The 71186-nt window shown below is 35.9% G+C and overlaps 6 protein-coding genes across 8 annotated transcripts in view; 5 read left to right on the top strand and 1 right to left on the bottom strand.

The window, feature by feature from the left end:
* The window catches only part of lrrn1 (leucine rich repeat neuronal 1), a 9299-nt gene extending 6755 nt beyond the window's left edge, over positions 1–2544 (top strand). Inside the window, exon 2 of the mRNA XM_067373977.1 lies at positions 161–2544. Coding sequence (XP_067230078.1) covers positions 391–2544 — 2154 coding nt within the window. The 5' untranslated portion in view covers positions 161–390. The remainder of the gene's footprint in view (positions 1–160) is intronic.
* A 22821-nt stretch (positions 2545–25365) lies between these two features.
* On the top strand, positions 25366–31709 carry glyctk (glycerate kinase). 3 transcript variants are annotated; one of them, XM_067374124.1, is made up of 8 exons: positions 25366–25400; positions 25576–25767; positions 25926–25964; positions 26241–26314; positions 26931–27341; positions 27974–28125; positions 28975–29150; positions 30021–31709. In XM_067374124.1, exons 5-8 carry the CDS (start codon positions 26977–26979, stop codon positions 30918–30920), a joined length of 1593 nt encoding a protein of 530 aa, XP_067230225.1. In that variant the 5' UTR covers positions 25366–25400; positions 25576–25767; positions 25926–25964; positions 26241–26314; positions 26931–26976; the 3' UTR covers positions 30921–31709. The 3 variants fall into 3 exon arrangements, with proteins under 3 accessions (XP_067230225.1, XP_067230223.1, XP_067230224.1); XM_067374122.1 differs by lacking the exon at positions 26241–26314 and having other exon boundaries at positions 30021–31708; XM_067374123.1 differs by lacking the exons at positions 25366–25400; positions 26241–26314 and having other exon boundaries at positions 25560–25767; positions 30021–31708.
* A 113-nt stretch (positions 31710–31822) lies between these two features.
* On the bottom strand, positions 31823–35569 carry tcta (T cell leukemia translocation altered). Its single transcript, XM_067374126.1, has 3 exons — positions 34661–35569; positions 34424–34478; positions 31823–31989 (listed from the first exon to the last, which is right to left on the bottom strand). The coding sequence occupies exons 1-3, from the start codon at positions 34869–34871 to the stop codon at positions 31947–31949; spliced, it is 309 nt and encodes a 102-aa protein (XP_067230227.1). The 5' UTR covers positions 34872–35569; the 3' UTR covers positions 31823–31946.
* Positions 35570–35980: 411 nt separating this feature from the next.
* On the top strand, positions 35981–43967 carry si:ch73-361p23.3 (tumor necrosis factor receptor superfamily member 4). Its single transcript, XM_067373405.1, has 7 exons — positions 35981–41003; positions 41113–41220; positions 41399–41527; positions 41611–41683; positions 42256–42476; positions 42564–42671; positions 42780–43967. The coding sequence occupies exons 1-7, from the start codon at positions 40916–40918 to the stop codon at positions 42839–42841; spliced, it is 789 nt and encodes a 262-aa protein (XP_067229506.1). The 5' UTR covers positions 35981–40915; the 3' UTR covers positions 42842–43967.
* Positions 43968–51802: 7835 nt separating this feature from the next.
* Positions 51803–57227, top strand: tnfrsf18 (tumor necrosis factor receptor superfamily, member 18). The gene is made up of 6 exons (XM_067373505.1): positions 51803–51944; positions 52275–52460; positions 52664–52751; positions 52846–52910; positions 53849–54016; positions 54214–57227. Exons 1-6 carry the CDS (start codon positions 51815–51817, stop codon positions 54348–54350), a joined length of 774 nt encoding a protein of 257 aa, XP_067229606.1. The 5' UTR covers positions 51803–51814; the 3' UTR covers positions 54351–57227.
* A 531-nt stretch (positions 57228–57758) lies between these two features.
* Positions 57759–70829, top strand: arl8ba (ADP-ribosylation factor-like 8Ba). The gene is made up of 7 exons (XM_067374199.1): positions 57759–58003; positions 66273–66353; positions 66471–66544; positions 66631–66724; positions 66822–66889; positions 69656–69726; positions 69823–70829. The coding sequence occupies exons 1-7, from the start codon at positions 57881–57883 to the stop codon at positions 69870–69872; spliced, it is 561 nt and encodes a 186-aa protein (XP_067230300.1). The 5' UTR covers positions 57759–57880; the 3' UTR covers positions 69873–70829.
* Positions 70830–71186: the final 357 nt, after the last annotated feature.

The raw sequence follows: 71186 nt of genomic DNA, 5'->3' as shown, positions 1-71186 counted from the left end.
TAGTGCAATGTTTGCTACGGTCATGTGCATTTGAAATTTTTCCATTGTTTGAATCCATACTTTCTGCTTTCATCTCATATCTCAATATGCACTTTTCATGTCATGGAATTTTTCCATTGATTATTGTAACACAATCTTTTCTGTTTGTTATTTTTCCTAGGCCAACTCTCCAGTCTAAGGTTCACACTGTGAGGAAGTTTAAAACCTATATGAGCCCACGGGAACTACACCCTTTTAAATCTTTCGGAAGCTCTTTGACTTCGCTGTTCAAGCTTGCAGAGGGATAAAAGGACTATTCTGCAACACTTCTATTGAATGAGAATCTCACCTCACCATCTCTTATATAGGAATTCCAGCTCAGATCTGAGAGGATAAACAAGTACAGTCAGAATGGCAAGAGGGACTTTCTTTTTTGTTGTGCAGGGCCAGATTTGTTTCTTCCTGTTTCTGGCTTTACTGGGCCTCTCTTCAGTTCAGAGTACAGAATGTCCGCAGCTTTGTGTGTGTGAGATCCGGCCTTGGTTCACACCCCAGTCCACCTACAGAGAAGCAACTACCGTTGATTGCAATGACCTTCACCTTACGCGCATCCCTGGGAACCTGTCCGCTGACACGCAGGTGTTGCTTCTGCAAAGTAACTACATTGCCAGAACTAGCGAGGAACTGGAGCAGTTACTGAATCTCACAGAACTCGACCTGTCCCAGAACAATTTCAGCAACATCCGTGATATCGGCTTGACCAACATGTCACAACTCACGACGCTTCACCTGGAGGAAAACCAAATAGTCGAGATGCCTGACTTCAGTTTGCAAGACCTCACCAATCTACAGGAGCTGTACATTAATCACAATCAGATCAGCTCCATTGCACCCAATGCCTTTGCTGGATTGCGTAACCTTCTGCGACTTCATCTGAACTCCAACAGACTCAAGGCCATTGACAATCGTTGGTTTGAATCAACCCCCAACCTGGAGATCCTGATGATTGGGGAAAATCCTGTGGTCGGCATCCTGGATTTGAACTTCAAACCTCTTACCAACTTGAGAAGCCTGGTCCTGGCAGGAATGGAGCTCACTGATATCCCAGGAAATGCGTTTGTTGGACTAGACAACCTGGAGAGTCTATCCTTCTATGACAATAAACTAGTTCGGGTGCCGCAGACTGCTCTGCAGAAGCTTCCAAACCTGAAATTCCTGGATTTGAACAAGAATCCAATACATAAAATTCAAGAGGGGGACTTTAAGAACATGCTAAGGCTGAAAGAACTTGGCATTAACAACATGGGAGAACTTGTGTCCATTGATCGCTTTGCCCTGGATAACCTCCCAGAGTTGACCAAACTCGAAGCCACCAACAACCCCAAGTTTTCCTACGTGAGCCGTTTAGCATTCCGTGACTTGCCGTCACTAGAGAGTCTAATGCTCAATAACAATGCTCTAAACTCCCTCTACCAGGCTACGGCGGAGTCCCTTCCCAACCTGAGGGAGATCAGTATCCACAGCAACCCGCTGCGCTGCGACTGTGTAATTCAGTGGATGAGCTCAAACAAGACAACCATTCGATTTATGGAGCCTCTTTCCATGCTTTGTGCGATGCCACTTGAGGTTAGAGGTCAGCGCTTGAGAGACGTGCTTTCTCGTGAAACTTCAGGCCAGTGTCTGCCCATGATCTCTCACGACACGTTCCCCAATCACCTCAACCTAGACATCGGAATGACAGTAGATCTTGACTGTCGTGCTATGGCCGAACCTGAACCGGAAATATACTGGGTGACCCCATCTGGTAACAAAGTCATGATGGATACAGTGTCAGATAAATACCAACTCAGCAGTGCAGGAACTCTGCGCATATCCCATATTCAGGTGGACGACTCTGGCCACTACACCTGTGTGGCCCAAAACACAGAAGGAGCGGACACTCGGGTGACCGCCATTCGAGTCAATGGAACTCTTCTGGATAGCACCCAACTTATGAAGATCTATGTGAAACAAACCGAGTCTCACTCGATTTTAGTGTCCTGGAAAGTGAACTCCAATGTCATGACGTCCAATCTAAAGTGGTCGTCTGCCACCATGAAAATCGACAACCCTCACATCACCTATACAGCTAAAGTTCCTGTAGATGTTCATGAGTACAACCTCACACACCTTCAGCCAGCCACTGAGTATGAGGTCTGTCTCTCAGTCTCTAATATCCACCAGCAGACCCAAAAGTCATGCGTCAACGTCACAACCAAGCACGCAACGTTTGCGGTGGAAATCTCTGAGCAGGGCACCAATACGGCTCTGGCAGGTGTCATGGGCACAATACTGGCCATCATCAGCCTAGGCTCCATCACGGTGTACATTGCAAAGAGATGGAAGAGGAAGAACTACCACCACTCCTTAAAGAAGTACATGCAGAAAACCTCCTCCATCCCCCTAAACGAACTGTATCCTCCCCTCATTAACTTATGGGAGGCAGACAGTGAAAAGGACAAGGACGGTTCTTCAGACACTAAGCCGACACAGGTGGACACAACAAGAAGTTATTACATGTGGTGAAGCTTACCAGACGTTTTTTCTTCTTTAGAGCACAAAGACACATCTTTACTTATTTGTGCGTAAAAAGACATGGATTTCTTTTTTCTGCTTTGCTTACTTGCAAGCAACTATTCAGACTGATATCTCTGACTTTTTAGTAGAGTGTTTCGCCTTTTAATCTTCTTTAACTTTCAATATGGCAGCTTTGTTTAGCTTCCGAGACATGTTAGTAGCTGTGCTTTTTCTTTTTGTTCATTATATTTTCATAGCACAGCATAGATAATGTCAAGGATTGACTTTGGGTCGATTGATGCTGTAGTACTGTATCTGATCCAATATTGATATGTCTTTGGCAGTATTCATAGAGAATGCATTGTTTCTTTCTCTCTTGCGTAAGACAGTTTAACTGTTGTGCACTGAAATATATTAACAAATTTGTCTTTGGACTCCAGTGTAAGCTGACAAGGTGAGTTTAGACTTGATACACTGTCTATTGAAAAATGTTAGCAATTGTTCTGTAATGTTGTATCAACTATAATTTGAACATTTTGGATTTTCTCAAAAGTAATTTTTCATTTAGATCTTAACTTTGCAGATTAAAGAATTGTAAACCAGCAATAGAAATGTGAATGTTAAATAATTAGGTTGTAGAAAAATGCTTTTTTTTTAATTACTCAGATTCTTCTTTAACAGATTCTAGCCAAGAATCTTCATTTAATTTTGTTGTAATTTACACATGCAAAATATGTTGCATATTACAGTGCAAACAAAAATAAAATACAGTTTTGTTCTGATATTTTTTATACAATGATTTTCAAGTTGAGTGTCATTATTATAATTTTCTGCTCTAACTTTTGTAATTATTATTTCAGACATCTTATGCTCCCCCCCTAACCTCCTTCTTTTTTTATGCATTACTTACTTTGGTCATGATTTAATAGTTTCAGTGAACTAAAAGACAGCATAATACAAAGATCTCCATTACCAGTCCCCAATAGTGATAGGGTCAAGGAATGCAATTACAAAAATATGATTAAAGTCTGTCTTCCTTCAGTTATTGCCACCAAGTCCTCAAGGACAAATTATTCATCAAAGTAATTATTAAATCATCTGAAATGGGATGCTTATTTATATCAGGTGTTTTTTCTGATCATTTATGTTAAAATATATTTTATTTATTGGTATTTTACGAACACATACGTTGCTGATGACATTTTGGCGTATAGAGTCAGAAAATCATAGAAGAAAAGAGTAAATGAACCAAAACCAAAGAAGGTTGTGATTTAGGGGTAATGTGGATAATTAACCAGTCTCCATTGGCACATGCAGGCCAAAATGTTCAGCTTGGTTTTAATCAGCCAAATGCTTGGTCTCTTGCTAATATCAAACATTTACAGGCCTCAGTATCTGAATTACCTGAGAGCCATAAATCCAAAGAATTCCCCAAAACAACATTAAAGGGTTATATTGAGCCTTTGAAACATTGCTCATGCCTGCAGTTTGATTGCCTCTTTGTGATTCTGTAGCTCTCCAATGGGAAATTATGACTGCATCCATTAATTTTAATATATGTCTTTGTCTGAGAGAATCCTCCCATTGGTTTGTCTTGTGCTACTTGCATCTCATGTCACAATGACTAGTAAAATCAGCTTACAGCTAAAATGTCTTTCTTTCATATACACAATTTTAAGAAGACATAATATTATTGACATCTGTGATCTAACAAATTTAAAACCAGTGTATATAGTGATATTATAATTAAAACATTGTCTTAGATAAGATTGAATATGTTTCAGAAAGTGAATGTTTCTTAAGTCCCATTCATAAATCTGGCCTAGAGACTAGAAACTGATAAAATCGGTTTTATGAACTTACATAATTATTGGGATGGGAAATCCCTTAGTATTCTTTGACTGAGAAGGACAAGTTGTGGACATATCTTTAATCAGTGAAATAAGACCAAAGACTATAGAATAACACAAGACGTGTCACTCGTATAGTTTTGAATGGGAGAAAGTGTAACGCGCAATATGGCGGAATAAGTCCCGCCTTCTAAATAAGAGCCAATCGCCGACTGGTAAAGTCATCGCGTCACTTCATCGGCCATTAGAATTGCCGGTTTCTATAGAAACAGTCAGACGCGCGACTCCGAAGAGACGCGCAGTTAGGTCTGCGCATGCGCATTAACTTGTTCCAGCCTGAAAAATACAGTTTATTGTCATGATTCGAGCGTTTAGAAACAAAATTTATGAGCCGGTTGTTGTTAGATTTCATTGGTGATTTCAAATATGAAATTTAATCGTAAGGTTGGCGAACAGTTTTGGAGAATTTGATGTTTCCCCATTCAAAGATATAGGGCATGATGCCCAGGATGCCCGAGAGGCATTTCAAAGATGGCCGCCGAGTGAAATGACTTGTCTTAAAGGGACTTTGATAAGACTCCCGCCTGTGGTGTCAAAGATCCATGCTATATACATTGTATCACATTTGGTTACACATTTCCCTTCTATACGAAACATTAGTTTGATAGAATATTTCATTAAACTACTCTCTAGAGGGTACTTGGTTCTGATTGGTCAATCCAGCATCTTAATATTTGCCATTGCCCATAGCAAACCCTCTTCTGAAACTTTGAGAGCTGAACTTTTGATGTCTCTTATCATTTTGCATTTCATACAAATACAACCAAACTGCTGCCATATTGTCTATTGTCATATAGTTATCAACTCTAGTGAAACTGACCTCTGGCTAATATCAATATGGCCATATTAATAATAGCCTACTGATATATTATTGTAGTGCTCGTCTTTTTGCAATGACAATTGTTATGTACACTATAATGGACTATTTTTTCTTAGCAAAAACTATAGGTAAGAATATAAAATAATTTCAAGCAAGCAAATGAGCTGGTAATTATCCCAGATGGTTGATCACATTTAACAAAAAAACAATCAATCGGTTAAGTTAAGGCTATACCTGTCTTACAGTTTCTCATAGTTTCTTCCTGACCAAAGAAACTTTTATCAGCAATTACCAGGTCATTTCATCACAGAGAGAACATTATGTCTTTCTAATGAAGCTCTTTTGCCTCTTCAGGGATATAACCTATACCTCTTTTATGAGCCAAAACTGAAAGATTGCTAGAGACTCAACACGGTGAGCCAGGTGAAAAGGACTCTGAGGAATAATTAAGAATCACCCACACAGAGCTAAGGATTTGCCAAAGAATTAAACTGGAGGAGGTTCCTCCTTGGGCTGTTCAGGTATTTAATTGCTTTCTGTAAGCTACCCTTGACTTCATGCCAAGTGTTCTCCTACTGACAGGATGCAATGCATGCAATAGTCTCGGAAAAAAAAAATAATAATTGGTGAAATACCCAACAATATTGGCCTAAGTGTGATACAAAGTCATCTAAAGTTGATATGTATTTACAAATTTAAAAATAAATAAATAGAAAATAGTAATTCAAATAAAATTAATTGGTTATACATGATTATATGTAGGTTTGTAAAAATTATAAAATGCCAGGTCTTTTTCTTTAGACTCTATTTTTGAGTCTAAAGTTTTGTAAGTTTTAGTACCAAAATCAGGAGTGTAGCAGCATGGGTCTTGGAGTAAGTGTGACTAAGGATGATCATCAGGTCTGGACAGAAAAGATCGAACAGTTCATCCAGACTGTTGCTCCTCAATGTTGGCAAAAGGGGAGATTTTCTGATGCAGCTGAGGCTGTGAAATCTCCCCAGGGAATCCCATATTGATCTGACACAACTGCATTGATTTTGTTTTAAAAAGGCCAATTTGAAGAAACACAAGTGGAGCATTATTTTAACTAAATCCTGAATCGAGTGAATTAACTTTTCGGATGACCACTTTTCTGTTTTAGCTTGCATTTTTCAATTGAATTTCAATTTACTTATCTACTCCACTTTATGATGCACTCACAATAATATATATTATATAATTCTTATAATGATAATATCACAAGCATGGCCTTATGGATGAAGAGTGCCGTTGTATCTGCACCAGCATCATGCTAATAGCTGTAGATATAGGTCATCACAGTCACAGCTGTTGGTTAAGGAGCATAAGGGATGGTTCACTGGAGCTGGAATGAATTAAATGACCTTTTATGCTCCTCCAACAAGATTTTTCCATTAGGACAGCTCCATTTATTGTGCCCAGCCTGCTGTATGGTGGGATCTCTTAAGTAAATTGGCTCATATAAATGAAGATATCTATTTGCTTGAGGTGGAGCTACAAGCAAGTGTACTTGACCTGTTGACCGTAGATTGCAGCCACTGCTTTAAGATCCTAAATGACTAGAATGGGGATGGTTATGAGCTGGAAGGACATAACATTAGTTTGTAAACATTAAAAGAGTGTCCATCCTGCCATTTATGTTGTCGACTTTTGAAAGGGTAGGAAAATATATTTGAAATGTCACTGAATGTCATGGATTGTTCTAGCAGAGTTCAAGTCTTGATCTTGACTGTGGGTCCGGGTGTTTTGGTCTAGTTCTTTTAAAGTCGACATGAAACAGAAGTTGTGATAGACTTCTCTTCCCTATTGAGACGTATGTCCAAACGGCTTCTCGAACAATGTAGGGCGGGACTTGATTTTGTTCATCAGGAATTGATTGGATGGTTGTTGTTTGCTATTGGTCGATCTCATGTGAGTGACAGGTTGTCCCGCCCTCTCACCAGTAAACATGTCATCAGAGAATAGAAGTTGCTGCAAGAGAGAGGGGAAGTTATTTCGATTAAAGATTACGAGGGAATTTAAAAAATGATGTGCACTAGGATTGCTGCGATAGTTGGTGTTAAAGATGTTACTGGTGTTCAACTGCAACATCACTTTCCCACCACTGTCGTTTTGATTTTTTATAGTAATAAAAATAATTTAGTTCAATTAGAGAACAGACACTGCAATTAAAAACTGAACGCGTCTGCTCAATTCAGCGTTACCCGAACGAGCCGAAAGAGTTGAAGTGAAATGTAAAAGTGCCTAGTCAAGCGAGTTTGTCATTGTACTGTTTGTTGTTGTGCTTTTCATGAAGAATAATAATGAACCCACCATTCAATCAATTGCCACGCCCGAACTGGCTGCTGATTCGAAAGCGAAAGTAAAATGCGCAAGGCCGCACTGGCACAGAGTAGATTTAAAAGCGAGGTGGAAAAAGAGGGAAAAACTCCAACCATCACATCTCTAATGTGCACAGATGTATATGGTATAATAAATACTGCAATATTCTATAAAATAAATGTAAGAACTGTCAATTTTGATTTCATGGTGACTTAAAAACAAAAGGATTCAATGTTTACTGCATGATAGCTTTTCATTTACCCTGTATGATTACACTTTTTTATCGTTTATAATTTGTGGATTTTTTAGAAAATTTAAAAATATTAAAAAAAATAAAAGTATTTTAATAAATAATAAATGTATTTGTTGCTATCACAGACACTGGAGGTATTTATGCGTAATTTTATTTGACTTTTTCTTCACATTTAAAATGAATTTAATCGAAATGTTTGAAAACAAATTTTAATCAAATTATCAGATCAACAATAAAAGACCAATATCCTACAGTTATGGCTGCAGTTGCTCTTTACAGTCAATATTTATTCCGCAGACGTGCTGAAATTCAGTCTGCAGGAATCTGCTGTATGTCCCCTCCCGGCGGTCCTGTTTCTGCGGCAACCCGCCATTTCTCTACCTGCCAAAACTGGCAGTGGCGTCTGTGAGATGCCTCTAGGCACTCAGACAGAAATATCACTGACAAGGTCAACTCCCTGCAGGCAAAGAACTGCAAAAAACACCTTGTAGCCTCTCAGAGGTGTAAAAAAAAAAAAAAAAAGACTTCGGTGTGAAGCGACTGAATATTGATGGCAAATTAACCATGATAGCATCTGGCGTAATCCTTTCTGCATGCATCCGAAGAAGAATCTGACAGGCATACTGCGATGTTTAATGTGTGAATATTGCAGAAGCATCATCAGATTTTTGAACCTATAGTGGAATTAAAATGCAGCTTCAAAAAAATGCATCCTGTGAGACTACATGAAGTGTCTCAAAAAATTGCTGGACTTTCTGAAGATGTTGCAGACTGTTCATGTACCACCATATCCTGCAATGTTTATTCCCTGAAAGTTTCTAATCAACACCCAATTATCACCTGATACATTTCTCAAGTAGGCTACAGTTGAAATCACATTACTGTTTCCATTGTGCGCAATTTAAAGTCTGTTTTTAACAGTACTGTTCATAAAATGCAAGAATCATGGGTTGACCCAGGCCAGACTAGGGTCGAGTTAAGCTTTAGTGACCTCCCTTGTGCCATGGATCACCAGCACTGCTCATCAAACTAGCACATAGCCGCCACCTCTAGCTGTGAGAAATTAATCAAAATTTAATCTCCCCTCACAGTGTGTGGGAAGCCAAGCCTCTGTGCATTGCCTGACATATTCAGTTTGGCTTACAAAAATAAAAATACTCTTGAAAACAGCCCTGAATCCACTTTAGACCTTTATGGAAACAGGTCATTTGGGTAAAAATGCTGTGGCATAATGAATGCAGTTGGAACATAATGATCATGGAACATGGAAACATGTTTTATCTGATTATATACTTTGTTTTGTTCAGCTTATTTGTTTAAATGATCTCAAGCAATGTCCTCAGAATTACCAGCTTTTGGTGGGGATGTTTGAAATAGAATCTGTCTTTTTTCCAAATGATGAAACTGTCCTACTTTGAAAAAAGGCTTGTTTACCAAGCCAATCACCCACACGGTCACAGCAACCATTTTTAGACCTCAATTAATCTTTTCTGAGGGTTTCTGAGTGGGAAAAAATAGTGCACTTTCAATTCCCTTTTAAGTTTACAGGTAAAGCAGCTCCTGCATTGTAAACCCTTTAAATGGGTTATTAGCGTTAAGTGTCATAAATATAAACAGTAAGTGGTTTCATTTAGTGGCCAGCTGTGAGCATGCATGTCTCTTTGCTGCACAAAAATAGTGTGCATAATAAAGTACAGAAGCTTTGAAAGAAACATTTGCATACAGTAATATAGCAAGGTGCCCTGCGAAATGAGAACCTCCTGGAAAGTATCTTAGATAATAAATATAGAGATATATTAGAATGATTTCTGAAGGATCATGTGTGTATTCCTAAAAAATAATCTCATTTTAGGCTACGGCTAGTGTTGTTACTTGTTGTAAATGTAATATTTTATCCTTGTTTGAAATTTATTTTGCTTTTTTTCTGATACCTTCACTTTTACAGAATTTTTAAGGATCTTGACCTTCCTATTTTTGTTGTTTAATACATTTTTTTTTTGAAAGAGAGACTGAGAAGAGAGAGTTGGAGACAGTGACAGAGAGAAGTAGCGAGGGAGTTCTCTAACCCATGTGTCAACATAACCTCTGCTACGATGAAAGGGTGAGGATGAAAGGGTGGGTTTGGTATTGCTCAACAGCGGACACTGACTGAGAGAGTTTCATCTTTACAGATTGATGTTTACTCTGTTGCAGTGGGATTTCACACTCATACTGTGGACCTCCATGACTTCCTGCAGAGAGTGCACCTGTCTTTCTGTCTCATGACAGTCCATCTGTGCTTTGTACCTACAACGCCCTTTAGCCTCGAATATATTCACAGTACAGCACAGTCATGATTGCCTAGGTATCTCTATTTTATTTACACATATACAAATTTATATATATATATATATATATATATATATATATATATATATATATATATATATATATATATATATATATATATATATATAAATAAATTATGTATTATTTATTTAAATATATTTACAATACCATTCAAAAAGTATGGGCCAGTAAGATACGGTGTTGGGGAAAGTTACTTTTAAAAGTAATGCATTACAATATTGCGTTACTCCCTAAAAAAGTAACTAATTACGTTAGTTACTTTCTATGAAAAGTAATGTGTTACATTAATTTTGCGTTACTTTTTGTTACCTGAGCTGGGTTTGCTTGTTTGTTTTTTAATAACAACAAAAAAACGTTCTATTTTTGGTTAATGTAAAGGCCCTTTCACACCAAAAGTGAAATGAAGCCTCAGGCTGAAGGAAATGCATATTTATGCCTGTACAGTAGAAGGGCGCTGCTCAAACCAACCTTTCAGCTGTGCTGCCATTCTGGATTAAAGAAGAATAGGATACAGGAGAAGAAAGTTTAACACTCGTATTTCTAAATCTCATCTAAAGTAAGTTTTGCTTATTAGTGTGGTTGAATTGGATCATCGAAGGTCAGCAGCAAAGACAGTGGTTAATAAAGTAAGATTAAATACATAAAACAAAAAATACATATTTACATAAAGCATATTTGTGTAATTTAATATATATTTTATTACAGGTTTGCATAAAAATTCTGAGATTGCATTTCACAGTTTTTATTCATTTTGAGGAATACTGAATGTTTTTGTGCAAGTGAAATGTATGTTCACATTTCTACAATAACCATATCATGTTCACACAGCACACACAACACCTCTTCACTTTGTTTCTCTCTACATGGGGACAGGAGAGCTGTCAGTCAATAAATGTGAAAACAAAGTAACTTGTGTTACTTATTTGTTATATTTTGTTGTAAATTGAAAAATTAATGCAATACTTTACTAATTAGTTGAAAAAATTAATCTGATACATAACTCAAGTTACTTGTAATGTGTTACCCTCAACACTATTTATATATATATATATATATATATATATATATATATATATATATATATATATATATATATATATATATATATATATATATATGTTTGTTATACTTAATGTTGAAACGTTTTCCTGATAAAAGTAAACATTGCATCAAAATTTTTTTATACATTTTTATGTTATAGTTTTATGTTATTAATGCTCTATTTATTCAAACCAAGTATATATCAAGTTAGTGTTTTAAGCATTTTTACATCTACTCCAAAAAGGCTGTAATAATTTAAACAATTTATTTTATTTGTGAATTTAAGTTCAGCTATTCTTTTTAATAGTCAACTATTATCAGTCATCAAGCTTCGGTCATCAGTCATCAAAACAGAGGATGCAACTTTAATTTCACCAAGCTGATTGCTCACTAAAACAACCCCCACAGTCATCATGTTTTCAATTTCAGGCCATTGCAAGTTTAAAGCGGAACTCAGTAAGATTTGCGAAGCTCCCCCTACAGGTTCCTTCAGTGAATCACACTGTCGTAAATACTCCAAGCGCAGCTCTGGACTACAACGACTACAACGCTCACCAGCGCTGTAGTTTTGCAAATACAGTACAAGAAATCCTGATGGAGGTGGGTAATTTTCGAAATTGTCTTATAAAGTCATAATATATACATTGTTTTTGAATTACCGTAAAGCATTTTGTCACTCTTGCGTGAACGTGAACATGAGGCGAGATTGTGTCGGGTCGGCACAGCTCAACTTGCAAGGGGGTTAGTGCTCACTTGGAAAACTATTTATGAAGGTAAAAAAGTTACTTAGTTCTGCTTTAATTTTGACGTGACATAAACATAACATTTTACTTATATTGTATTTGAAATACTATGGGTTACAAATAGGAGAAGCAAGCTTTCACAGATAGCTACTAAAAAATATTCCAGCATCGTTAATTATCTGATACATGAATTGTGTGCTGTGATTTTGCACTAGAGAAGATTTCTCTTAGGACCTAATTAACAGTTTCAATTGGCTTGTGGTGTGTTTTTAGTTTCCCAGCCAGTACTCTGAGATTGATAATCAGGCAGTTGTCTGTACTCTCCGATACGTCAAGCTCATTTGTACATTTCCAATGAGAGAAAATAAGCATTTTAGACTTTTTGAACCATGTTTATTTGATGTATTATTTTAATTTAATCATGTCGCAAGAGCCATATTTAAGCAAAACATTTTATTTTTAACTCCAGATCTGCACATTATGTGTTAAATGAGTTGCTTAACTTGAACATATGCTTCATCACTTTCCCTCAATGCTGACATTTGAAGACAGCTGTGATGAACAGAGCACAGATGATTTGACCATGGCAGATCCTCACTTCCTGCTCAAATGGGACGATGATGTTCCTGTGGTATCTGTGGTACAACTTGATTATGAGATGAGGGGAACCTCTGGCCCTTATCAGGTGTCCCTGGACAATAAATGTGTCACACTACAGAGAAAAGCCATCAATCCTTACCTCTCGCTTTCCAGTCGTCCCTCTCCACCATGAGTAGCTGTATCTGCTCCCCTCAATGCAGTATTTATGGGTTAAAGGACAGCATCAAAGGCAGCCCCACTCCATCATATTTCTGTTGACCTAATTTCTGTGGAAATGGTGATGGTTTAAATTTATCTATAATGTGATGGGAAAAGGGTTCTCTTATGGGCTTCTTCTTCTCTTTAAACATCTCTAGCTTCCTTTACCTTTTGTGTGCCTGAGTATGAAAATGGTTTGTGTTTTACAGACAAAGAGTGAATGCAGCGGTCCATACCTGTGTTGTAGCGCATGCTTCAGAGGAGGAAACATTTGCAGTATCAGCATTCCCTGACATCACTGTAAGCATTTATGTGTGACCTTATGTTGACTTTGACTCTATAGTCTCCCCTTACAAACCCCAACTCCACCCTGATTTAAAGGGATGGTTCACCTAAAAATAAAATTCTGTCATTTACTTCTTTTATTTGACATTCCAAAACCATATGACTTCCATAATTCCTTGGAACTCGAAATCCAATTGGTTCTTCTGTGTACCACAACTGAGCACAAGATGGCAAGGTTGAATATGCCAAAGTACAATTTGGGATTGGGATTGAGTTGGGATTTCAGTGGATTACAGTTGTGGCCAGAATTATTAGACCCCTTCATAAATATGATCAAAGATGACTCTAAAAATAAATCTGCATTGTTTATCCTTTTGATCTTTAATTCATAAAATTAGCAAAAATCTAACCTTTCATTGAAGGAAAAGAATTGAAAGTGGGGGAAAATAACATTAAGAAATAAATGTTTTTCTCCAAAACACGTTGCCCACAATTATTAGCACCCCTAGAATTTTTTATGAGTAAAATATCTATGAAGTATATTCGCATTCATATTTCAATTTTTTTTAGCTCACCGGGGTGATCATGAACATGAAATTGTCCATGGACTTCCTGTTCCACAGGAGTAAAAACATGAGGAAACACAAAGGCCAAATTCCCTTAATCATTCATCACAATGAGAAAAAAACAAAGAATCTAGTTCTGATGTGCAGAAAAAGATTGTTGAGCTTCACAAAATAGAAAGTGCCTGTAAGAAAATACCTAAAACATTGAAAATCCCCATTTCCACTATCAGGGCAATAATTAAGAAGTTCCAATCAACTAAACATATTACAAATCTGCCTGGAAGAGGATGTGTGTCTAAATCGTCCTAATGCACGGTGAGGAGGAAAGTTTGAGTGGCCAAAGACTCTCTAAGGATCACAGCTGGAGAATTGCAGAGATTAGTTGAGTCTTGAATCTCAGAAAGCCTAAGAAAAATTATCAAACAGCACCTACATCACCACAAGTTGTTCAGAAGGGTTTCAAGAAAAATCCTCTGCTCTCATCCAGAAACGATCTCCAGCATATTCAGCTGTCAGACACGAATGGAACTTCAAACGGGACGAGTTTCTATGGTCAGATGAAACTAAAATAAGAGCTTTTTGGCAGCAAACCCACCAGATGGGTTTGGTGCACACATGGATAAAAAGTGCCCCATGCCCACGGTTAAATATACTGCTGGATCTTTAATGTTGTGGGCCTATTTTTCTGCTGGAGGTCCTGGACATCTTGTTCAGATACATGGTATCATGGATTCTATCAGATACTAACAGATAAAAAATCAAAACCTGACCGCTTCTGCTACAAAATCTTATAATGGGCTGTGGTTAGATCATCCGTTGGGACAATGATCCAAAACAAACATCAAAACCAGCACAAAAATGTGTCACTGAGCACAAAATGAAGCTTCTGCCATGACCATCCCAGTCCCCTGAACTGAACCCTAAAGAAAATGAGTGGAGTGAACTGAAGAGAAGAAGCACCAACATGGAGCTGGGAATCTGAAGGATCTGGAGAGATTCTGTATGAAGGAATGATCTCTGATCTCTTCTCAGGTGTTCTCCAAACTCATCAGGCGTCATAGAAGAAGACTCAGAGCTGTTCTCTTGGCAAAAGGAGGTTGCAAAAAGTATTGAATAAAAGGGTGCTAATAATTGTGGGCAACGTGTTTTGGAGAAAAACATTTATTTCATAATGTTATTTCCCCCCACTTTCAATTATTTTCCTTCAATGAAAGGTTAGATTTTTGCTAATTTTATAAATTAAACATCAAAAGAATAAACAATGCAGATTTATTTTTAGAGTCATCTTTGATCATATTTATGAAGGGGCCTAATAATTCTGGCCACAACTGTACAACACAAATTTCCTCATTTCCTCACCCAAATATATTTTATGACTTGACAAGATTTAGAATATAGTGCACAAGTCATATTTCATGATGCTTTTTTGGAGCTCGACAGCACTCACGTCCATTTATTTTCAGTGGAGCAATGTGATTCTACCTAATATCACATTTTGCCTTCAACAGAAAAAAAAATAAAAAATTCCAACACAATCTCATGTTTTGGTGAATTGGTGGGTAATTCATATGAATTTGTACAAATGAGATCTTGTTTACACCCCACTGCAGGTATGTTTGAGGTGATTCTTCGTTATTACTTTTTCAAAAAAAAATATTCGCTTTTGTACGATTCCATTGTACGAATATATGCGAAATTGCCACCTTGTAACATAGTGGTTTTCCGTAAGATCGGGTTGAAAAGTCAGTTGTAATGATATGAGGGTGAGTAAATGATGAGAGAATTTGGGGTGAAGTAATTCAGGTTCTACAACTAGTAAAAACATTTTTGTTAATTGAAAATAAATATAACTGTTAGATGAAAACCTAAACAAAAATTAGAAATGTTGTCTTGACAATTATATGAAATAAGGTTAAGTTGAAGCAGATTACTAACTGGAAAGAAATAAAAACTAAAAAAAAAAAAATCACCCAAAATAGCAACACACTGTAAAAAATGACCGTGATTTTAACAGTAAAAGACTGTAAAAATGCTGCGGTGAAAAACTGTCAATTGGTTTACAGAAAGTTTCCATACTATATACAGTGAATAACTGTAATAGTTCTAACTGTACATTTAATGTAATTTTATGGTAAAATACCGTTAAATTCACAGTTTTTGGAAATGAAAAATAACATTTCATTGAAAAATTTACAGTAAAAAAAAACGTAAATTGACACTCCCACAATTCCCTGCGTGACACTTTACATTTGATATATTTTCGTTTCTTCTTAGTTTTTCTCATTTTTTTCTAATCAGTTGTACATTAGGGTTTTATGTTACATCTAATGTTGTTAAATTAATGTGTATTGCATTTTTAAAATTTCATGCATGCTACCATGATGGTGTTTAGTGTGTGTGAATAACACTGTGTGCACCTTCTATATATTAGTATTTTCCTCCTCAGCTTGTGGAAAATCTGCTTGTGATGAACTTTGATTCATCATGTGACTCTTATCCCCACTGTGTTTGGTGACTGTCAGTGTATTATAACGGTACAAAACAGATATTAGTACTTCATTAGGTTGGTAAATGAACATTATATCAGTTAATGAAATACATTATTTTGCCATAAATTTGACAGATTTTTTTTTTTACGTTGCTACTGTATTTTTTGCGGTAAAGTTCTGGCAATTACAGCTGCTGTTTTTTTACCATAAATTTTACTGGGATTTGTTTTACAGTGCATTTAAAAATACTAACCCTAATAAAAATTACAAAAGCACATAGCAAAATTAGTAAAAAAAAAAAATAAAAGCTAATTTAAAATATTAATACAAACTATAATAGTATATAAAAATATTAAAATAATACTGATTAAAATCTATGGACGAACTAATTAATCATATAATGAATGTAAATAGTGATATACTGTGATATGCATAAATTCTTTAGTCAGATGATAATACGAGCAAATTAAGCATTGATTCATATTGTCGCATTATGCTATATTGTTATATTACACACATATTGGTTTGTCAATTAGACAATTTGGTTGTAACAGGATGATAGATGATGAAATAAGGCAGGCATGGAATGGTCTGGAATTTTGCAGCTGCGTCCTGCTGTTCTCATTGATGGCATCACATTAATTGAGGAACCACAGCTGAGTAAATACACAACGGTGAGGGAAAAATAACTTTACTGCCCTATAATTTTTACACTTATACTGAAAAGTCTGCTTAGAATACATTTTTCAAATTCCAAGGAAAAAATGCCTTGCTCATATGGCAATCCATTTTGTTTTGCATAACCATATCTTTTTTCTGTAATGTACCTCAGCTTAATGAAGTGGTCTGGTAAATAAGATCCAGTATACATTCTAATGCACAACCACTAAAAAACTCTAATTTGGCTAATTTGGGCTCTCCTAAATTGAAATAAAAATCTTTAGGATTCACTCGCTTCATTCAGTGGATTAAGCCATCAGTCTTGTGATAGAAGAAGGGAAGAAATGTTTCTAGTTCTTTGTAGTTTTATCATGGTTAATCCTACAGTGTTATTTAAAGATGGAGGGGGATGAAGCTCCTTGAGATGTTCTGAATAAGGAACAAGGTTTAGGAGGAACAGACAAGCAGTGAATGTTTTAACCAATGATTTGCTAGATATATACCCTAAAGAGCAAAGTGTGTGTGTGTGTGTTGCAGATTAATCTTTGTTTTCTGGCTGATTGTGCACCCCTGGGTTTGTTTCCCACTTGACCCAGAGAGGGGTCTCTGATAACAGTAATTATGCTGCCACAGCATTGGACCCCTCTGGTGAAGATGAGGTTGAATTATTGCGTCTGTCTGCAGGAAACATCCTTAAAAGCCTAAAATGACCCATACAGTAGTCCATATTTTAGAGAGAATACAATACTTGCTAGGGTTGTCGAAAGTACCGACTTTGAAGTCAGTACTGAAATTTTTAAAAATCAGCGTATCCGTCCATCACCGTATTTATTAGGGATCTGCTGATAGATGCCTGCTTTCAAACTCTACCATGTGTATCTGTGTAAGCACTCAGTGAAGAGTGTCAAAGGCCTAGTCCACACGTACACAGGGAGTTTTTCCTCCTTTGTTTAAAGAAAATGTGGATGAACGGCCAAACGCATAGAAAAAGCTGCGGTTTTGAAAATACTCTAGTCCATGTGGACACGCATGTTTTTTCAGCGTTGATCATTGTAGCCAATCACAAACATATCTGTTGAGTGTGTGTACACAATGGCCAATCAGAGGTGTTTAAGAGTCCGCTCAACAGCGCTTGAAATGCTAGAAAGAAATGCTGGTATTCTCACATTTTTAAAATGTCAATACTGACTTGGTACCAAAATCGGTACTTTTGACAACCTTATGTTTTACATCCTAAGAGCTCAGTGAAAACCACTTTATTTATTTGACTGAAACAGAAAACAACGTTAAGACAATCCAGTTAAATCAAAAATCCATTCAGAGATACAGTAAGTCGTGGTAGGTAATGTCTGTAAATTACAGTTGGCAAGGTTTGTTTGAGTGTTAAGGTATAGTTAGATTAACATTCACTTGATACTGCTGTCACAATATATTCACAATGATATAATTTACATTATTTGTAAATATAGACGGGCACTCTGGGGATACTTCGAGAGTGAAGGGGATTCTCTTAAACATCATTATAGCCTGAGTTATTTCAGTTTCTGTTTGCCTAGACATGATTTAGATCCCATTTAATCATTAAAAGACAGTAAAACTGTCAAAGAGGAGACAGTCTCTGAATACAGGGGTGCATGTGATTGGTTTCAGCCCATTGGGAGTGTATGTAGGCTGATTCTCTATAATGCTACTCAGGATATGGTTAACTTTCTTGGTCAAAGGTCCTGAGAAGCTCACTTTCATTTTCTTCTAACTTAAAAAGGCTGGAATCACTGAAACAGATTGCTTACGATGAGAGATTTATGCACTGTCAAGCCTCTTTTACAGCAGTGACAGGTCGAAGCACTGTCTCAAGAGTCATTCTGATAATAAATAGCATTTTAGCATCAACTTTTCTTTTTTGTTTACCTTAAAAATTGCCTGACAGTTTTATAGCAGCAACCACCCTTGAACAAATTATGTATATAAATCAAACTTAATCATTTGCTGCTTCAGCACTCTGCTGCTAAAGGTCCATATATGGGCAACACTCTTCCTGCACAGGCGGTGTAATCTCTATATATCTCTGTTTCTGTTGCTCAAATGTGCATTGTAATGGAATTGTCCATTCTTAGAAGATACCAAGGGTTCTGCTTAACTAACTGAACAGGAAACAGGATGTGGTTGGAGCTCAGAGGAACTACGCTGTTGTCATGATTGTGAAAGGTCACTTTGCATTCAAAATCACGCACGCTAACGCCAAAGTTCCTGCATTTACAGTAAAAATACAGCAATCAACTAAATTATCTGTATATATGAAGGTACTTTTAAAAGAAAAGTACCTTCAGTGATTTGAATTGGTGGTTAAACTTGCCCAACGAGTCACGAAAAGAACAAAGAGCTTATTCAGTATATTTTTAATTATTTTTAATTATATCAATGTATAATACCGTTTAAAAGTTGGGGGTCATTGAAATTAATACTTTTATTCAGCAAGGATGCATTAAATTGATCAAAAGTGACAGTAAAGATATTTATAATGTTACAAAAGATTTCTATTTCAAATAAATGCTTTTTTTTTTCCTTTTTATCAAAAAATCTTTTTATCATGGTTTCCACAACAATATTAAGCATCTCAACATTGATAATAATAAGAAATGTTTCTTAAGGACCAATTCAGTGTATTAAAATGATTTCTGAAGGATCATGTGACACTGAAGACTGGATGCTAAAAAATTAATCAATCACAGGAACAAATTACTTTTTAAAATATATTAAAATAGAAAACAAAAAACAAACAAAAAAAAAAAATAATGTTTCACAATATTAGTCTTTTTACTGTATTTACTGTATTTTTGATTTTAAAAAAAATGCAGCCTGGGTGAGAATAAGAACTTTTTTCAAAAACAAAATAATCTTACAGATACCAGACTTTTGAATGGTAGTGTGTTTTATGCCTTAAAAATAATAATTATAATGATAATAATTTACAATGACAGTACAAAATGATGTCAAGATTCCATTTCATGACATGATACAGAAAACTCTACAGTATTATGTTGGTTTGGTATTCAAACTTTTAATTTTTAAAATTTTGTTCACTGCTATTAACACAGATCATAACCAGTTCCTGTAATTTTTAATTTATGCTATTAATTTGAATGTACAGAACAGGCCAGGCTGAAGGAAATGAGCTCACTGGGGTTGTCTGCATTAGCAGATTTTAGATCAAAAATACTGGACACTTAGGAAACAGCTGAACGTTCTGAATTTGTTCTAATCGCTTCAGAAGAAATGTTGTCATGTGAAGAGTCACATAGTGCCCAAGCAGTTGCCTAGCAGCAGAGCGCTGGAAGCTGCCCCATGGAGAATACGTCGATTTACCTGCATCCTGTTTCCCAGTCTATTTGTTATACATTTCCTTCATAAAGATCTTTACCATACTATTTAAAGGTTATTTATGTAACTAAAATTTCAATTAGATCACCATTGTGTTTGTCATTCCTTCTTCCTTCAGCTTCCCTCGTTTCCAAATTATCTACATATTTCTCTTTTTGTCTCTGTCCATCTGTCTCTTTCATTACATGACACATGGATTCTCCTATTCAGTCTATTTATTGTAAAAACTCTAAGCTGTCACTCCACATGCTTCAGAGGCTGAAGACCTGAGGCCTTTTGAGGGACTTTAGGACAGTCACTGTAGGTGGCCTTTCTGAGAAGTTGGAATAATTGGCAAAGGCATAGTCACAATAATAATCAGCCTTTTAAGGTAATGAAGAGAGACAGGAAGTCTGTGAAATCACTTTTGTTCTGTGAGGCCCTGCAAAAACAGCAAACTGACAGGGAACAGCATGACTTGGTTTGTGGGTTTTTTGTTTTTTTTTTATTCCGGGCAGTGGGTTCATGTGTTAAATGTTGACAAATCCTCTCGTTCAGGCACCCCAGCAAAATGTGAACCCTCAGATTTTTTAAAAGCAACTTAAAAAATAATAATAATAAAAGTGTTTATTTATTTATTTACAGTTTTGGGGATAACGCATTACAAGCAACGTGATTTATGTTGTCAGATTACTTTTTTCAAATACCTAGTAAAGTAACTCATTACTTTTAAATTTACAACAAAGTAACTCAAGTTACTTTCCCATTTATGGACTGACAGCTTTCCTGTCCCCATGTTGAGAGAAATCATAAGTGCAGAGGCGTTGTGTGTAAACATGATGGTTATTGCAGTTCCAGACTAAATGTGAGCATGCATTTACTCATCTTGCACAAAATTTGTAAGTTGCTTTGGAGAAAAGCGTCTGCTTAATGATTATATGTAAATAAAAAAACAAAAACAGATTCAGTATTTCTCAAAATGAATAAAAACAGTGAGATGCAAACCTGCAATAATTATGTTAATTTACACAAATATACTTTATGTATTTAATCTCACTTTAAAGCTGCTGTCTGTAACTTTTTTTGGTTAAAAATGATTCAAAATCAATTTTTTAACAAGTACATAACTATCTCCTTACCTTAACCCGATTCACAACAGTAATAATGTTTTATAATTCGGATGTTACTGATGGGTTTTCACAGGAAATTCGAGTCATGTCTGTTTATATAAAGAACGTGCCACAGCTAGTAGGCTACATGTATGTAGCTTCGCAGGTGGATCATTTATAGCAGGGGTGCTCAGTCCTGTTCCTGGAGATACCTACATACCTGCAAAGTTCAGATCCAACTCTGATCCAACACACCTGTCTGTAATTATCAAGTGTTCCTGAAGATCTTAATTAGCTAGTTCAGTTGTATTTGATCAGGGTTGGAGCTGAACTTTGCAAGTTGGTAGATCTCCAGGAACAGGATTAGGCACCCCTGATTTATAGCCTTTTTCACAGCAGCTGCAATAATCAAACTTATAATTTGGATGGGGGATTGTATGGTATGAAAAATTAATGTTAGAGATTAGACTGTACAGAAATTGAAATCTACAGGTAACGCTAATACACACTAAATACACAGTCACGCAATGTTGATGTTGTTAACATTAACAATTTCAGAACAAAGTATAACAATAATAATAACTTGCATGGTTTAACATGATCTGAGCTAAGCAATCTTTAAATTTAATCACTATTGGCAGCACGATTTATTGTAATGTTTTTTTTCCTCAGTTGGTCAGAACAAAAGTGGCAGACATGTTACTTAGCTACTTGTTCAGATGACATTTTCTGGTGAAAATTCTTACTGGTCATACTTCAAGACTACAATCTGTGATTCCGAAGTACAGTATCCACACGATGCGGGGACTGACAGCAAACATTAGTTAATTTGTCGCAGAGGAGCCGTGGCAACGCACAACCCATGTAAAGATGATAATTCCGCAAATAACTGCAATTGCAGGTTTCAAACAGAGATGTCGACAAAGAGGCAAAACTTACGGACTGCAGCTTTAATCACTGTCACCCATTTCAACCATACTAATAAGCAAAAAAGACTTTAGATAAACATCACATTTGTTTAATTTTTTAGTTTTTATTGCCAAAGTTATTTTGTTTTATTGCTGATACGAGGGTCCCTGGCTCTAACATTGGAGAAAGCATATACGGCCAACTTGGATCATGTGTGCCCTGATAACCAATCACATTGCAACCTTGACGTCATTGGATTTTGTTCAGAGTTGTGTAGCCAATCACTGAATTTTCAACAGTCAATCACTGTTTGCAGATACCATAGAAATTAATGAGAAGTGCCGTATACTGAATCCTACTTGTCTCTTATAACACATCTTTTTTTTCAGTGCAAACTCTAAAAATAGTTAAATCCAAAACTAATGTTTAAGAGCAAACATATTAAAGATCAGCTGATAGGCTGTCGATTCATTAAATGCTGTTTTTCCACAAAAGTTGGTGTGAAAGGTCCTTTACAATAGCCAAAAATAGGACTTTTTTATAAAAAAAAACAAAAACAAGCAAGCCCAGCCCTAGTGAGAAAAAGTAACACAAAAGTAACGTAACACATGCTTTCCATGAAAAGTAACTAAGTAATGCAATTAGTTACTTTTTTAGGGAGTAACGCATTACTTTTAAAAGTAACTTTCCCGAACACTGCAGGGATGTCTGCATTTGGTAGGTCTAATTAAGTTGCATTTTCTGCAGATCATTTGCTTTAAATCTGAAAATTCTGTCATCATCAACACACTATCATGTTGTTTGAAATTATAGGGTTTTTTTCTCCATGGAACACAAAATTAGTTATTATAAAGCTATAATATTTTAGCTATAAAAGCAAAAATATTAAAGCTTTTTTCCATAGAACAAATGGAATGCGTAATGATCTCTATCTGTCAGGTTGAGTAGCAATTTTGTTTGATTTATTAAAATATTTATTAAAATAGGTGCATGGTGCCCCCTCTCACCCGTAGTTTATTTGTTTTATCTTTGTCATGGTGAAATTTCTTCATAAAAATTGAATCCATGTATTCATAAGTGCATACATGATTGTGTTGGGCATATGGCTTTATGGACTGTTATTCAAATGAACGTATTCCACAATCTGAACCCCAGATACAAAGCATCAAAGAACCTTGCTTCATGCATATTCTGCATAATATATAAATGTAGATCACAGCCAGATGTTGCAGGATATTTAAAGCACAAAGGCAATAAGATGGCCACTCACGAGCCAAATACGGTTATGAGAAAGAGTGATTTCTCTTTGTTTTTGCTGTAATGGAATAACAAGAGCGATGGTGCAATCGGGGAAAAACCTTGGCGATGAATGTGCAGTGGAATATGATAAAGTATTCGGGCCTGCTAATTCTGTTTCCTTCTTCTCCATTTACCATTATTCCCTATATTGGCTTTAATGAAAAAGTGAGAAGATCTAATTGCACACAGTAAAGTGATTCATCTTAGTCACTTACCGAAAGTGAGAGTTCAGCCACCTCAGAGAGTTAAGCTTGTCCCCGTACTGATGCCAGATACCCTCTGGTCATGCAAATTATGCTCCTTATTGCTGAGTATTCATAAATCGCAGGCTCTCTCAGTATGCGCTGAAAGTCACCTGCCAACTCTTTGCCATCATATCTGTACATTTGTCGTTCCATCATCCTCTGATTGCATTCCTCTCAGGCCTCAGGTGAATAAGTGATCCCTGATGGAAAACGTCCAATGGCTTGGTACATTCTACTCTACACAGTAGCCAAATCTGAGCCCTTTATAAAACAACGGCGCATATGATTGGCACGAGGACTGGAGAGACGAAGGGGATGTGAAGGGAGTGTACACATAGAGGATGACAAAGGGTCACTGGTGCTGCAGAATGAAAATATCAGCCAGCAGAGTGACCTCTTCCCATCTGCTGTCTGCAGCCACCTGAGAATTGCATTGCCTTCTGTACATCAATTATCCATGACAACACAAAAAAGTGCTGCAATAGATAGTACAACAAACAAACATGACAGAACTGCAATGCAAACAAAAGAGAACAGCACTTTCGACTAGCTTTGTGTCTGAGGCTTTGAATATGTCCGTTAAATTTAGTTGCATATTTAAAAAAACAAAAAAAAAACAATGACAAATTATGATGATAAATATGGCAAATTAGCTTAAGCAATTAAAAATTATATTTATATTATATTTTACATACTTTTATATTCATTTCTGAATTAATGAATGTTGATTTCTCTTAAAATATACATGAAACAGAAGTTGCAAAAGTCTTTTATTCCCTATTGTGACGTATATCAGAGTGAAACGGCTTCTTGAACATGACAAAAATGTAGGGTGGGGCTTGATTTTGTCCTCCGGGAATTGATTGTATTGATTGTATGGTTGTGGTTTGTTAGCCTATTGCTGTGGTCTCATGTGAGAGACAGGTTGTCCCACTTTCACAACGGTAGTAAACACGTCATCAGAAATGAGAAGAGATGTCTCTGCAAGTGGGAGGGGAAGTTATTTTGATAAAAGATTATGTGGGCACATGAATTTTTGAAATATATTTCAATATTTCTAAACAACCCAAGAATTGTCCATTTTGATTTCATGTTGACTTTAAGGCTACCATTTCTTGTCTCTGCAGAACATTTCCCCCAGCTCATCCTTGAAAATTAGGGAGACAATGAACTAGAATGTAAGTTTATAGACCACAGTCACAGACCCAGTCCTGTGCAATGAAAATAATCATGGGTGTTGTCTGGTACCTGTAAATAAGGGCTTGTAATATTGTACTGTACTCTTCTCCCCATGGGTGTGATTAACAGATGGAGCTGGGAGACTCTGATAACAGGAAGGATGATGTCATACACAGCATGATGCGGTCACCTCCGCTGTTTTGGTGACACAAAAATAGGCTAACTGCAGGCTAGTGAAGTATGACTATGTTTGTGCAATTTCACGTGTTATGTAGGCTGTTGCAAGTGTTGTCATGGTTTTAGTTTAGTTTTAGATCTGACTTATTGAATACTGCCACCTTCTGAAGAAAAGATGTCAATGCTTCTTCAGAGCAGATCACCGTCTTCACAGCAAATTGATATTGTAGTGCGGAAGTAGCATGTGTGTGTCACTCAACTTGAATTTCCAACATTTAAATATTGTGTCATAGAAGGTCACTCGGAAACACCGCTGTGTGACGCAACGCGAAAGTGTAGGTAGTCACTGCGGTAAACATTGGCTTTTAAGCAAATTAAATACATAAATGAGTCAAAGTTCCTACGTGATAATATTTTTTTTTTTAAAATAATAATACATTTTTATTTGCAAAATAACTGTTTATGTTGTCGTGTTTGTTCCTGACTGACTCGTTTTTCCTGCCTTTTAAGATTGTCTCTAGTTTCAGCCAATAGCATTCCAGTGTACCGAACGAGCTTCGCCCCCTTCACTGAACGATTCGTTTACACGAGATTCGTTCAAAACACCGATTTGGAGCGGCACTGAACAAGACATTTCGTTCGTGAACGAGGGTCTGTTGGCCGTCTGATGAGAGGTGGCATTTCATGTCGTTAATTCATTTGGTATGTGAGTCAATCTTGTTCACAACAAGGAGAGAAAGACGGCGGAGGAATTATGAATGTGTAAACATGTCTTGACTGATACACAAAATAAAATGACGTCAAGACGTTAGTTATTTACTTCTGTTGTTCCTTTTTTATTTTTATGTTGTTTTCTATAGCTGAAGTAACCAGAAGTTTGAGTATGGAAGAAAACTGAGGTAAAAATCATTTGTTGTCATTTGTGAGGAAAATTGCGTACGTTTTCTATGCAGTCTGTAATGGTGGTGCATAGACGTGTAACACTGACCACCCTCAGCACTGGACTTATAACTTAAGTAAACAAGTGTCACAAGGCTGTTGTCGTACCTCCCCCTCTACTGTTTTTTTGGGACTGACCCTTGATGAATCCATAAACCTCTTGTAACTGACTATCTTTGAAACTACTCTCTGCCCTATGGTCAGCTGTAGTCAATCATTACTCACTTGGTACACAGGTTGGTGTAATGCAGTTCTCAAAAGTTTTGTCAGCTCATAAAAAAGCTTCAGTATTCCCAGGAACAGTGTGCAGGTATGTTCTCTTAAAATCATTGAAGGCTATGATAGGATGGTGTTAGAAATCTGTTACCCCCCTCTATGGCTTTAATGTTACTCAAATTTACTCTGGTGATGTCTAAACTATTTATTTTTCTTATAAAGCATATTGCTACAGCTGCAGATATATAGCAGGTCCACCAACTCTGACAAGGTAGCATTATAAAATTTTCAAATATTGTTTGAAAATATGTTTGAAATAGAGGGGGGTAGATTTCAGTAACCTCTAATGCCTTGTTGGTGACCCTGCATATCTTTGTCTGTTCACATAAGATATGCTTTTTAGGATATTAAATATGTTTAGACATCACCAGAGTGAAATTGGATAACATTAAAGCCACTGAATGTGACATAGCAGGGGTAACAGATTTTAGTAACCTAATGTTACCTTTGGTAACCCCATATATCTGTTCAAAATCAGACTAAAATGGTTTTGGGGGTATGAAACAGGAGATTAGACATCACCAGAGTGAATTTGGGTAACATTAAAGACATTTAGATGGGGTAATAAATAAGATACAATTCAATGCCAATTAAAATCTGTTTAATTGGTTATTAATCAGCCTATTTTTAATCTCTTTCTCTTCCCTCAGGTGTGAAGTGGCTCTCTTCAACTGATGTGGATAGTTTGAGTGGTTTATGGCTCCATTTCTTGCTCTCTCACGTTTTCTTCACCTGCAGCAGCCACTGCGGGTGGGATTAGCATCATTGTACTCTCGCAGTATGTCATCATTAGACACGCGAGCCAGGGCTGTGTTTTCTTCTGCGGTTGAAGGTGTGCAGCCAGACATAGTGGTTCGCAGGGGTCTGGAGCGACATGGAGACAAACTCCTTGTGGGTGGACAGAGTTTCACACTTACCAATAACCTTTATTTGGTGGGCTTCGGTAAGGCGGTGCTGGGGATGGCAGCAGAAGCAGAGAGGATTGTAGGGGACCATCTAATTAAAGGGGTGGTCAGTGTGCCTCATGGTATCCAGAATACACTGCGGAATCATGGGAAAGAGTAAGTATTTTAGTGCTTTTTCAAAAGTATATATATTTTAATGTGCCTGTTTTTATATAGTAGTTTATATAGCCATAAACAGGGATTTTCACTAGTTACTAGTAACTTTCTATCAAAATGCCCAGGTTATATTTAATTTTAAAACTGAAGGTTACATTTAATAAAAATTTCTCATTACTGTAATGTGAAAATAAATGATTTATTATTATTTTATTTTTACATTTTTATGTATTTATTTATTTATTTATTTATTTATTTACAGTTTTAGTATTTGTTTTACCTACCTCAATGTATGTATATTGTAATAAAAAAAATACAATTTAAAAAAAATAGTATTATTGTACTTTTTGCATAAGAATGGATGAGAATTAGGGGTGGAATTGCTTAATCGTCATAAATAAAAATTTACTGGTACTAGAAATAGGTTTCATGCAAAATGTATAATAAAATAATAAAATTAATAATAAAAATAATTCCTTTTTGGGGGGAATGAAATGTGGACACTTCATGAGATTTGCCCATATAGCCTTGACATTAAACTGGCTTCCAGTTTTCAGCTAGATCTTTCATATTGTGTTTAGCTGCGCACAGTACAGTCTGGATGTTACTGACAAACTTTTACTTCTGTTCAGGAAGATGCTGCTTGAGAATCACAGCAGAATTACAGTGATGGAAGGAGCAAAGCACAATTTACCTGATACAGATGCCCTGAAATCAGCCGAATGTATACGAGAACTGGCCAGTGGACTGACTGAGAATGATGTGCTGCTTGTGCTTATCTCTGGTACTGTGACTTATTTTCTTCCTGTATAATCAGTTTGCCTTTACAACATGCACTACCGTTAAAAACTTCAAAACTTCTTTTTTAGCCTTTGAAAGAAGTCTCTTATGCTCACCAAAGCTGCATTTATTTTATCCAAAATACAGTAAAAACTAATATTGTGAAATTATTACTGCAGACATCAGTGTCACATGATCATACTAATATGCTAATTTGGTGCTCAAGAAACATTTGGTAACACTTTACAATAAGGTTCATTATTTAAACATTATTTATTGCTTTAACTAACATGAACCATGAGCAATACATTTGTTACTGTATTTACTAATCTTCGTTAACGTTAGTTAATGAAAATACAGTTGCTCATTGTTTGTTCATGTTAGTTCACAGGGCATTAACTAATGTTAACAAGATTTTAATAATGTATTAGTAAATGTTGAAATTAACATTAACAAAGATTAATAAATGCTGCAGAAGTGCAGTTCATTATTAGTTCATGCTAACTAATGTAGTTAACTAATGAACCTTATTGTAATGTGTTGCCAAACATTTCTTATTATTATCAAAGTTGAAAACAGTTGTGCTGCTTAATATTTTTGTGGAAACTGGTAGATCAGAATTTTTTGACAAATAGAAAGTTTGCAAAGAACAGCATTTATGTGAAATAGAAATATTGTGTAACATTATAAATGTCTTTACTGTCAGTTTTGATCAATTTAACACATCCCTGCTGAAAAAAGCATTCATTTTTCTTTAAAAAATAAAATAAAATAAAAATCTTAACTACTCCAAGCTTTTGTAAAGTTGTGTATTTGTTTAATTGTTTATGTTTTTACATGCATCGATGCACAGGTGGTGGTTCTGCACTTTTACCTGCTCCAGCCCCACCAATGTCCTTGCAGGAGAAACAGGATGTGACACGAAAACTTGCAGCAGCAGGAGCAACAATTCAGGAGTTAAATACAGTGAGACGAGCCCTGTCATTGTTAAAGGGTGGAGGCCTTTCACAATGTGCCAACCCAGCCAAGGTAATATGATTTTTTGTATATATATATATATATATATATATATATAGAAATAGGTGTACGCACACAAATCGAAGAAGGGGAAAAAAAAGAATAAATGTCTGCACATTGAGCTTAAGCTCCAGAAAGTTTATTAGTAAAACAGCACTATTAATAAAAACACAAAATTACATAAAAATGACATACAACACTTTTAAAGATCTTTTAAAAGAATCTGTTCAGCAGAATTGCACATTAATTGGACTCAATTAATAGCAAATGATTGTTTTTTGAATAACTTTACCCTATAAGAGTTATTCATCAAACAAAAATGACTATTAAAAGATTAGTTCACTTTAAATTGAAAATTACCCCATGATTTACTCATCCTCAAGCCATTCTAGGTGTATATGACTTTCTTCTTTCAGACGAATACACCTGTTTAAAAAATACTCCACACAGCTCCAGGGAGTTAGTAAAGACCTTCTGAAGTGAAGCAATGCATTTGTAAAAGACAAATATCCATATTTAGCACGTTATAAAGTGAAATATCTAGCTTCCACCAACCTGCCATCTGTATTCAACTTACAAACAAAGTGTAACCTCTCTCACAGTTCAAAGCACTTACGCCAATTACGCTTTTTTCGTAAGTGGAATATGGCAATTTTTGGAAACTCCGTGCACTGCCATTATAAAGCTTAGGAGCATCAGAGTGATTATTAATGTAACTCTGATTGTATTTGTCTGAAAGAAGAAAGTCATATACACCTAGGATGGCTTGAAGGTGAGTAAATCATGAGGTAATTTTCATTTTAAAGTGAACGAATCCTTTAAGCAATACCCCACAATGTTAGTTAAGCATAATATTTACTCTGATATTACATTCTCTTGAAGGTGGTGGCTTTGATTCTGTCAGATGTTATTGGAGATCCTCTGGATTTGATAGCCAGTGGTCCAACAGTCAGGAGTGACTCCCGGCCAGAGGAGGTCTGGGCTGTCTTGGATCGTTATAAGCTCTCGGACTCTCTTCCTTCCTCTGTGAAAGAGGTGCTTAGCAAAGCTAGGCCTCATGGGTCGCAGGTGCAGGAACAGCCACAAGAAGTCAAAGACCATGTTTTAAACGTTGTAATCGGCTCAAACACCATTGCTCTTGAATGTGCAAGCCGTAAGGCCATTGAATTAGGACTTCGCCCTGTCATTCTGTCTCCAGGAGTATGTGGTGACGTTCGCTCCGTTGCACGACTATACGGGCTGCTCTCAAGTTTTGCATGCTCCCCAGGAAAGGAACCTCCTCCAGAGCTTGCTGCAGAGATCCTTCAGCTAGGGCCACAGGTTGGGATAGAAAGCTGGGATTTGTGTCGCACCATGAACGTGCTTGTAGAGGAGAGGAAGGAAGGCTGGGGTGCGACATGTCTGCTGGCTGGAGGAGAACCCACTGTGCAACTGACAGGAAAGGGCAGGGGAGGGAGGAACCAGGAGTTGGCTCTGCGGGTGGGGCTTGAGCTCAGTGGTAGTGAAGTGAAGAGTGGTGCAGTGTTCCTCAGTGGAGGAACCGATGGACAGGACGGCCCAACTGAGGCAGCTGGTGCCATCACTGATGGGGAACTGATGGAAGAGGCTGCATCTCAAGGTCTGGACATTAATGGCTTTCTCACCAATAATGATTCATTCACATTTTTCTCACAGCTCTCTGAAGGACGGCGGTTACTCATGCCTGGACTGACAGGAACCAATGTGATGGATGTGCATGTTATGCTGCTGCCACAATCACCCCAGAAACTTCCAATTATTTGACTTTAGCTTGATTTGTGATTGGAAGCAACACAATTATGGAGGAATAAATTATTTTTTTCCTCCAAGCTCTGCCAGAAGTGCACTTTTTAAAGTTTTTCACAATATCACTCATTTTAACCACTTTAAATATGTTCTCTTTTTTCATCAATGACTCCTCCATAGTCCTGAACCAAAGTGCTTTTTGATGTGTACTTCAATACATTGAAATGCATTTTACTTATTAAATAAATAACAGGAAACCAATACACAAAATTAGGTACAAATTGTATTTATTATTTGCACTGCAAAAAGACAGCTGTAACCTTCCGGACACTTAAAAGCATGGCAGAGGTATGTCTTATTTCTGTACAGTCGAGTCCATTTTCATACATCACTGAAATCAATTATTTGATTTCTACTAACAGAACAAATGATTATGTGAACATTTAGGACCTGCATTTTGTCTAGCATTCCTGTCAGTTTTTAGTAAAATGATACTGTGTGAGAATCGCTCAAGTCTTGCTATCTACTAGCTTTAAGAATTCAATTCCAAACATTCTAAAAGAGCCAGAGCTGCTATATATCACAGTATCCTCTAATGCTCCCTTTCCAGTGCATAGCACCATTCAGTCGTGTATGTTCAAGCACATATTCATGTGTTCAGTTTTGCACCACAGTCCATCACAGACATCTTAACAAGAAAAAAAGATTTAATGGCACAAGTTCTGATGTATTTAATGTTATTGAAGTATTGCAATTGAAGACTTCAGATGCAAAAGCCTCTAAGTGCCATCTGAAATGTTCTTCTAAAATTAGCATTTGTATCAAGCTTGTATGTTTGTGTTTGGTTATTTCACTTTAATGGCAATGAAAATTACCTATTAATTGCCATTAAAGTGAAATTACTGAACCTAAACATACGAGCTTGATAAAAATGCTCATTTTAGAAGAAAATTTCAGATGGCACTTAGAGGCTTTTGCATCTGAAGTCTTCAATTGCTTTAATCCATCTTGAGTGTTGGTGCTCTTAGTCCAGTTGCTGGTACATCACTCACGGTGGGTTTTCTTGGCATCACCAGCAGCACTTTCCCTAGGAAAAATGGAAAATAATTGGACTTAACACTAGAACAGGAGTGTTCATAAAAGCACAAATTAGCCTACATACTAAAAATACTGATGAGTCTTACATCATGCTACTTTTCCGATAGTGTTTTATTAATAGTGTTGTTTATTACAGTTTCATTGAAGCACTTCTCTGCCCATCAATAAAATCCAATGTAAATGTTACCAGCTCACTCATCGGTTTGATTGGATTCGAAGCTCTTTGAACATTTTGATTCATCAGTGAATTGTTAAGTCCTGTTTTATGAACTCTTAACGCTTAAAAATTGACTTCATCTTTGAATCTTGATTAGCATAATGAACTAATATAAGTCATTTTGTCCCTTTGAGTTAAAATGTTAAAGAGTTAGTTCACCCAAAAATGCCCTCATGTCGTTCCAAACCTGTAAGACCTTTGTTCATCTTCGGAATACAAATTAAGATATTTTTTATGAAATCCAAAAGGGTATCTTAACCATACATAGGCAGCAAAGTAATTACACCTTACAAGGCCCAGAAAGGTATAAATTAGTTAAAATAGTTTAAGTGACTACAGTGGTTCCACCTTAATGTTATAAAGTGATGAAGTTTTTGTGCGCATAAAACAAAAATAATGACTTCATTCAACAATTCCGTTTTCTCCCTGTCATTCTCCTACACTGTTTACGTTCAGCGATTCCAGGTTCTATGTTAGAATGCCGACTCAGTATTGGCCAACGCTGAAGCAGGAGCTGGCCAATAATGAGTTGCGTTCTGACGTAGAACCTGGAAGTGCTGAACGTAAACAGAATGCAGCTTCATTCATTGATGATAAATAGTGAAACGCGCTGCAAATAAAGAAAACATCTTCATCAGTTTGACAACACATGCGCTGCAAACTCCACAACACTTACAAAAAGAAAAACGCGCTGCAAATAAAGAAAACATCTTCATCAGTTTGACAACACATGCGCTGCAAACTCCACAACACTTACAAATAGTGGAACGCGCTGCAAATAAAGAAAACATGTGGAGTTTGCAGCGCATGTGTTGTCAAACTGATGAAGATGTTTTCTTTATTTGCAGCGCGTTCCACTATTTGTAAGTGTTGTGGAGTTTGCAGCGCGTGTGTTGTCAAACTGATGAAGATGTTTTCTCATTTGCAGCGCGTTGAGCTCTCTCGGCCACCGTACGGTTCAGACTAAACGATATTAGCCCGTTTTTGCCACGGTTTGCTTGACGTAGGGTGTCATGGGGATTCGTAAATGACAATGACCGTCGGGACGCAAGATTATTTCATTGTTCGATTGTTTCAGCTTGTGTAGTGTGTCATAGTGGACGACAACCGATGCTTAGTCTGAGGTGCTTCACGACATCACAGCAGAAAGACTAGTGTGTTTACTTTTTTTTTTTTTTTTACTCTGTCGTCCATGACAAGTTCCGTCACATGTATGAGAGACAATGGCATTGTTCCTGCTAGGTGGAATTAACAATGGAGGAAATGTTTGTGGAACAATACTCCTGCATTTATGATGTTTCCTCGAGGGACTAAGTTATCGTGACAGAGTGAAAAAAGTTCAATAAAACATGCGAGTTCTTTTTGAAGGAAATCCAAATATCCATGCAATCCAGACATGTCAACTTTTGGGCTTTTCTGACAACAAAACAGAAAAAAAAAACATGCTGCTAGCCGATAACCTGCCTTCACGATGACAGCGATTAAAGATGGCCAGCGATGAATGTTCAGGTAGCAACTTTTAGGGATATTGTCACTAGATTTAGTGACTTTCCTGCCCCTTTTGAGACTTTTTTTCAAATGTTTAGAGACAAATCTATCAACTTCTTGGACAAACCTTATCTAGATTCTTATTTTGCCCACTGATCTATTCATATTTATATAGATCAATGAATTTGCCATTATGATGTCACATTTAGCTACCAGTTTTAGCTACTTTCAATTGAAAGCAGTTGGCAACATTGGCGACTTGTAGTCTGGCATGTTTCTTGTACACAACACGACACATGATTTTAGGAGTCAAAATCGTAATCTGACACAGTGATTATCGTGACCGTGTAGTCTTGAACCAATGCAGTCACGTGGACTATTTTAACGATGTCTTTTCTACCTTTCTGGGACTTAAAAGGTGCAATGACGTTGCTGCCTATGTGTGGTTCAGATACTTTTCATTATAAATATCTTAATTTGTGTTCCGATGATAAACGAAGGGCTTACGGGTTTGGAACGACATGACGGTGAGTAATGACAGAAATTTCATTTTTGGGTGAACTCCTACAATATTTCACTATTCCAAATTTCCACACACGCATTATTTGATCATATTGTGAATTAGAATTAGGAAATCATCATAATGCAGCCAAAGATAAATGAAACCCAAGTTCATTTGTAAGATGAACGAATCCAGAAAGTCTGGTCAGTCACCTACCATCCGCTCAGGTTAGGCGCCGTGTCAGGAGTCCCGCCATTCTGTCCTCCAGTCCCTGAGAAATGATCACAGACATCTTTAGTCTAAGTACTAACGTTACTTTTTAAAAGGCGCTATATATATTGTGATATATATACGTTATAGTATAAATATAACAAAACTAGACAGATTCATACAACTGTCTTAATACAGTAGGACTTATTATGAATTACGCGGAGCGCCTCAGTAAATACTCACCCTGTCTGTAGTACATATCGTTGACAGTGTTCCCGTACACTTTCCATGCAAAGTGGATGGCTACGAGACTGATGACGAGCCAGCTGAACAGAATTTTAAACACTGCAACTCGCATGTCGTTGGCCAGCCAATCGTCCACAAATTCGGACAGAAAGGACACCAGACTATCAACCATACGAGACAAGAATTCAAAATCCCACGATTCCTCCATGCTGTGTTTTTTCTATCTTACATTCTAGGTTCCGATTTTATACCAGATTGCTAGTGCTTTCAGAAAATATATGTAATTGAACATCCATCTTTAAAGTAAACAAAGCAGAGCCGCTGCCTTCTTCGCATAGAGATGTCTGGAGGTTTGGAAATATTCGCGGTGTCATCATCGCCATCTGTCGGCCTGGAGGGAGTGGCGCTGTACGCTGTATGAGTAAATCTGTGATTCTGCATAGAAATTAGTGGATACATGGGTGTTTCTTCAACTTCAGGTACTTTTATGTTCAAGTAGCTTTTTTTTTTTTTTTTGTGAAATCAAACAAATGTAATTTTTCCATTTTATTATGATATTAAAAGTTTCATATTTTCTTTTGCTACATATGTTTTATGTTGTTTGATAGTTGTTTTACCCATTTCCAAGACCCAGACTTTCTATCTAGACTATGAATATCCATTAAAACAATATGAATTATGTTTAAAACCATGATGATAAACTATTTCAAATTATATTGTAAACATTTTTTTCTTAATAGTTTTTTTAAATATATAGAACTGCCCCATATTTGTAAAGTCATTCCCACCACACAAACACATAAAATATATGGGACACAATACTTAATTTGAGATGTAGTGGGAATGTACGTGACAGAAAAAAACTGAATTCTTCTGGGATGCATTTATATATATGGGATATTGATTGAGGACAAATTAATTTAAATTAAACATTTTATTTAAAATTAAAGCATGTGTGAGTGTGATAAAGAGATAGTTCACCCAAAAATGAAAATTCTGTAATTTACTCACCCTCAAGTTGTTCCAAACCTGTATGAATTTCTTTCTTCTGCTGAACACAAAATAGATATTTTGAATAATGTCAAAAACTTGACCATTGACTTCCATTGTATTTTTTGTTTTGTTTTGTTTTTGGAAGTCAGTGGGGTCCATTAACTGTTTGATTACACATATTCTTCAAAATATCTTCTCTTGTGTTCAACAGAAAAAAGAAATTAAGAGGTTTGGAACAACTTGAGGGTGAATAAATGACAGAATTTTCATTTTTTGATGAACTATCCCTTTATCACACTCACACATGCTTTAATTTTAAATAAGAGGACCAAAAGTGCCCATAGTTTAAGAAACACCCAGACACACTTCTGAAAGAGTGGAAAGTTTTGATTTGCAGCTCATGCACCCATGAAATGAAACTTCACCATGGTAATAACCTTTTAGTATCGTTTACATATTTTGGAGTTGAGAACGCTGTGTGAAACCTGGTGGTGAACGTGATTTCACCAAGTACGACGTGTTCCTGGATCAACATCTTTGTTGATCCTGGAACAACATTCCAATCAACCAATCAGATATGAGGGTCAAATTTACAGTTTATGTCAAGTTTAGGCTTGCAACCAGGGTTAGGTGCTTCTACATCATTGTTATTCACATATCTTTCCTCTCTGATTTTAGCGATAAGTTATGGATAGGTTTAGGGGTAGGAATACATTTTCAGACAGGAATGTTGTTCTAGGATCAACAAAATATGTTGATCCAGGAACATGTCTTACTTGGAAAAATCACGGTGACTGAAACGTGTTATAGCTGGTGTGGCTGGCTGTGTATCAGGCTTTAGTGAGGCTTAAAATATGAGTTCTAAGTAAATTTCTTTTGTTAACAAATAGACATTCAATTTGCAGACTGACTCTCCCAAGTTTGAGATAGGATAGTTGGGTGACCAATAGCAAACAATAATAATAATAATAATAGTAATAACCCAGCAATGCATTTGTGTAAGAAATTTTTATTTTTATTTTTAAAGTAAAATATCTAGTTTCCGCCAGATTGCCTTCCATATACAACTTATGAAAAAAGTGTATCTGACGTTGCATCGGTTACACTTTTTTCATAAGTTGAATACAGAAGACGTAGGATGTAGCGTAGCGTTTTGAACTGCGAGAGGCTTTACACTTTCTTCATAAGTTGAATACAGAAGGCAGTCTGGTCAAGCTAGATATTTTGTTAAATATGCATATTTTTCTTACACAAATGCATCACTTTGCTTCAGAAGGCCTTTACTAACCCCCTGGAGCCGTGTGGAGTACGTTTATGATGGATTGATTGCAATTTCTTGAGCTTCATACTCGTTGATCCCATTCACTGCCATTATAAAGCATGTGTCATATTTATAACTCCGATTGTGTTCATCAGAAAGAAGAAATTCACTCCTGTACAGTACTGTACTGTGCTGCCATTCTAGATTGCAGAAGAATAGAATGCAGAAGAAATGTCAAATGTCAAAACTCTTTCTTTGGTAATAAAAAAAGGAAGTATTTTTAGTAATACTGAATCTGTTTTTGTGCAAGATGAGTTAATGCCTGGTCACATTTAGTCTAGATTCGAACTACAATAACCACATGTTTAAGATTTCAGTAGTTGATGAGAGCTAATTTCACTTGAAAAGGAACCTGTGGCTGCGCTTCCATTTAGTGACAAACATTTTTAGGAAATGGTGGATAGTTGTAACAGTTGTATGGCAAGCCATTCACACTGAAAGTGGGACGAAATAGTGCACTGTTACAGAGCCACTTGCCATCGAGCCACGCCGATGAAATGTCAATGGGGCGAGAGTTCTGTAACAGCGTGCTGTTTCATCCCACTTTCAGTGTGAATGGCTTCCCATAGGTTGGCTTCATACAACTCATTACGACTAACCGCCATTGCCTAAATGAGTTTATGAGATGTAGCAAAATTAAACGGAAGTGCGGCCACAGCTTCCTTTTCAAGTGAATGAATTTCATTGAGGATGATCAATGTTTTCACTTTTCATTTAAAATGAAGACTACTCTAGTTAAAGGCTATTTTTAGACATATAATACTTAAAGTCCCCCTGTAGTCAATTATTTTATCCCTTAAAACTCATATTTGATCACCAAAATGACATATGTAAACTTTTTTTTCCATGTGAAAAAAATTTCTTCATGCCTTAAAATAGCTTGAATGTAACTCTCATTTAATATACACGGATTATGAATATGCAAATTAGCCCCGCCCCCACTCAAGTCAGCTCAGAGTTTACTGTTGCTGTGACGAGAATTTGTTGTGGATATTTAAGAAAAAAGCTAACCTCGATTCGTGTATTCAGTTTAGCAGCTGTGTAACTGAACTGCTCACATATTTTGTGACGCTTAATTTGTGTTCTAAATTATGAAATTTTAAAACGCCTTTGCAAAACGGTCTGAATCCACTTCCATTCGTTTGGACTGCTCTCTCACGGAATCACCTGAAGCATTTCTCAAGTAAGTCACACAGTATCGAGAGAACAACCAGCGCTGTTTTTCAGCCGTTTTCCTCTGTGAACATGCGCTAAATGGATGTCTGAAAATTTCGTTGCTTTAAGTTTTCAGATTTAAAAACGTTTAAAACGTCTAAAGATAGAGCTACACTGCGGTACCTTTGCTCTCAGTGATGGTCTGAAAGGTGCACAAAAGTTAGGCTATATATCATATGCTTATTGAACTTTATAGTGTTAAATAAAAAACCCTTTGTGCATCTCTGTCCATGCAATAACTGCACATCCTTGAATGAACGCGGATTTCTAGTGTATTTACTTGAACTTGTCAGGTAATATGTTTGACCCATTCCAGAGGTACGGAATCCCTAAACGGCCATGGATTATTATTATTATCTTTTTTTCTCGTGATCACAACTTAATTTTCTCGTGATCTCGACAAAAAAGTTCTTTTTACAATGACTAATTCTGAAACACCTTCACCCGGATTCTACTGTTGCTATAGTAACGACCACAACTTTCACACGCATCAGATCGACGGATAAATTATGCGCTCTTATATCTTGTGGATATTTCAGCAAAATGTTTACTTCGCTTAATAATAAAGCTTACAATAAATAGGCTAATCAATCACTGTTCAATAAATGTACGCTAAACATTTTGTGTAATTAAAGGATTAGTTAATTTTATTTGAAAGTGTTCCTGATAATTTACTCACCCCCATGTCATCCAAGATGTTCATGTTCAAACTTTCTATGTTCAGTTGAAAAGAAATGAAGGTTTTTGATGAAAACATTCCAGGATTCTTCTCCTTATAGTGGACTTCAATGGCCTCCAAATGGTTGAAGGTCAAAATTACAGATTCAGTGCAGCTTCAAAAAACGATACCAGAAGAGGAATAAGGTCTTATCTAGAGCAACAATCGGTCATTTTCGAAAAAAAAAAAATTGCTTTATATAAACAAATGATCGCCTTCTAAGTGCCTCGACCAAAACCGCACTTTCGTATTCGCCAAAAAACTTCCTACGCCTTCCCTATTCTACTTACGGAAAAAAATGCGGCGGCAGTTTCGTTTTTTTCCGTAAGTACAATAGGGAAGGTGTAGGACATACAGCGTAAATTTTGTGGAGAACACGGAAATGCCGTTTTGGCGCTACCCCAACGCTGACTGAGAGTAAGTACTCCAAACAATGTGTCATTCCCCCCCATTACTTTTATTTCATTTTCTGTTTTTATCTTCTGAGTAAGCTGTATAATAAAGAGCCTGTTAGCACAGTCATTTTGTTTTTTTAAATGCTCAGTTAACTGAAGGGAAAACACCCAGTTTAATTGAAATTGATCTACTTTTCTTTTTTTTCCCCCTCCTTTCTACATTGTCTGTCATAACTTCTTTACATATTTATAAGGACTTCTTAAATCCTCTTTCACATAGAGGATCACAGACTTCTCTGTTTGACGACCGGAACAAGCTTATGATAAAATCTACACTATGTCATGGTAAAGGGAAGCTCTGCACCCTTTTCTGCAAAATGAAAGATGCAGTTCATTGATGTTTTCTTTCGCTTTACTTTCCAGTGTTTTTGATGTTGGTTTTGCCTTGCCAACTCCACTGCTTGCAAAAATATTATACTTTTTTGTTTGTACTAAATCATCCCAATTTATCCATTGTTTCTTAACTGATGATTAAAAAATAGCACAGAACATACTTGTTCTCCACACATGTGTAGCATACCCCATTTTTCCTGTAAACTGCAGACCAGTAAACCAAGGAACCTCAACTACTCTGTGTTAAATGTGTCAGACGTACCTGTTTTCAGTACTTCTAAGAGTAGTTTTTTCCTATGCAAAACATCTGAGTCATTAGAATACATATAGAGAGCACCTTCACTGAGTGTGTCATTTCATTTGATTGCCTCATCAAGGTCAATAAATATATTGTATACCAGACCTGATGTTTTCAAGAATCAAATGAAAACTATGGGATGCTAACATTTAAAAGAAAGAAAAAAAAAAGATAAAGAGACAACTGATCTTGAAAATGTAGAAATTACGTTTTGAAAACTGAATTAATGCCATTAGATAAGTCTCAGTTATTTTTTTGGCATGTTAGAAATATTAAATAGATGTCCAAAGAGATAATAATTCAAATTGACAAATTGTAATCTTCTTTCTTGTTTCTCTCTGTCTATTCTGTCGTGAGAACATAGAACATTTTATTAGTGCAGTGCACAGAAATAAGCAACCTAAAGAGATTTCATTTCCTGTTCTATTTGAGAGAAAAATCCAGAAAAAAGTCCAGTTGAGAAAAATCCAGTTGAGAATGTAGAATATTCCAAGAGAGTGAGAGAGAAAAAACTTTTTAAGCACTTGTATGTGATAGGCTATATATTAGAAATTGATAAACAAAAGGATGGCAAAACTGCAATATAAGCAATAGCAATTCTTCACAATCTGCTTTTAGTTTATAGCTTTAATTTTGAGCATCTTTATGTGTCAGGTTTTATTTTGTAAACATCTGACATGCACCAATCAGATTCAGAGCGATCAAATTTAACGGATGAAGTTAATTGCTAATTTTTAAATATATATTTTCATATCAAGATGGTAAAACATACAGTACAAATTGCATAATCCTACATGTTTTTTTCCACAGTGGGTGAGGTAAATGTCACGATGTCTGTTGTCTCGAGGTTTCAGTCTTATTTCCTCTTGTTTGAGGGTTACACTCAGTTCCAACACTATACTACAGTGTTACTGCTGTCATGTTCTTCTACATGAAAGTCCTCTCAACTCTCTTGTGTTTGCTGTTATTTCACCAAAATGCAAGTGCTACAAAACCGTGTCAAGCAGGTATGTATAAATATGGTTAAATACCTGGATTTGGGATCCGCCGTTGTGTCTAAAGGGATATTTGTTGCATGAAACATCTCATAAATGATTTTTGTTTAATGAATGGTAGGTCAGAAGTTCGATTACAATGAAAAAATTTGTGCGAAATGTCCAGAAAAACAGTACAACCCAACTGGAAAAGGTATTCACTGTGAAAACTGCAGTGAATGTAGAAGAGGTAAGTGCCACAGTCTACTTTTTCAGGCAGCTAGATACAGTAACTGAGAATGTTACTGTATAAAGTTTGTAATGCGATAAGTTACTGTGGCGTTTAACTAACACTATTGAATGTGTGGAATGGAAATCAAAGTTAGAGAAAAAGCCATTTTTTAACATGTATTATTTTTCCCCCTCAGGTAGTAGGGTACTCCATAAATGCACACCTACAAGGGACACTCGCTGCAAATGTTTGAACGGTTTTACACCCATCGATCAGCAGAGTGAGATTTGCGTATGTAAAAAAGGTTCTGGACTGGATAGAACAGGTAAACATTAAATCATACATTACTGAATCACATCAACTGACTAAAGTGAATATTATAAAACTTTGACTATGTCTCTCTTCTAGGACAGACTTGCAGTAAATGTATCAATGGATACTTCTCAGACAAAGATGACTCAACTTGTCAAAAATGGAAAGAGTAAGTTTTTATGAACATTCAAAAAATGTTTGTCAAAACATATATATATATATATATACTACGTTCTCAAGCTCAGAGATGCGAAGGGGACCCAAGTCTATGGTATGAGGGGGAGCTAACACATACAAATTCCCCAGTAAAAAGTTGAATGAATTTCATTGATGACCCCAAAGCATATTTAATCATCTCAGCAGCTTTATTTAAATGTATAATTAGCGCCCTCTTGTGCATATTTGATGATTCAGCTGTAAAACTTCAAAGGGAAAGCTCACCCCAAAATTTAAATTTTGTCATCATTTACTCAATGTCACGTCATTCCAAATGCCTGTATGACTTTCATTCTTTCTTTGGAACATAAAAGAACATATTTTGAAGAATGTTTATTTTTGTAACTTCCAATGTATGGAATATGGAAATATCGTCTTTGTGTTTTAAAGAAGAAAGGACGTCGTACAGGTTTGTAATGACATCAGCATGAGTAAATGATGGCAGAATTTTAACCTTTGACTGAATAATTCTTTTATAATTGTTTTTTTTTTCTGCCACAATTGCATACATTTTTTCATCTGTAGATGTAAAAGTGGGATTAAGATCGCAGGCACCAGCACTTCTGATGCCGTCTGCAAAAATGGATCAGAAATAGTGAATGAAGGTTCTACAATACATATGACCACACTGAAGACAGCTACCATCAATTCTGCTGGCCCTTCAAGAACTATGACTTCCTCTACCACAGCCCATTCTAATACTACAGCCTCCTCTTCCAACAAAGAAGGCAGCTTCTACAGCTTTTGTACTCTTTCTTCATTGCTTCCAGATATATAAATCAATTACAATTTTGTTTCTTTCTTGCTAAGCATGAATTAATATTTCATTCTAGGGCTGGTCATGCTATGCGTTGGTATTCTTCTTCTGTCTGGACTCCTGTACCACAAGTGTAAAATCACCCACTGCATTCATAACCACAAGAAAGTGGATTCTCGAAAAGGTGGAGTACCCTTAGTTGATAATTTGACCATGTATCTGTGTGTGTGTGTATGTGTTTGTGTGTGTGTGGCTACTCTCTATTCATCCTTCTTACATTTATTCTCTTTAGAGAGCATATGCAGAAAGCCTGTTGAAGAATCTGGAGAAAAGTGCCTGTCCTTACTTGTCTAACGCAGTTTTTAATGGCCTTAGTGTTTGTTTTTGTGGAAATTTTTTTAGTAGTAGTAGTAGTTGTTATGTAACTAGTTAAATTGCTCTTAACTTAAGGTAGTACTTTATTTTACAGTGTTCCTTTTACACATCTTATATGTTCTTACTATAGTAATAACAGCAAATTATGCATAATTACGAGCATCTAACTTTAAACCAAGCCCTAACCTTAATTACATATTAAGTACATGTTGTTAATTAGTATTACTCTGTATAATTACACTGTAACAAGGACACCTTAAAATGAAGTGTACATAATAATACCACTTAAAAAAAAAAAAAAAAAAATCAGTGCTTAGTTGCAATTGTCTTACATTTTAGAAAAAAAAAATATTGTTTCTATTTTTAATGGCTTCGGTAGATGTTGTGAGAATGATGTAGTCAAACAGAAAGCTAGCTTAATTTAGGGGTTGTTTAGGACTTATTTCTGGCAACTGGTTTGAAATGGGACAAAATTAAATACAGATGTATTTGAGGTCCGAAACCAAATTGAGATTCACCCACGTTAAGGTGTTCAAAGTCCCTTTTGATCACATTGCACATGTGCAGTGTAGATGCTCATCCATTTGAATTCAGATGGCTAATTTTATTTAAGCCATGAATTGATTTCAATTCATTACTTAGAGTTCTTCTTTGCAATCTGCTTATTGGTTAAATTTCACAGCTCCTAAACTTGCACTGCAGTCGATGTAGGTAGATCACTGAATGCAGTAAGATTATAGTCTTTTCCACGTCGACACAGTTGTTTACCACAGACATGTCCTGTATAGTGACTCATGCATTCCTGAGAGAAATATGACGAATTAGCTGAGTTTCCCATATTTAAGTGGGCTAAGGACAACTTCTGAGAATCTTTCCTTTATTTATTCAATTGTTTGTTTGTCTGTAGCCTTATTATAAAGGTTTAATGTTGTTTCTGTGAAATGGAAATAAATGGGCTGCATAAACACCTGACATTTATGTCGACGGTAATATTTTTATTGTATTGTATTGTATTGCATTTCTTGCTTCATACTGTGAGTTGTTGTCATTCAGTGCAATGTGTCCCATTATATGATGTCTAATGTACAATTTAAATAAAGGACTAACTCTAGAAGATTGTTAATATTGTCCAGTATAAATATCAGAAAAAAAAACATTATTATTTTTACATTTCCTGTTGTTCACACGTAAAAAAAAAAAAAAAAATGCCTGCAGGGTCATCCCTTTGGTCTCAAAACTCTTCTCAAAGTTGATATTTGATTGATTCCATAGAAAATAGGACTAGCATTTAGAACAGATCATGCTTTTTCATTCTCAAGATTTTTGTATAGCAACATCAGAGGTGGTATTGTCCCCACCTACATTATGTTTCTTCCGATCGTCGACAACGTTCCCTGCCTCTGTCTCTAGAAACGCAAAAAAAATGGTTCTGGGGAGGCGACAGCTTTCGGTTGAAAATTTCCATCCACGCACAAGTACTCACGTTCCTACCCTTGAAGCTAAATGGCGTTATGCACCTTCTACTTACAAAACCACAAGCAGGTGCTTTACACTGAGGGCTGTTAACAGTTTAATTCTAAACTTCAAGTCTGCTTGTTTGGTTTTGAGTTAAAGGAAAAGAAAACCAGAGTTTGGTTAGATAAAACGTCTGAGGACTGAGTCTTTACCAACTTCTACAGTTTTCTACAAATATAGTATGCCAGTGAGATGCATAGTGAAGATCATTATTTCTGTAATATGAAGCTGCTGTGGTCATTTCTAGAAGTGTTTGCCATTTTTTCTTGTTATTACGTTTACTACATGAAAATGGTGATGTCTCATTTTGCATCAGAGTTTGACCACCCCTGCACAGGTGAAACGTTTTGTAAAAGGATCTGAAACGAGAAGTAAGGTTTGTTAACCATAAAATTCTCTGACATGCATGAAGCTCAATCCAAGATGTGGACAACTATTGAGAGAGTAGAAAGCATGTGAAAAATGAGAAAATCATTTTTCTTATGATGTTCACGGAAGAATGTTCTTAGTAGCTAAATTAGTCTGATATTCATTTCCTCTACTCTTTTTGAAGTTGCAGCACCATCTGCAGGGCTGCACGGCTGCAGATATCAAGAACAAGGTGTGCAGACCAAAATCGCACTACTTCCTGATCTTGGCTATAAGCCTGAGCTGTTTGTTTATAATTTTTTTTTTTTTTTTTATCTAATCTGCCCTGATAACTAATGTGTGCTGCCATGCTTGCATGAAGCACAGCGCGTTTTTGATGCAATCTTGTTGCTTTTTGGTCAGACAGCTTGGTAATCTTGGAACATGTTCATTTCCTTACTTCATCTGTTGTTCAAGAGAATGAACCACATCCCTTGCATTCTTGTTAAAGAGCTTCACTGTAACAAGATCAGAGTTTCCCTCACATTCTTCAGTTGAATTCTTGTAACAGGAGGTAGGCTGTTGCAAAATATGAACATCAACTATCATTTGACTGCAGACAAAAATAGTTGAAATGCTGCATTAATGTTGCATTGTTTTTAATTTGCAAGAATGGTAAAAGAACTGGCTAAATGGCCTTTGTCACTTTGGAAAATGTTATTTTTAATGTAAGTTTTTTTTTTTCAAGATTTTAAACTCAGAATGTGTTTAAATGTTGTGGAAGGATGTTGAAGTAACATTTCAAACCAAATTCAGCAAAATGACTTTTCCATATAGTGCAAAAAAAAAAAATTTCACAAGCTGTGGGTAGTGCAAATTTTTATTTTAATTCATGTTTTTTGTTTTGTTTTTTAAATGCGATTGATCCCATATGAGTGCAAAAACCAATAAACGTTATTTTTAACAGTAATTTAAATTTGATTTATGACTGGCTATACGTCCCTAAAATGCACACACTCCTTTAAAAATAATACATTTTTATAAATAACATTTTTAATATAATATTTTTTTTTATTAATATATATATAATTTAATTGATTCTGTATATTAAAGCTTGCAGATTTTTGTGTATGTTAAACAAACAGCTTGACACACACAAAAAAAATACATTCAGTTAATGTTTTTCATGCTTTAATGAACTGCTTGCATTACTTTTTTGTGTATTGAGCTTTTTATAGTTCAATAATATTGCAATATATGGTAACATGAACCCTGTGTGTACGGTGTGACCACAATGATTGTGACGTAAATGTGCTCATCAATTTTTTTATAGCATACTCACAACCGAGAAACGAAAAAGTGTGAACATGTCATTGATGTACGCTTACGTGGAATTAACCTCATGCTGAGCATGTGACATTTTACTTAGACCACTACAGTCAGCTGCACTGAAGCAGCTTCGTCTGGTATACCCTGTGCGTAAGAGGGAAGGGGAGTCTCGAAACGAAACCACCCAGACATGTGCAAATGACACTTGCAAGACGTCTGTTACCACGCAGACCACCTCTTCTTTAATGACATCATCATTTTTTTTTTTTTTTTTTTGTAATAACTTTTATGATAACAGACTTTCAATTCTGAAGAAAATATCAATTAAATATTTTAATTTCAACTCTCATGCCACATTTGCTGCTTGTCAGCTGGTAAAGGCATCGGTAACACTTTATATATTGATGGTCTCATTTAGACGTTCTGTTGACTATAAGTAATGTTGCATCTACATGTCACTTAACTTTCATGAGAGTATTAGTAGACTTTCTGCTGAATATCTGTTTGCACTTTATTTTAATTGGTTCCTAAACAGACTACTGAATAAAACACGTCAAGAACTTCTACTAACCCGAACCCGAAAGTCTACTAATACTCTTCTAATACTCTAATGAAAGTTAAGTGACATGTAGATGCAACGTTAATTACAGTCAACAGAACGTCTAAATTAGACCATCAGTATATAAAGTGTTACCGATGCCTTTACCAGCTGACAAGTAGGTGTAATATTATAGTCATAAAAATGTCTAAAGGGGACTATCAAAGTAAAATGTATCCAAGCCATGTTATAGTATTTTAAACACCATACTTATTTCAAAGCAACATATGTCTGTTTTTATGCACAGGTCAAGTGAAAAGCTGCAGAGATACCTTTCGGTCTTGTATTTTTGCATATTGAGTCAGTTCAGTTCAGTTCAGTAATGTCAGGAAAGACCAAAGGTCTTTCAAAGGTAACAGTGCATATATATGTAAGAGCTGCGTGATTCAGTATCATTATTTCTGTGTTAAATATTTCAAAAAAGTTTAGTCATCAACAGTAGTCATCAAAATAGAGTAGGCCTAAATTACATTTTGTAAGAAACTTGACGATTCAAATAAGGATTGTTTCAATTACATCATGACACCAATAGCTGGTGATAAATGACTTTTAAAAAAATGTATTTATCATTGAATCATTCATTCAAGCGATTTGTTCAAAAACGCTGATTCAGTAATGAAACAATTCATCCAAACTGATTTATTAAAGTAGTAATTTATTAAAATTATTTATTTTTTTAAAAAGCCTGCAGCAATTAACATTTTGTCAGAACATCTAGTAAATTGTGTTATTTTGTTTAGTTGTTTATTCAGAATCGTGCATTGCGATCTCTTAAAAAAATCGGGATTGTCAATTTATCCAGATTATTGTGCATCTCTCTCTAAATATATATTAACATACATGACTCGTGCAATATTATTTATCAGGGAAAAAAAATAATGTTTTAATGTTTTTAATATTTAATTCAATATCACATAAAAAAAAAAAACATACTTCATAAAAATAGTGACGTTAATATGCTTCCCTAACAGTGCACAATTTCCTGTTGCTCACTTCTCTCCACCTGTAAGGTCTTGAAAGTTCAGATGCAGATGCAAACTATAACAATGTTCATGACTTAGCAAAAGATGCATGCTAGTGCAGTCAGTACAGTGATGGTTTGAGGTGTGAGTTGATGTTCATGTGGGTTCATGTGTCTTTTATTAAAGGTCATAGCTGACATGCAAGTCTGAGCACGATTCAGCCTATTCTCTCTCATACACAAAACAAGCAAAGAGAGATATTTAAGTATTAATTTTAAGTTGTTTGTCTTTGTTAAAAAAAATACTTATTTACTTTTAATTTAAGGTCAAGAAAAGTAACGAATATATCATTCCACTGACGTAGCAAAGAAAATGTCAGTGGAAGAAATCAACAGTGGTATATGGAAACAAGCCATGCATTAGTATTTTTTTTCCCTGTATTCTGTATTGATTGTTTTCAAGATTTGACTTAATTTTCTTGTGATCTCAACATAACAAATGTTGTTTTCTAGAATTTGTTTGATAGATATATGGCTTTTGGAGTCTGGGTTACTGATGTAACCCCAGTTCCCTGGGAGTCCATTGCATCAGTATGGGGATAATGTTGAACATGACTGAACAGACTGTGTGGCATACATGATAGGAAACATAAGTCATTTTGTGGTGTCTTGAGAGGCACTCTCCAGCCATTGTCAATGTAGTAAATCTGACAAACAAAACTTTTAGCCAATGCCAAGATGTTCCAACAACATGTGTTCTGTTTATCTTCCACATGCGTGCACATGTACACAGATTTGTCTTGACCATTAACTGCACAGCAAGCTATATTATTTGATAATTGTAAGAAATAATCCCGAAAAAAAAGCACAAACACAGCAGAGATGCCAAGTACAGTGGCTGGAAAATAGCTGAGGTGCCGTGATGGCTAACAAACAGCAGAGGCATTCCACCTGTCACTCAGTCGGCCACGCCCTTAATTATGCTGAACTTTATGGCTAATATAATTTCAACGGATGATTTATAAAACAAATTCACCCCCCTCACAGTTGTCATGAAGGGCAAAATTAGCTGTATATACCAAACCACTTTTTGTACCAGGCTACAAAGTTGGACATTTCAACATGGGGGAGATACAGATTTGACTCCCTTTCGGAGCCTGTCATTAGCGGCCATTTGATGCATTGCAGTTTAACTTACTTCTGTGTTGGCTTCAAGAGAGTGTAGAAGTTCCCTCTAAAGGGAACCCATTTTTCATGATCTCATTGAATCCATGTGTTCCAATTAATATCTTTTTTTACATGGAAATACATCACATTACTGTAGTAAAATGGGTTTTGAATGGTATTTCACAATCACTTCAGGTAATCTTACAAATTGCAGTAAAAGAACTGTTTATGACTTTAAATTTTCTCAGGTTGGTACAGCGGTTGTCATATCAAAGAAAGATTCAGAGATCCTTTCAGATTCTGTGGTCCTTCCGGCTACACTACGCAGTCTAGATAACCTCGATAACACCAGCAACAGCGATGTTTTTTTTTACCCGTAGCAAAGCGTTTCTGTAGGTGGTGGAGACTTTGTATATCAGACAGTGATTAAATAGTTTCTGTGACACGCCTGTCAGAACTGGATATGGTGGTTTGATTAAGTTTCCTAGATTCTTTGTCCTTATTACTGTGGAAAGCAGTGGTCATAGTGGTTGGTCTATGGACTACATTGGTTGGTGCATGTGGTGCTCAGCTCAGGGTTGTCAAAAGTACCAACTTCTCAACAGATATGTCTGTGATTTGCTGCAATGATCATCGATTTGATCATCTCAACGAATTGATCATTGCAGAAAATCACAGACATATCTGTTGAGCGTGTAAACACAATAGTCAATCAGAGGTGTTTAAGAATCTGCTCAACAGCACTCAAAATGCTAGGGGGAAATGCTGGTATCGTCATATTTTTAAAATTTCAGTACCAACTCGGTACCGAAGTTGGTACTTTTGACAACCTTCTTGTCATCTCTGTTGTGGTCTCGGAATTAAAAAGTGCCAAAAGTCCTCATAAAATTGTTATTCCTGTGTATACTTTCATTAATCCGTTTTAAAACCCATCACAGAGGCACACAAATGTCCTTATCATGACATTCTCCACTTGATTTACAGTATATTTTGCACAACAGAGCCATCTGGGTTCTTAACCCAACTGACCCCAAATTTAAAGACACCACTATTGTACCTTCATCTGCCACTTACTGTTTATACTGTAGTGTGTACTTGTGACTTTGCTAATATTAAAAGAGAAGTTGTCCTTTCACCAGAAGTAACTTGTCATAACTGTTCCCTATTGGCTGCCTCATGTGATTGCTATCATGGTGGTAAATTACAAAATGTGTCTAAGATATTCTGAATTGTCAAAGTGTTTTCTTGTCCATAAACTGTTAAAAAAGTTCCAAAAATGATTATAGCATTATTGTCCCACAGGGGGGTATATCTAAGGGTGATTTGAAGCACCCCCCACCCACTGCGGACAGAAAGCCAGATACATTTAACCATAATAGCTTAAAGGCATAGTTCCCCCCAAAATGAAAATTCTATCTTCATTTACTCACCCTCAAGGTGTTCCAAGACTGTATAATTTTCTTTGTTCTGTTGAACACAAAGCAAGATATTTTGAAGAAATTTAACCAGGCCACTTTGGGGAATCATTGACTTCCATAGTAGAAAAAAAAAACTACTATGGAAGTCAGTGGTGCCCCAAAACTGTTCATTTTAACAATTCTTCAAAATATCTTTTTTTTTGTGTTCAACAGAACAAAGAAAATTATACAGACTTGGAACAACTTCCAAGCAAAAATTTTCATTTTTGGGTTAACCTTTAAAGGGTTAGTTCACGCAAAAATGAAAATTCTGTCATTAATTACTCACCCTCATGTTGTTCCACACCCTTAAGACCTTCATTAATCTTCGGAACACAATTTAAGATATTTTTGATAAAATACGATGGCTCGTGAGGCCTGCACTGACAGTAAGTTAACTTAAATAATTAATTAATAATTCAAACACCCAGAAAGGTACTAAAAACATATTTAAAACAGTTCATGTGACTACAATGGTTCAACCTTAACCTTAGCGACAAGAATACTATTTGTGCGTCGAAAAAACAAATAACAACTTTATTCAACAATATTTAGCACTCGTCACTGAACTAAACACTGCGTCATGAAGCTTCGAAGCTTTACGAATCTTTTGTTTCAAATTAGTGGTTCAGAGTGTGTATCAAACGATCTCAAACTGCCAAAGTCATGTGATTTAAACAAGGCTTCGTTGCGTCATAAAAGTTTAAAAATTTCAATGGTTCACGTGACTTTGGCAGTTCTCTGAACCACTGATTTGAAACAAAAGATTTGTAAAGCTTCGAAGCTTGGCAAATAAACTCGTGAAGGTTTTTTTTATTTTATTTATTTATTTATTTATTGATGATGATGATGATGATGAGGTTGATTTTTTTGCACACAAGAACCATTTTCAGTTTTCTCCATTTTCTTCAGAGAACCGATCTTAAAAGAACTTTTTTTTTTTTCAGTATGAAGAACATTAATTAATAATCTAACAAACCTTTTTCATTATAAAGAACCTTTTGTCCAATGGAAAGGTTTCATGGATGTTAAAGGTTATTCATGGAACCACAGATGCCAATAAAGAACCTTTATGTGTAAGTGTGTACAAAAACAAGTTGCTTTAATATTGTGTTCCACAGAAGAAAGAAAATTCAAGTGTGGAAACAACATAAGGATGAGTAAAAATACATTTTTGGACTGACTATGACCCACAGTCTCATGCTCTGTGAAACTGTGAATGTGTTTATAGTAAATATGTCCTTGGTATCCAAATCCAGCCATAGTTTCCATCACAATCAACAGCATCAAAGGCATTGTTGTCCTTAAATGGAAATGATGAAAGCATTTATTTCTTCCACACCCATAAAGTGCACTTTCCTTTTCCCTAAAATATTACATGGATCACATGCTTTCCATAGCAATTCTTTTATTGTTTTATTGCATGTCTTTGCGTATTCTCACTCTCAGTACTGGGCACATTGGTTTTGGCCTTTCTCTTCCTTGTTCACTCACGCCTCTTCTTGTGGTTGAAACCAACGTCAGAGCAGAGGCAGGCTATAAAATATGAGCAATCCTCTATCTACCGCTCTGATACTATGGACACTGCTAAGCTCTGGGTTACGCTGCTCTGTGTTTGTGGCAGCTGGATTTTGAGTCTGGCTATAAACTGTGACTGGACCACCGAGTATGAATTTGAAAATAGATGCTGTAAAGCCTGCCCTTCAGGTAAGTTTACCATGATATTCTCTAGGATAAATACTGTTATTTATTCTCTGTTCATGATTATTTCATTAGAGTGTTAAAGTTGGTGATGTTTTGAGCTGTACATATTATGTATCTATAATTTGAGTTACAGCTTTATTAGCACATACTGTAATACTCAAGTTTCATTTAAACACTATTGTAGTAGATAATTGATACCTGAGGCATCATTTGGAGTTCCCTGGTAGAACCCTATGGAGAAACTTTGGAGAAGTTTTAGTGTTCATAATATTAAAGTGAAATGTGAAAATGCTCAAACTTACTTTAAACGTCATTAATTGTTGTCGTTTACAGGTCAGTATCCCAAAGTGCCATGTCAAGGGAACAACAAAGGCAGCGTGTGTGAGGAATGTTCAACAAAACTTGCTTCAGCTAAGGACAGATGTTTCTGCAAAAATAAGCATTTATGCATGGATGATAAATGTGAAACTTGTGAGCTCAGACCAAGATGTAAACCTGGATATCAACTGAATAGATTTGGTAAGGCATCTTTTTTAAATTGAATGAAATAAAATGACACGTCTCCTCAATGATTAATATTTAGATCTCACCCTCTCTAAGGGTCTTTCCTGGGGGCTTTTTCTAATGGTCATAGTGTGTAGAGGGCATGAGAACAGAGCATTAAAGTTGTTTATCATACTATTTTAAATCCTTCAGCTGCCTTTTTTCTGATGTTTATGCAGGTGCATTTGATTACTCTTTCATTTGTAAGCCATGTCCAGAGAACACTTACAATGATGCTGAGGACAGCATGTGTAAATCCATTACAAAGTAAAGCTTTATATTTACTTTTCATTAGAGTTCTTAAAATGGAAAGTAATACATTGAGATTGTTTATCAGGTGATAACTGAGTTTCATAATCAGGTGTGAAGGTGTTGGTAAGATCTTCCCTGGAAACCAGACCCACAATGCAAGATGTACCCCTTCTGGTTTGTACATTTTACTACTGAAACACATACTGTCATTATGGGGTTCCCATGCCTGCAATGAATTTCCATTTATATTCCATATTTGTAATAAAAATATATGATATAAACACTACAGTTCAAAAGTTTGGGGTCAGTAAGATTTGTAATGTTTTTGAAAGAAATCTCTTATCCTCATCAAGCATGATGCGCGATTCACTGGATTTATTTGATCAAAAATACAGTAAAAACGGGAATATTGTTATTAAATTTTACTATTACATTTTCAAATAACTTTTTCTATTTTAATATAGTTATTCATGTGATGGCAAAGTTAATTTAATAGAGTATTATGGTAGGGTTAGGGTTAGAAGTATGTACTTGCAAATTTACTTATAGTCATGTCTGCTGGGAAACCATCACAATAGTGTTATCAGATATAAACAGACAGTCTACTAATACTCTAATAACAGTTAGTTGACTTGTAGTTGCAAAGTTACTTAAAGTCAACAGAATGTTCCAAAGGGACCATCAAAATGAAGTGTTACCAATGTTTCTTACTATCAATGTTGAAAATAGTTGTGCTGAAATATCAGGATTCTTTGATGAAAGTTAAAAAATGGCATTTATTTGAAATATAAATCTTTTGTAACAGTATAAATGTTTTTTACCATCACGCTTGATCAATCTGATGCATTCTTTCCAAATAAAAGTGTTAAAAAAACTTTCTGACCCCAAACTTTTGAATGGTAGTGTGCATATATTATGTGGTCGATATTAAAATGTTCTGATAATTCCAGGTTTTCGATGACTGCGGCAGTGGGAGCCCTGTATATATGAACTATATAGTTGTATATATTACCATTGCATTTACTGACGAAGGAATATATTCATGCTCTATGTGAAATAGATATCTTACAAGGCATTTCCCACATAACCCTGGTACTTCTTCTAAATTTTAGTTGTTCCAAACAATTCATCAGTTACAACTGACCCAGGCAAACAAGAAAACGAGATCCAGTCTACTCATTCCTTCATGGTGGCCTGTTTAACAGTTACAGTGTTGACCTGCCTAGTTTTTATCATATATACGGCTTTTCAAATTTTCAAATACAAGACGCTCATAAAATGTAAGTAACATTTTCATACTTGTCCAATCTCTAGATGTCTATATCTGTATTAAGTTTTCTTATGCTGCTACTTAGTAAACCTTGTGGGAAAATAAATCAAAATATTCTACAAAGGCTACATTCAGTTTAATAATATTATAAAAGTCTTTCTTTGTAAATGAAATTCCTATGTCTGATATGATCGCATCTTTCCACAGTAAGAAAAAAACCGTGCAGACATGTATTGCCCTCAGATGGTTGCAAACTATCCAAGGAAGAAAAAGGTGAGGAATGTGATTTCAAGACAGAGGTATCAGAAGAATATAGCAAGAGTGATATCTACGGCATTCCTTGAATGTTCTCCGCATGTGATGTGAAGAACATCCAATGAAACAGACTTTCTTCAACTGACTGGATTGCATTTGCAATATAACATCTAAAAAGCTTTTGATTAATCATAATGCAGCTTTAAAGTTAATGTTGGTGGTCTCTTTGCATGTGGAGGGAGTGGTTTGTTATTTTGTATTTATCTGTACAAAGTCACTTCAGTTTCAAAAAAGATTAACATGAGGAGATAACAGCAAAAGGTGACGTTTGTGTATGAAATATCTGCTCTCTGAAGATGAGTTATGCAAGAGGATATTTCTCCTGTTTATCTTTATCTTGTAAATGTTAAAACCATTAAAGTTCAGAAAGAGCACAGGACAGTTAGTGAATTATGCATTTAACCTTCTGGTGTTGTTTGTGCATTTTAGACCTGAAAAAAAGTTTGGAAATTTAAAAAATCGCTACTTCATCGCAATTGTATGAAACTTTCAACTTTTATGGCAGTCACTATGTGACCAAAAAAAAACTTTATTCGAAAACTTGTGTTGTTCACAGACAATCTACAGTACACCCAATGAAGGGGTGGCACTCTAAAGCCCTGTATACTTCGTTTTTTTAGGCGTTCGCTAGTGTACGCGCACAGTTGAATGCACAGCCTTGCAAAGTATACTTCATTGGATTCGTATGCATACATAGGCGTTCCATGCATGCGCAGTTTTGAGCAATCTCTTGCCATGAGTTACAATCTGTGTAAAATCTTTGTATTCTTTCATGCTAGAGTTGTACAAATGAGGGTACTTTCTAATCTCTTCGAACAATCTGTCGTCTCTGTAGGCCTCCATCGTCGCTGTAGCTTGCATGCGTTCTGGTCTGTTCTGTTTATGCAGTCTTTGACTACCTTGTGAGTCGACACCCCCAAGGAACGGTTGACACCTTGTGGATAAACGCTTTTTATTTTTACGCTTTTTCCAAATGCGTAAAAATAAAATCAATAAGTCACTCCCAATGCGGTAACAAAATGGACAGCAAGGAAAAGAGGTTACACTCTAAAACATCAAGAGTACAAAACAGACACACCCACTTAAACTCACACACACACTATTATACCCACACAAATGTACTGGTGTGGCTGTATGGCAAAATTGAGCCAGAAGACTCAAATACGAGGTTGAAATCAGGTTGATATAGCTCCGATAAAGCATTTCCGATCTTTTTTGTGATGTGTAACAAAATGTCTTTCTCCATGATCAGGTTTGACTAGTAAAATGAATTCAAAAAAAAAAAATGACACTTCAAATCAACATAAAAATAAATAATAAAAAAAAATCTAGAAAATCTAAACCTTGACAAAAAGTAGGCTTTGAGAATGTCTAAATATATATTGAAATCCACAACTTAATAAAAATAAGTATTTATGTCTAAAAACAACTAGAAATTTATAAGGCTTTTTATATAGAAGCTATATAGGAACCTAGTGGTTACACCATGGCATTACAGAGGTTTTTCTTTTTTTACTCCCACCAGATGGCACTAATCAGCCTTCAAAAATTTGATTTTAAAGGCATAGTCTCTATTTTAACATGAAATACAGCTTTAATTGTAAAGTAATTAAATAAAATTAGAAACATTTTTGTATTATTTTCAATGGGAAAAATGATCATAGTTATTGCATAAATATTAATTAGTACCACGAAATTCTTTTAAAATACAAAAGAAAAAAGAAAAACATTTTACTCAACAAAAGTATATTACATTGATTTTACTGAAAAAAAAAAAAAGTTTTCAGGTCAATTTTGACTGTGAACAACATAAGTGTGACCCCAAATAAACAATAACAGAGGGTTAAGCAACTTATATAGTTAAACACACACACACACACATATATATATATATATATGATTTTTTTTTTTGGGATGTGGAAATTAACAGAGAAATATGTCTTAAATACAGCATCTAATACTTTATGTTTGTCTTATTGTATTGCTGTTCTTCTGATCACATGTGTGAATTATGACAAGGGTAGTTTGTTCTCTGTCTGCTTGTACAGCTATTTCTGCTTTAATTTAGGACAGTTGTATCATCTTTTTTGACTATATTTGACTGTCAAGCAAATCTATTATTCATTATTCATATTTATTGTCAATATGCACCACGTTCTACAGATAAAATCCATCACTTATCCAATAACTTAAACAAAACTCTAGTCGTCTTGTTGTATATTATGTTTGAACTATGTTTTTAAAAGAGTGGAAATATTTTGTCCAATTTGCTGATTAGCAGAAGTGTTATTTCACATTTGTACTATCAGTGTTACAGTTGCTTACGCAAGAATCACACGACGAAGGAGATCGAAGATAATATAAGTCTTTACTAGAGAACAGATACAGGAGTACACGCAACACAACTCATAGCAAACGAGACCGGACAATGAACATGGGTAAAACAGGAACCTAAATACACAGAGCAATAAACCAAGATGACAAACAGCTGTGACAAATGAGTTAGTGTCCATGGTGACTGATGATGGCGGGAAAACAGAACAAAGGGGATCATGTGACATAACAAACAGAACCTGACTGAATATGTAACAATCAGTGGATATGCTGACAACAGATGTATGTATTTTTGTGTGTTTCACCACAATTTTGTCTATAGTAGACTACATCATATTTACAGTTTTTAAATCGATTTATGTCCATGGTCATCGGTCAATGAAGTTGTACCTTTGTATTACAATGTGCAAAAACTTTTTTAAAGAAAGGAAATGTATTTCTGTATTTTATTATTTTTTTATTGTAAATGCTTATTATAATTTATTTTCTCCATATAAGCTTTATGAGCTGAATAAATGGGAACAACAAATTGAACTGGGACGTGTGAAATTAAAATAAACTTCAATAACAAAACTGGTAACACTTTGCAATAAGGTTCCATTTGCTAACATTAATTAACTGTATTAGTTAACATTAACTAATACTTATAATTTAATAAGCTCAAGTTAATGTTAACATTTTTAATTTTTAAATGAATAGTTAATATTATTTATTAGACCTAAACTAACAAGGAACAGTTTTTTTTTTCTCATTAACTAACGTTAACAAAGATTAACAAATATTGTAACAAAATGTAGGCTATTGCTCATTCTTAGTTAATGCAATTATCAACTTATCCTATACTGCAGTCTTTTATTGTTTTTATAGTAGGCCATCACTTTACAGTGAACATGGTATGTGCTTAGTTCATATGGCTTTGTTTTAACATTGTTGAGCTTGTAATATGCCACACTGTAAGGAACTGTATTTGCTTTATGACACAAACGAATCACTGGATTGGCTTTTTGAAGGAACCGATTCGCTGGAATGAGTCGTTTTATCCCTACTACAGGCCTGCGCAAGAGTGGCGCAGCTTCAACGCCTATGAACACACATTCAGTTCGCAAACGTATCACAGTCATATGACAGCGGCCAGTTCCTCCCAAACACAACATTACGTTTCTAGTGGTGAAAAAACATTGCAAACAGCCCAAACCAACACAGACCTGTACAATCTAGCATCAAAATGTTGGCACTCATTAACCGCCTCCTGGACTGGTTCAAGTCTCTTTTTTGGAAGGAAGAAATGGAATTAACCCTCGTCGGGCTGCAGTATTCAGGCAAAACGACGTTTGTTAACGTAATCGCTGTGAGTATTTGCGGTTAGCATGAGCTAGTTCAACAAATCTAAGAGGCTGAATGTCAGTCCAGTACACCAGGCAATCAACATAATTTTTACTAACAAATAACGAATCTATTTTGACCTAATTTTACAGTCGACGACTGGAAAAGACCAAGTCAGTGACTGGAGCTTAACGTTTATGGGAAAGCTAACCGGCTAACGTTAGCTCTCAGATGACCATGAATAATTTGATTGCATAAACGGTGGTTTGTGTTGACATCAGTTGACAGTTTACTGTATACATCCTGTGTAATTTGCTCCATTTCTACATATCACCGACCCTATAAACTTGTTGTCAGCTCATTTTAACCCTGGAGCAATTCTTAATCCTGAAACAACAGAGAGAAATCAAAATCCAACTATTAGTGACAGCTTTCTGTAAAACTGACTGACTGGCTGTATTGATTGTGTTACATATTCCTATTCCAAGCATGTGAATGTACAACCCAATATGTTATTCTGAGCTTTAAGGGTACACTCAATCACTTTAAAAATAAAAACATGTTATACTTAAAGAAATCAACAACAGTTTTGAGAAATTTGATGACGTGAAGACTCTATCCATATCAGTTTTCTAGAAAAAGCTGTTTTATTTTACATAGAGTGGGTCCCCCCATCATGGGCGCCGCCATGTTGAGGTCAAATGATCATCCATGCAATTTACCCACTTGCTACTATTAATAATAACAGTTACAAAAACAACCGTCATAGACATGTATACCACTGTCCTGCAAACAGCAAAAGCTGTCCAGTGACAGTACATGGTAGCAGTCAGCTGTGTAATGGCAAAAACTAGCACCAATGCAAAAAAAAACCTTTTTAAATGGGTCAAAGAATGTCTGTTATATGGAAGTGTCTCATATGAGACTTAGAAAAATGGACAAATCTCAAGCAGTAGCCATTATTAGTAAACAAACGTAATGCGTCCACACCAAATGGGACCACTAGTAAGTCTAAAACAACTAAGCAAGATTTGTGCAGGATTTTATACTCAAATATTCAAGCACACTTGTTTATCTTCTCCATAACATCTGGGGCCTGTACCATGATGGTAGTTGAACAAACTCAGGGTTATAGGATTAGTTTTGAGAAAACCAAACCACTCCAATTCGGCTTTGTTGGTACCATGATGCTGATCATCAACTTTCTCTGTCAACTCAGGCTTTGATCCTGAGTCCAGCCAATCACATGCCTTGCAACAGAGAGAAACTCTTATTCACTTCTCGTGAGAGAGCCAGCATGATACAAAACTCTATTGCTGAAGGTTAAGAGATTGAAGAAAATGAAGAATTTAAACTCATTTAGACATGTAAGGTCATATGTAGTCATATTTAAAGTTTATTTACAGTTTATTTATATTACATATGATCAGTATGTATTATTATTAATTGAAACTAAATCATTAATAATAACTAAAATCACTTGTGTAATGGATTAATAATATATATCATTGAATTATTATATGAATCATAAAATCATTCTAAGTAAGTATCATTAAAGCCAAACAATTTCATTGTTAAATATTTTTTTACTAGTGACCTTTAATTTGGAGGAAGAGAAACTGGGGGAGTGACTTTATTGTGTTGGGTATGTCAGTGTCAGTTTGCTCACATCTGATTGGTCCAATTTCAGTTTGAGATCTCTAAACCAGAACATAACCTGCCCTGGAGCAGGTTAGTCGTGGAGCGTAAGTTACCATGGCAATGAACACCGCTAAAAGTCAAGTTACTTTCATGATACCTAAACCCCAGGATTGGCGCAAACTAATTTGAAACTTACCTGGCTAGCCAGTGAATCCGGCTTCATGGTACAGGCCACAGTTTTCATCAATCTAGGTATCATCAATCAAAAGTGAGTCACTTATAAAACTCTGCACAAATACAAGCAAGGCAGTGACATGCTACTTGATACTTGTAGCATTAATTGCATATACCTATATGTGACTAATAAGTTCCTAATATACTGTTTTAATCTGCATTGCATTGAGTTATGTTGTTGATGCAAAATTTGCCCTATGTCTCCTCTGGAGGCCAAATATAGTATAACCTCATACTCTGAATCAAGCATGTAGTACTTGTTCCACAAGTTCATTCCTAACCCTAATTCTAATCTAACAAGATGTTCCTATCTGTTCTTGCAAGCACTGCACATATGTTTCTGTTTTCTGTCATTAGTCACAAGACATACATTTTAATGTGGTTCTTCCTGGTCAGGTGACATCCTCCATCATGTGATTTAGTGCATGAGTAAGACAATGTGCTGGTCACAGTAGTTCATTGTTTTTTATTTACCTTGGTAGAAGGCCAGACACTGTAAGGTTGAATTGTATCTTTTAATGTGGTATACCAACTTTCAAATTCTGTTTGTGTTGCTCAAAAGGCTTAGGTACGCATTAGTTGTTGTTGGCTAAAGTATTCAATATAAGCATTAGCCCATATGTGTTGCCTATATATGTAGTTTCTCTTCTGTAATCACTTCCCTCAAATTGTCGGAGAGCACGTGTTAATGTTTTTGAAAAAAAAATAATGTTCTTCTTTGGAAAAGGTCTAATTGACCTTTTGAGGGTGAGTTATTTGAAGCTCAGGATCTTCTGCATGCCTGGCATGCTTGTGATTCATGATTATGCTAAAGGGAATTCGTAAAACATGGAGTTCCACATAAGCAGTGGGATTGTACATATCATGTGACTACATAAGTCATATTCATCACCTAAACTTCACATGAATTGGTCACATTAGAAAACCACTTTTTTATTTTGCATTCTGAATCATGTAATGTGAATATTCATTGGTTGGAAGTGTTTCTTTTGGATATTTGTTTTTCAACTGAACAGGACTTTGATATGTGGAGATACTAGGGCTGCCTTCGACTAAAGATTTTTCTAGTTAATTAGTAGCTGTTCATTTAAGCGATTAGACATCATATGTTTATATTAATAAACCATATAAATCATAATAATGAGCCTTTATATAATAAATAGCCTAATCAGGGCTCAGACACATGCATAAAGCTTTCCACAGTACACTGGCAAATGTAATGATTATGAATGTGGCAAAAAACAGAAGGAGACTGTCTGAACATTTTAATAATTTATTAATAAACTAGTGTTTTCGGATGCAGAGAATTGCAGCATTGAAGATGCTGACTTGTCATCTCTGCAGTAGTGGACATGCCTATGTGCATGTTTTATGTGGATTACATAATCTGAGAATATAAATAAAAAAACAAAATACAAATGACTATTTAAGTTAAATGCAAGTAATCGCACCGGCGCGTCCATGTCAAACAGTAAGCGTGCTGTCCACACAAACACTTGGGCTACGTTCAGACTGTCAGTCCAAATTATTATAGCAAGTGTGGACGGCCAAAAATCACATGAAATGCGATTTTTACAAATCCTTTTCGAGTTACATTCATATATGGTTTGAAATCCTATTCAAATCGCATTTCTGGAAATCTGTTTTAGTCGGATTTCACATGGTTTTTGTGACTTTCTCATGCCACGTAAAATGTAAACGTCAGATGTTGTAATAGGAAACATGCTGAAAATCGCTGCAGAAACCATGTTTTGTTGTTGCGAACTGCCAGACGAGTAGAAAATTACAATATAAAGGAGACATGCTTTTAAACCGGCTTAGACGACAGCATGGAAATAAATCCGCTCATACCAGCCTCCTATATTGCTGCCGTTGCCTCAGAAGATTCAGTAGTCCAGCGTGCGACGGCTACACAACATGTACATGTTGTAAATATAACATCTTTATTGCAAACCCCTCCATGCTGTGGTTGTTGTTTTTGCCATATGCCTACCAACACAACATAATTTCCACAGAAACCAGTGCAGAGATTTCGGAAAATGAAAGAGCGGCATGGACACACAAATTGCATCTAAACAGTTGTGATACACAGTGTGGACGTCAATAATTTTAGATCAGATTCCAATCGGATACACAAATAATCGGATTTGGACTGACAGTATGAACGTAGCCTTGGATATGTGCCAAATAATAGCGCACATTAATCTAGGTTAACTTTAGAGCCAGTGAACTTGTAAAGTTGCTACAACTTGCATGTTACAAATGATAAGCCATATGAGGTAGATGAATGTTTGGATTTCCTCCTGTTATCTCCTGTTGATTTCACCATTTCCTGTGGAGTTTTTTTTTTTCTGTGACTAACCGACTAATTCCAATTTTGTTCGACTAAGCCTCTTCTCATTGATTAACAGTTAGTCAACTGTTAGGTGGCTGCGGTTTTTTTTTTTCACATCCACGGGTTGAAGTGACCCCAAATAGCATGATATTTAGCCCCTAAAATGCGAATTTTACCAGATGAACCCAGATTTTTTTTTTTTTTGAGTAGCAATTGGGCAGATTAGGGTTGGGCCAATCCTGGGGCAGTCCTAGGAGATCATTCATAGATTTGACATTAAGTGGTGATTAGGGTCAATGCAGCATAATAGAGTTCAATGAGTTCTTTTCAGAATGTGGGATGGAATAAAAACATAAGCTGCATTCTCTAATAAGAACTGCTAGAAATGTTGTTGCTAGACATGGAAAAGAAGACATATGGGACTTTCCCTCATCAAGGGCAGACCACCTCAACTCTGAATCATTGCAAGGGTGGTCATGTGGTTTAAATAAGCATCTTTGCTCATGTTTTTTTTTTTTTTATAGTAGTAAATAGGAATTCCTGAAGATATAGAAACATAATGATCATGATGATACTTGTTTTCAATATGGTACAGAAAAACTTGTATGGAACCAAGACTGCACACACAAGATTATTTATTTATTTATTTATTTAGTGTTTTCTGACCAGACATACTGCAGCTGAATTTGTATTATGCTTCATTTAATGAATTGCTGGCTCACAGCATCCAGGAGAATAGTTTTTGCTGTCTTACCCGCATTGTCTCTATAAAGACTCTTGCTGCGTAATCATTTCAGCACTTCAGGTGGGAATCACATCTCCTGAGGTGACCATGTGTGTACTGATATCTCATTAATTTACAAGTGCAATTATTTTTCACCAAGGCACAGCGATGTGAGAGATTGTGCCCTTCCCTATTTGTACCTGCCCGTTCTAACAAACTCTTTATCATACGCTGTCCCATAGTGTCAGAAAATCTTGTTGGAGTATCTTTGACTTTCCAAGATCTGTCTGTATCTCTCTCTCTGAGTAATGATGGCTGATAGTGTGGGGCTAGTTATCTTTCTCCCTGTTGCCAGACAGTCTGAGATAGTGTGCTGACTCAGTACCCCTTTGTTCACTATTAGCTGCAAGAGCCGTGCAGGAAGAGCTGATGACACCGCAATCCCTTAACTATTTTTTGAGCAGGACATCATGTATACTCTCTTAAGTTATTTTCCACTTAGCAAACAAACATGCTGTCAAGGTCTTAATTCAGTTGTTTAATCTCCTTGATTGGGTTACAGAATTCCTGGTCCTAAACATGAAAAACATGTTCAAACAAAGCTCAGAATGTAGATAGAACCTTATAATTCCAAGGTGGCGATTTGTCTAGGGCTGGGCGATATATCGCATGCGATTGTGACGCGCATTTCGTCAGTAAAGCCGGTTCCCTGATTACCGCTAAATCGCCATCACCTGCTTTCAAATGGAGCGGCATTTAATAGACAGAACCGTAGATCACTGAAAAGCTGCGCAATATCGCGTTCATTATCGCAGATGAATCGCCTTCGAAAATGAACGCGATATTGCGCAGCTTGTCAGTGAACTACGGTTCTGTCTATTAAATGCCGCTCCATTTAGGTGATGGCGATTTAGTGGTAATCAGGGAACCGGCTTTACTGACGAAATGCGCGTCACAATCGCATGCGATATTTCGCCCAGCCCTAGAATCGATACAGATGTCCCGATTCAATCCGATTCCGATTTACAAGATCTCAATTCGATTCGATTCGATTTTCAATTTTATTCAATTAATTTAATTATTCAATTTTCGCTGGCCCCACTACAAAACATTTATAATAAATGAATAAAATAGTAATAGAAAATTTAACAATTCTCGATGCCAATTTCGACACCACAGCTGAATCTACTAGGTAACTAATATAAATTTCAAAAATTATTAAAAACAAATAAACGGTCGTTAATAAAAAAGAACAAATGATTAAACTACAAGCAATGGCTAACTGTAGTTTTATTATTTAGAAATTGAATAAAGTTATCAAATGTAAAATAATGCTGCATATAATCTTCACTGTACAAATTAAATAAAGGTTAATCCTTATTAAAGTTACAAAAAAGTTATTCATAAAAAAGCTAGATTTCTTTGTCATTTGTAGTTTGATTAACATTAAAAACACAGACAGCAGCAGGAATATTAGGCTGCTGTCACTTTAAGAGCTGCACTGATCTAATGACGATGATACACATGCGTTGTCTTTCTCTACAGTTATGTTCGCTCAAGCCATAACAGAGTATGTTTACTAAGAGATTACTTGCTAGTGCAGGCATTTTGAGAAGAATTTGTGTGAATTTGTCAGTTTAAGCACAAGGAGACATGAAAGAATTCATTTGCACACTGTCTCAGACACACAGATTTCTGTGTGCGCTTCGGACAAGACAATCTCTGCTTCGGATGTGTGCACACACAAAACTTCTCACAGAGCACGCAAGTTCTCTTTCATGTCTTCTTGTGCTAGAATGCTTAAATTGGCAAGGCTTGAAAATGATAAACTTTCGTGACTATGCAGCATTGCCCAATTGAGACAGTGACAGTTCCTTTTACTGTCTGGAACGTCTTTCATGCTTAAAGGCGCACCTGCATCCGCCATGTTAAGCGTTGAATGAATGACAGGGTCATCACTGTCGTGCAAGGTAAAAAAGAGGATGCCATCTAGTAGAGAAGACTAGTATTAAGATTAACGTCTATCAAATATAATGTTCAATGTTTGCTGAAATAAATACGGAAAAAAGATCAAGTTGTGGCTTTTGAGAACCGACATCGAATTGACCACTTTTAAAAAAAAAAACGATTAATTTAAAAATCCTTTTTTATTGCCCAGCCCTACATTCGTCAAGGGCAAATTTTTCCATTGTCTGTGATTGCTTCGGTATGATACTTACTGTACAATTTAGGATGCTGCAACTTCAAAACACTTTTTTAAATTAGTAGACTTCCTTTCATTTTTTGTCATGCTGCCTTAAAGCATTATCTATGAGCTATAGATTGTGATTCTATTTTCTTTTGTCATGGTTGTCATTTTGCCTCAGCATGTGGAAATCAAGGTGGACATTATTTGCTTTGTCTTGTGCATGGTGCAAAACAACAACAAAATTAAACCCACTAGATTTGTTTTGTGCACCTGCTACAGAAGATGAGTATACTAATTGTTAGGTTGTGGGAAAATCTTATATCTCACTATGAGTAGATTTATAGCACGGTATCAGTTAGCATCATGATGTTATCTTTGCTAAATATTCAATATTGGCATCCTTTTCATTATTAGGTTGACGTAAATAATTGCTAATATTAGCCAGTGGAAGAAATGACATCTGCAGATATGACTATTCAGTCAAGAACTGAATGAGTGTGTTGTTTGTGGTGGTCTTAATGTTTAGAATGAAAGTTTTACTGGCAGCCGTGTGACAAAGGTAAAGTGTTTATAGGGACGGAATTTTTCTTCATTACGGCAGACCACATCAAAACTGAATCATAAGGGGAGGTGGTCTTGTGGTTTAGATGTGCAATTCGAAGTGTGTTTATTAATGATGTGATTACTAATTACTGTGATTACCAAAGATGAATTCCTAAATCGATTGACAAATTTCTTAATGAGATTGAGTGTATTGTTTGAATAAACATTAGGAATGCAAGACAGTGTTTTTTTTTTTTTTTTTTTTTTTTAGAATTACAAAATGTACACATACATATTGGCCTTTTTGACAGTGGCAATGACCTGAATTTGAGAATCTCTGTAGGTTAGTACAGTAGATGCCAATATACCACGGAAATTTCCCTGAGCTGGCTTGAGGTTTTTTTTTTTTGAACTTTCATTATGAATCATAGAGCAAATAAATGGGGATGGGAAGCCCTTAACTACCAATGACTGCAGTCCTACGCTTACAGCAACAGGAAAAGAAATTGGGCGTCAAAAAAAAAAAAAAAAAGTCAAAGTACAGAAGTTGTTTTGGATGGAATAATGGAAGCATTACACCACAAACAAGTCCAAGTGAGTTGTTAATATATGCTCTTTTCCCCCCTCAGTCAGGCCAGTTCAGCGAAGACATGATTCCAACCGTCGGGTTCAACATGAGGAAGGTCACAAAAGGCAACGTCACTATCAAGGTTTGGTCCTTTTTTAATGAATAATCTTGGTTTCTTGGTATTCAAGAGAAAAATAAGGTACAAGTTTAATTGTTAATATTAAACACTGAAACTAACACTGGTCTGATTATTGTACAGATCTGGGATATAGGAGGTCAGCCGAGGTTCAGGAGCATGTGGGAGCGATACTGTCGTGGGGTGAATGCAATAGTGTAAGTATCTCTACTTAAAAGTATTTTCTTACTACCAAAATAATAAAATGTGCATCCTTTTATCCTTTCTTCATTTTCCCTCAAAGGTACATGGTGGATGCAGCGGACCGGGAGAAGGTTGAAGCTTCCAGAAATGAGCTGCACAATCTTTTAGACAAGCCACAGTTACAAGGAATTCCTGTAAGATGCTTCCTTGTTTTGTTTTTTTAGCACATCATTGCTCAAACATCTCATCATCTTCACTGCATAACTTCCAATGGATGTATTTGTGTTTTAGGTGTTGGTGCTCGGCAATAAGAGAGATCTACCCAATGCGCTGGATGAGAAACAGCTAATTGAAAAAATGTAAGGAGCTGTACACCACACACTCAGCTGTTTCCCTGTTGGTTTTTGAATTAAATCAGAACTAAGTAACTTTTTTTACCTTCATAAATAGTTTTCAAATTCCTCACGATGGTTAATTGACTTGTAGTGGTGTGTTTGAGGCGTGCACTTACCCCCTCTGGCACGTCTACGCCAGAATACAGCACTTGCAAGTTGAGCTGCACCGACCCGACACAATCTCGCCTCATGTTCACGCTCACGCGAAAGTGACAAAATGCTTTACGGTAATTCAAAAACAATGTATATATTATGACTTTATTAGACAATTTCGGAAATTACCCACCTCCATCGAGTGTACTGTATTTGCAAATTACCCACCTCTTTCTTGTACTGTATTTGCAAAACTACTGCGCTGGTGAGCGTTGTAGTCGTTGTAGTCCAGAGCTGTGCTTTGAGTGTTTACGACAGTGTGATTCACTGAAGGAAACTGTAGGGGGAGCTTCGTAAATTTGTCTGAGTTCCGCTTTGAAGTCTACATGAATCAAAATGGACAATACTTAAATAGATATTTCAGTGCACATTATTTATAAAAAAAAGAAATTTATTTTATTTTTGGCTGATGTCACCTTGGTCACATTGGTGGGGAAAACCAATTGTTAATCAATTTTGGTTGTCTCTCTAGGACAGTGGTTCTCAACTGGTTTGGCCATGGGTCCCACAATTTCCCATGCAACACAAATATTTAGGAATTTGAACCAAGCAAATTTATTTCTTAAAAATGGTTGACACACTCAAGTACCAGCCCACTTTACTCAAAATACCCATAAATTGTTAGAATATCGCTAACACTGATGAATAAACAGTTTAAGGTAAGACTTTTAAATGGAAGTCTTAGTTTTTCATAATGCCCTAAAGTTAGTAAATTGGTATGAGCCACCACAGTCATAAAAAATATAAAATATATCACAAAGTAAATAAATTTATGTTAAATCATGTGGTATTTTGGGGTTATGGAAACAACAGTAACCATGCTAAATACACAATACTAACATGAACTGTTAATAAAACATATGGACACTGATCCTGATGAATAGAATGAACATCATACCTGCGTGCAAATCCTTTCCAGCTAATTATTAATTGGAATTTATTGGTACTTTTTGTCATTTCATTACTAATTGACAACATAGCTGTGATGTTGCATGCTCGTAATTTCATTTTCTAGTATATAGAGAAGTATATACAGAATATAGAGAAGTGACAAAGCATCTGCCTCTGCATTTGCGTGAGCACAGTGTAACATCTTTTTTTCTGAGGTGAGAGTTTTATTTCGTAACAAGTGACTAAAATAATAACAGACGAGATGCCTGACAACATCTCGTCTGACAGCAGATACTGAGTCAGGATAACGTGTTTTTCTTCACTGGAACTGCGTCTGACAGAAGAGTCAACAGTACTCGCACGTCTTTCATCCAACTCAAACTACCCTTTTTTCTTGTGACCCAGCTCTGGGTTTGCGACCCACCAGTTGAGAAAAGGCTATGTACATAACTGTTAGTGAAAATTGTTTCAATAATAACTGGTTCAGATAATTTGCATGGATGTTCTTGGTGGGACATACGTTCCTGAAGCCGCCATATTGAGCGCTACGATTTCTCCCATTCATGTATGAGTGGACCATTTCTGCATCATACAGTCGCTGATCATATTCTGCCAGATCATATGATGCTAATAAGATTGCCTTGCCATAATAGAAAACTTAATATAATTATAATAATTAAGAAATTGCATTACTGGCTCCAGTCATCCCAGTTTATTTATTTTTATGTTCATTATGAAGGAATGCTCTATTTGAAGGGGGGAAAAAAACAGTTTCAGTTCTCTCTCTAAAATCATCTTATCATTTTATTCGCCCTTTAAAAAATATATCTCAGGAATGCAAACAGGTAAGGGGGAAAAAGGTGAGAACATTGCGCGGGGCGGGGTCATGTTGCGCACGGATTTTTTAAAAAAGTTATTTGCTTTACATGCTCATTTGTAGTTACTTTAAGGGATTTGTTTTTCCAAAACTGTAATTTTTCACGAAAAATTAACATATTGTTGCAACATTTTACCAAAATCAACATTTGATTAAAATCTCATGTTATAAAAGACGAAGTGCTATGCAGGATATTTAAGACAATATTGGCTGATTGGATGGCAATACTGTTTGCCTCATCTCAGACCTCAAATACATAAAATATTACCCATTATAGACATGAGTTTTAAAGTAAAGAGTAAAGGAAACACTGTACAGTACTTATTGAAACAACCAGTTCTTCATTTACCCTTCATTTATCATTTAAGTTCACAAGTACCTTTGTAAGTATCCCCCCCTCCCCCTCCCCATAAAAACACTTCATCATTGGATCTATGCAAATACCATAGGTGACCTATTTTGATCTCAAAATGATGAGTTCTCACTGAAAGGTGAGTAGTTTGCATCTGTGATATCTGCATCAGATTGAAAATTTTGTGTTTTCTAAGAATTGTGTGAGAATGTGATGAGTCACAACGTCTAGAGGAGAGTTTACCCATCTGTCTGCATGAAATAGATAGGTCATGTGGTTTGGGGGTCTCATGTTGTTGTAAGAATTACTGCCATCTATTGGCTAAGAGTTGTATCTGCTTCATTATTTCCACTGTGCTCCTGTTGCTGGATTACACTCTGTTCACAGCTTTACCTGAAATATACCATACCATATAAATTGTTTTATTGATTCTTTCTCGTGTTCTGTTTCTTTTTAGGAACTTGGCTGCTATTCAAGACCGGGAGATCTGCTGCTACTCGATTTCCTGCAAAGAGAAAGATAACATTGGTAAGTAATATTCCATGAGGATGAGCTGAGTTTGCTGTATGATGTTTCCAGTCTGCTGTACTTATATGGCACTGTTATGTCCCCTGAACATCACAGACATTACGCTTCAGTGGCTAATCCAGCACTCAAAGTCAAGAAGAAGCTGAAAGTGTCTTCAGAGGGCCCACTGTCTATCCGCTGCCATGTTCCTCTCACAACGCATCCTGCTCACTTTGTGAAACTGTACAGTTCATCATACCGCTCCCCTCACACTACCCTGCTCGTCTGCTCCCGTAATTCTTCACAAGCTCCTTCTCCCAAACTGCATCGGTCATGTCAATGATACATCAGTCGCTAAAAGACGCTAGCCTACAGAATGAGTTCCTCCACCTCTCACGGCCTGCTGTCAGATGAACATTATGGATTCATGGTTTTGCAAATCCCCGCAGCTCCAGTGGTCTCCAGTTGGTGTTTCCTGGACAAATCTATTGAAAAACTGAGAAGAATCAAAACTTTAATATAGTGTTAAGCCTTTTTTTTCTCTCCAGTCTGTCAGGTTATGCTCATGAGAGTGTGTAATATCACTTGGACTGTTGCTTTTATTTCTTGCCATTTCTCTTTTTCCCCCCAAATCGTCTCTTGAGACATTTGTAATATTTAAATGAGGAGCAATCTAGTAAATAAACAGCTCAGCAGAAATGTACAAATGATGATCAGAAAGATTTTTACAACAGTGAGTGTACGTATATTAGAGAGGATGAATGTTTTGCTGGTAAAGGTTTTCATTTAGCTCAATGATGTCTTGAATCCTGTTCATGAGCTGAGAGAGAGTAGGTGAAGTTAAAGTGCCTTGTGCAGTGTACCTGTCCCTCAAGCTAAACAGTATACCGGGTGTGCCTGCCTGGAACTAGATTGGATAAAGACAGCTTACTTCGAACTGCAAGAACCGAAGGCATGCTTTTTAAGGTAGATTATTGTACTGTTGTCATTATCAACTAAATATTTGTGAAAAGAGGCAAATGTTGGAAACCCCACTATTATAAATGCACTTTTGTAAATACAATGAACCAATAAATAGATTGTCAACATGTAGGAGGAATATTGCATTGTTGTGGATGATTTCATTTTATTTATTTATTTTTTATCATGTTGTGGTCATTCAAGTAATCATATCTAAAACTGAGCATTAACATTATCCAGTACATCGTAAATATGCTATCTCAAGTTTTCAAATTTCAAGTTATAAAAGTGCAGCATTTTTTTTTTTGTATTTCAGACAGCTAATACTAAAAACAACAAAAAAAAAACTGCTATTGCTATTTACATTTAAAATCAATCTACAATTTGTACTCAAACTTGTTTGATTTAAAATTGTTTTTTCATAAATGATTTATAGTTACTAAAAACAGTTAAAAGTGCTATTACTGTTTGCATAGTTTCTAGTTTACGTATAATATTTTATTTGATGTTAATGTTAACAC

The sequence above is a fragment of the Chanodichthys erythropterus genome, chromosome 21 (genome assembly GCF_024489055.1).
Source record: "Chanodichthys erythropterus isolate Z2021 chromosome 21, ASM2448905v1, whole genome shotgun sequence".
Classification (NCBI taxonomy): Eukaryota; Metazoa; Chordata; class Actinopteri; order Cypriniformes; family Xenocyprididae; genus Chanodichthys; species Chanodichthys erythropterus.
The sequence above is the reverse complement of the archived record's forward strand: the minus strand, read 5'-3'. Positions and strand labels throughout refer to the sequence as shown.

What these genes read in the sequence shown, in the direction of transcription:
- arl8ba (XM_067374199.1), top strand. Translation starts at nt 57,881, where the DNA reads ATGTTGGCACTCATTAACCGCCTCCTGGACTGGTTCAAGTCTCTTTTT. An exon ending in AAACAGCTAATTGAAAAAAT is followed by an intron (nt 66,890 to 69,655) that starts GTAAGGAGCTGT and finishes GTTTCTTTTTAG; the next exon opens with GAACTTGGCTGCTATTCAAG. An exon ending in CAAAGAGAAAGATAACATTG is followed by an intron (nt 69,727 to 69,822) that starts GTAAGTAATATT and finishes TGAACATCACAG; the next exon opens with ACATTACGCTTCAGTGGCTA.
- glyctk (XM_067374124.1), top strand. Translation starts at nt 26,977, where the DNA reads ATGGCTCCATTTCTTGCTCTCTCACGTTTTCTTCACCTGCAGCAGCCA. An exon ending in CTGCGGAATCATGGGAAAGA is followed by an intron (nt 27,342 to 27,973) that starts GTAAGTATTTTA and finishes ACTTCTGTTCAG; the next exon opens with GAAGATGCTGCTTGAGAATC. An exon ending in GCTGCTTGTGCTTATCTCTG is followed by an intron (nt 28,126 to 28,974) that starts GTACTGTGACTT and finishes ATCGATGCACAG; the next exon opens with GTGGTGGTTCTGCACTTTTA.
- tnfrsf18 (XM_067373505.1), top strand. Translation starts at nt 51,815, where the DNA reads ATGGACACTGCTAAGCTCTGGGTTACGCTGCTCTGTGTTTGTGGCAGC. An exon ending in TGCAAGATGTACCCCTTCTG is followed by an intron (nt 52,911 to 53,848) that starts GTTTGTACATTT and finishes TCTAAATTTTAG; the next exon opens with TTGTTCCAAACAATTCATCA. An exon ending in ATACAAGACGCTCATAAAAT is followed by an intron (nt 54,017 to 54,213) that starts GTAAGTAACATT and finishes ATCTTTCCACAG; the next exon opens with TAAGAAAAAAACCGTGCAGA.
- si:ch73-361p23.3 (XM_067373405.1), top strand. Translation starts at nt 40,916, where the DNA reads ATGTTCTTCTACATGAAAGTCCTCTCAACTCTCTTGTGTTTGCTGTTA. An exon ending in CTGCAGTGAATGTAGAAGAG is followed by an intron (nt 41,221 to 41,398) that starts GTAAGTGCCACA and finishes TTTCCCCCTCAG; the next exon opens with GTAGTAGGGTACTCCATAAA. An exon ending in TTCTGGACTGGATAGAACAG is followed by an intron (nt 41,528 to 41,610) that starts GTAAACATTAAA and finishes TCTCTCTTCTAG; the next exon opens with GACAGACTTGCAGTAAATGT.
- tcta (XM_067374126.1), bottom strand. Translation starts at nt 34,871, where the DNA reads ATGGAGGAATCGTGGGATTTTGAATTCTTGTCTCGTATGGTTGATAGT. An exon ending in CGATATGTACTACAGACAGG is followed by an intron (nt 34,479 to 34,660) that starts GTGAGTATTTAC and finishes ATCATTTCTCAG; the next exon opens with GGACTGGAGGACAGAATGGC. An exon ending in GCGCCTAACCTGAGCGGATG is followed by an intron (nt 31,990 to 34,423) that starts GTAGGTGACTGA and finishes CATTTTTCCTAG; the next exon opens with GGAAAGTGCTGCTGGTGATG.